The sequence below is a fragment of the Aulonocara stuartgranti genome, assembly GCF_965226115.1.
Source record: "Aulonocara stuartgranti genome assembly, chromosome: 13".
NCBI lineage: Eukaryota > Metazoa > Chordata > Actinopteri > Cichliformes > Cichlidae > Aulonocara > Aulonocara stuartgranti.
Genome location: NC_138949.1, coordinates 9,126,518 through 9,183,068, shown reverse-complemented (window position 1 = coordinate 9,183,068; position 56,551 = coordinate 9,126,518). Strand labels below are relative to the sequence as shown.

At 39.2% G+C, this 56,551-nt stretch overlaps 4 protein-coding genes across 7 annotated transcripts in view; 1 reads left to right on the top strand and 3 right to left on the bottom strand.

The window, feature by feature from the left end:
• btaf1 (BTAF1 RNA polymerase II, B-TFIID transcription factor-associated) overlaps nucleotides 1-4,309 on the bottom strand; it is an 18,917-nt gene extending 14,608 nt beyond the window's left edge. Inside the window, exons 1-4 of the mRNA XM_082556964.1 lie at nucleotides 3,902-4,309; nucleotides 2,108-2,231; nucleotides 1,167-1,281; nucleotides 491-634 (exon numbers count right to left, since the gene is read on the bottom strand). Coding sequence (XP_082413090.1) covers nucleotides 491-634; nucleotides 1,167-1,281; nucleotides 2,108-2,231; nucleotides 3,902-3,915 — 397 coding nt within the window. The 5' untranslated portion in view covers nucleotides 3,916-4,309. The remainder of the gene's footprint in view (nucleotides 1-490; nucleotides 635-1,166; nucleotides 1,282-2,107; nucleotides 2,232-3,901) is intronic.
• Nucleotides 4,310-14,833: 10,524 nt separating this feature from the next.
• ccnj (cyclin J) lies at nucleotides 14,834-19,946 on the bottom strand. Its single transcript, XM_082557542.1, has 6 exons — nucleotides 19,757-19,946; nucleotides 19,430-19,519; nucleotides 18,871-19,081; nucleotides 18,479-18,778; nucleotides 16,105-16,264; nucleotides 14,834-15,816 (listed from the first exon to the last, which is right to left on the bottom strand). The coding sequence occupies exons 2-6, from the start codon at nucleotides 19,496-19,498 to the stop codon at nucleotides 15,492-15,494; spliced, it is 1,065 nt and encodes a 354-aa protein (XP_082413668.1). The 5' UTR covers nucleotides 19,499-19,519; nucleotides 19,757-19,946; the 3' UTR covers nucleotides 14,834-15,491.
• A 4,378-nt stretch (nucleotides 19,947-24,324) lies between these two features.
• znf518a (zinc finger protein 518A) lies at nucleotides 24,325-30,108 on the top strand. Its single transcript, XM_082556387.1, has 3 exons — nucleotides 24,325-24,888; nucleotides 25,683-27,906; nucleotides 28,041-30,108. The coding sequence occupies exons 2-3, from the start codon at nucleotides 25,710-25,712 to the stop codon at nucleotides 28,703-28,705; spliced, it is 2,862 nt and encodes a 953-aa protein (XP_082412513.1). The 5' UTR covers nucleotides 24,325-24,888; nucleotides 25,683-25,709; the 3' UTR covers nucleotides 28,706-30,108.
• Nucleotides 29,396-55,162, bottom strand: blnk (B cell linker). Of its 4 annotated transcripts, XM_082556396.1 has the most exons (24): nucleotides 54,969-55,162; nucleotides 54,678-54,740; nucleotides 48,429-48,475; nucleotides 42,727-42,792; nucleotides 42,161-42,207; nucleotides 41,137-41,180; nucleotides 40,947-41,058; nucleotides 40,587-40,678; nucleotides 40,429-40,489; nucleotides 40,206-40,268; nucleotides 38,134-38,159; nucleotides 38,009-38,037; nucleotides 37,380-37,436; nucleotides 37,236-37,263; nucleotides 37,100-37,151; nucleotides 34,561-34,609; nucleotides 34,441-34,468; nucleotides 34,250-34,280; nucleotides 33,760-33,835; nucleotides 33,647-33,675; nucleotides 33,522-33,556; nucleotides 33,358-33,441; nucleotides 33,117-33,272; nucleotides 29,396-31,277 (listed from the first exon to the last, which is right to left on the bottom strand). In XM_082556396.1, the coding sequence occupies exons 1-24, from the start codon at nucleotides 55,035-55,037 to the stop codon at nucleotides 31,161-31,163; spliced, it is 1,461 nt and encodes a 486-aa protein (XP_082412522.1). In that variant the 5' UTR covers nucleotides 55,038-55,162; the 3' UTR covers nucleotides 29,396-31,160. The 4 variants fall into 4 exon arrangements, with proteins under 4 accessions (XP_082412522.1, XP_082412524.1, XP_082412523.1 ...); XM_082556398.1 differs by lacking the exons at nucleotides 54,678-54,740; nucleotides 54,969-55,162 and adding an exon at nucleotides 51,618-51,680; XM_082556397.1 differs by lacking the exons at nucleotides 54,678-54,740; nucleotides 54,969-55,162 and adding an exon at nucleotides 49,149-49,273.
• Nucleotides 55,163-56,551: the final 1,389 nt, after the last annotated feature.

The window sequence follows — 56,551 nt, the reverse complement described above, 5'->3', positions numbered from 1 at the left end:
ACAACAGACAGCATTATGAATGGTCTTGAATGTCACACTGAACTTGTTAAATTTAGTAAACAGTAATATTGGGACCAAGAATGAGAAGTCAAATGAGGCCAAAGGGAAACGACATTACGTGCGTTACGACATACACAGGAACTACAAATTCAAATGACCACCAAAAGATAAGAACGAACAACTTTCTCCTTTCAAACTGTATTCAAATTTGTAACAAAGCAGTCTTAATGGTCAGGTTTGACTGGCATTTGTCCAAACACATTTCAACCTGTTACAATGGTCTTCATTTTAAATCAAAAACTTATTAGATAATGTCTTTCCTCAATGGAAAAAAACAAGCAGGAAAATGCAGATTTAAAATCTTCCACTTTGGTAAACGCCACATACAATCAGACAAGAGGCCGTGCAGGTTCAGACGTGTGCATGGGAGAGGGTGTAAGAGCATAGATGTTATTGCAGCTGAAATAATATTTGAAGAGTCACTACAAACCAGTTTTGTCATCCTGCAGCTCAAATTCGGCCCCAGCAGATCCCAGCAGAGATGCCCCGTGTTTCAGCAGGCGGGAGATGTCAAAGTGGTAGAAACTCAACCGGTCGCAAGATGTTTCTTCTGGAGACAGGTCTTCACAGGACTCTTTACAGAACAAACACAAAGTTTCATAATATTAAATTGTCATTTCAAATGGTGTAGCCAAGTGAAAATGAAAGGGAAGGTGCAATATTCAAATTGTAGGTAAATTAGCACAGAGCATATAACACAGAGAAGGTTATAACTCGCAAAAACAAAAAGACAATGATGCAACATTTCACTATTTTACAAAAAATATTAATTAGTGTGAAACTAAACAGACAAAAAGACATCAATTTGGGGCATGGACACCTACTTTAGGCATCTTTTCCAGTTCACAACAGAGGGCATCATGTGTTAAACCAGTATGTATTCAATTACACCCTTAAGCACCTAATAATTAGTACGCAAGTTTTCACACAAAACAGTCACTTTATGAACTGATATGAAACCTAAGTCAAACCTATGTGGTCTGAATTTTTTCATAAGCATGTTTGACCAAAAGAATAGATCACTTCACAAAAACAAATGATTATTGTGATGCATATACCTCCAACTCATCACTTAAATATTTTAATGAGAAGGCACAAATGCTCACCTTCTTTAGGCTTTGGAGCTGGTTTCCATTCAGGAATATTCTTCACAATGGCCTCTACAGCTTGGCCTGCTGCTATACGGGTGTCCCAATTGGGACTCCTTAGATAGGTCAAGACCTTATAAATGACAGAAAAGAGATTGCATTGACTCTTTGTACAATTGGCTGCAAACAGAAAGTTTTAACAGATACAGCCAAAGAGGTGTACCCAAGATAGCCATATTTTAAGACAGCTGCTGACAAAAACATATAGAGTCTGATCTTGTGATGCACAGGAATTACTTGTACATAATCTGACATTGTTATTTGAAAATTTGCCCATGTTTAAATTGAGCATTCATCACTGCAACTTAATATACACCTGATTGTAAACTGTGATAAGAGAAAAGCGCCCCAGTTAAACCCCATACAATCTCACAAAGCTCAAGACTATAGGATTGTTCTGTATACAATAATGAAGCTCAGCTCATTAATCTGGTTGGAAACACAGATGCCTTAAGACATTATTAATATTCCACACATCTGAGTGTGAGAGCACTTATGGATACTCAGGCTGGTATAGCCAACAGGGTTGTTTAGAAAAAACAAACAAAGACGACATTCTGATACTGCTGGGTTTTCTTTCCCTTTAAGTCCCAACTTGAAGCTGAGAAAAAGTTCACCAGCAACTACACAAAAACAGTTGCAGTCTGCATAACCAACTCTATTTGGACAGCAAACATGCAAAGCAAATATGGCGTCAAGTCACCAGAAGCATTGCACTACTACAGACAACTTAAAAATATTGTTCTTCTTTTGCAAGAAATTCTCAAAATATTTGTCACATATGTACACCTTACAGCTATGAAGGTGTGTACACATGAATATACACAGAAAAATATTTTTTCTGCTCGATAGCCTGTGACAACCCTCACAGCTAATCACAATTATATGAAAATACACACCTTTGATAAGAGGTTATTAAGCTCATGTGGGTGGAGTTTAACCACTTCTCCAAGCTGCTGGGCTGCTGCTTTCCTGGTTACTGGTGTGGTTCCAGTGTCGAGCAGGATAAATAATCGGTCAAGTCTAAAGACAGGTTACAAGAAGCACACAAAAGAAAACAAATCAAGGTTGAAAGTAGTCAGTAGAACATCAGCGTGGACCTTCTTGACAGCCACTGTCCAGTCAGCAAATTACACAATGTTTAACAGTGGCAGCAGAACATTAACCTGTTGGATCACTTAATGTTCAAACATGATGTAATGAAGATTTAAGATACTGAAAGCATTTTTTTCCTAAGAATGAAGCTCTCAATGTTACCCATTAATATAATTGGAGTTAATTTAAAATTAATTAATTAATTAAATCTGCATCATCCTGGAATTTTACGATCAGTCCATCTGTTTTTGATGCTCTACGGTGCAAATAATTAAAGATGTAAACTAATTAAAAGAGTCACTACTTTATTTTCTTGGCTTTGCACCCAAGCAACCTGCCTAATGATTCCAGTCTTTCACCAAGGTCATTAGCAGTCTATTAATAAAGTGAAGTGGATTAGGGATGTGCAGATATCCCTTCAGGTTCTACAAACACTTAATCTGGACAAGAGATGAACGCACACTAATATACACACAACACGTGGACTCGACACAAATTTTAGAAATTCTGTTTACAACAAGAATATTTGGAAGAAATCAAACGTCTCTAAAAATCAGTTTTAAAATTTGGACTTAAAAAAAAAAAACTATCATCGAAGTGTGACTGTTTAGGTTTCTAATATTAACATAACTGGTTAAATATTAGAGAAGTATACTTCTCTAATATTTAACCATTGTTGGAGTCATTTACTTTCAGAACTTTTCCAATGCAGCATTTGCTTTGGAATGCAATGGGCTTTTCTTTTGTGTTTTTTAAAATCTTTCAGATGTGGGTGTGTGATTTTCATGATTCACTCTGTGTAATGAACTCTGAAGGCAGAGGAGGTAAGAAGGATGCCCCCCCCCCCTTTTTTCCCCCCCCCCCCTTCTGTGTGCAGTGTTCCTATGTGACCCCTGTTTAGTGTGCTGTTATGAAAACTAAACTAGCCCCTGAAACACACTTAAGTCAAAATTATCCCTGCCATCTCTGTGTTTTGTTACAATGCAAAGGCATGAACTGGAGCACTTAAGAAGTTTCATAAAGGATCTTCTTGATCTATAAGGAAAACCTGCTGGGCTGGAATCAGAAAACTGGACTTACATGCCATCAGCTACACAAGAGCCGTGAAGTCTTCAGTACCAGAGAAACAACATAACAACAATCCCCCAACAAACTATAGGTGGACTACACCTGAGTGTATTTACGGTTGACTTACAGGTGCAACTGTTCCGGACACTGACATTAACTGGTTGTGCATGCAGAGGCGGCTAGCCAGTGGTGGCATCTCTTGTTTGCAAAGCAGCTTTACTGACATAACTCCACAGCAACGTTAATTAACCTGTACTTAACGCCGGCATCAGCAGAGTGTTACAGAGTACTGGGATGTATTTTAATGTCGCACCTGAAAGTGAACACGAGCCCAAACTTACGTTAACACTTCGAGGGATATCACAAGAGGCGACCAATTCACACTGTAACATTACACTTGCTAACGTTTGTCAGGCGTCGCCATGCCATTCTCTTCCTAATCAAAAGCTAGCAGGTATTAGCAAGCCCGCTAGCTAATAGCTAAAAAAACCCTGGGATAGATAAACAGAGCTACTACAGACGTATCTTACCTCGATACAGCCATGGTCAGTTATTGTGGGCACTTCAGCGTCCTACATCCAACAGGCACCCGAAACTTTTCTTGCTACGCTGTTTCCAGTACGACAGATAACAGCAGACAGTCATTAGCTAGCTAGCAGCTACCGCTAGCTAGCCGAGGCCCCAACAGTGTGCTTCTGTCTACCAAAGAGAGAGAGTTCACAACCAATTCATGTCTTCAAAGTTGCCCCGGTCGTCTCTCTGCTGTCTTCTTCCACAAAATATCGCCAAGTACCATTAACATAAAGCCCAGTTCACCCCTCAGAACTCTTCGCAGATAAATATTTTAACCTGATAAGATTTAAAGAGTTATTTTGTTGCACGTTGAGGACGACCCAGAAGACTGTTTTTATATGAGGAGCCATCTTGCATTTATTCCTTCCTCCATAGCAGGCGGAGGCTGATTGGTTACAAGGGTCGGAGAGAGCCAATCAAAACACGCGTTAAAAGAGGCAACGAATCGAAAGGGAAAAAACACCCGAAAAGAATACTTTTTTCTTCAGATGTGTCTATACATTGTTGCACCTTATATTGCTATAGTTATTTTTTATTCTATATGTTAGCAGCTTATATCATATTAACATATTAACAGCAGAATATGTGTCATAGTTATATCATTGATTGAATTTGCATCTAGTATAAAATTATTTAAGATGGATTTTTTTTAAAATGTTTCAGTGTATTTCCACAGAAATTGCAGACATTTCTCTCAGTCGTGATGATTCAACGTCTCAACTGAGCTTGAGCTGACCATGGTCCTGAAAGGTTCATCTTCTCAGTTTCTTGCTTTTCTTGTGTCTTCTTCCTTATAGAAGCATGAAGAAACACTAAAGGGGGCTAAAACACAAACACGTTACTTCCAAGGTAGCTGTTCTCATGAATACAAGCAAAAAAGTGGCGACTATCATTTCTCAGTATGTCTTTAAATGACACCTTTCATAGCCTTTAATTCTGTCAAAAGTGTGATTATTCAGTGTTCATGTGTGGTGTAGCCACTTTCATCCCAATATGTGGCCTTTGTTTTTCTTTGCAATGAGACATAAAGGATGAATTTAAAAAACCTCAATTGCCTTGTCACAGACCACAGGATTCGTGAAGTGCTGTCATACAAATCAAGCTTCTTTGTTTATTTTAAGTGTAGTTTTCTAGTCTATCAAGCATCTACAACAATATTTTTTGTATGAGAAAAAAAACACCAGATTGCAGATACACAAGCTGTCACGTAGACTAAGCACAGCATGCACAGTGCACAAAGAGTTTTAAGTGTCATGGATAGTATTATAGATAGTACTGTAAAGAACTCAGGCCTTTGGAATTATTTCAATTCAGTGATTTGAACCTGAAATGATTTTTTATCACATAATGAATATCCTGTCTTTTTTCAGATTTTTTTTTTTGTTATGAAACATTGTTATGCAATATCTAAAATAAGCACAGGGCAGTGCGATTTGGAATGCAATCTGTGCTCACATTTAGATTACACCAAATCCCACTTATATAGGTTTAGAGAGGATTATAAAAGTCATTTTAATTCAAATACGTTTAATCTTGTATTTTTTCTCCACAACATAATTAAATTAGTGAACATATTCTCTTGATTTAGTTTACTGAAACCTGAACATTTACTGTCACCATCCTCCCGTCTGTTCTGTGCTGGATATCAAGTGCAGTTGATTTCACTGATTGCACAACAACACATCTATAGTTAGGCTTTTTTAACAGGTTTAAAAAAGAATAGGTACACTTTTTAGACAAAGAATTGGAAAACTAATGTAAAAATGTGTGAAACAATATTTGTCTGAAAAAATAATATCACAAGAGAGTTACTTCATCCATGCCTGAAGTGGATTTTCTGCAGAAATACCTGCAGTTATTTGAAATGAAGCGATCATAAATATAGGGCTGACAGTTCTCAGATCACAGCTACAAACATTCTACAGCCACAGTCACAGTGCAACATATCAGGAGCCCACATCTCTTTTCAATTGACTGCTAAGATCTCGATGATATTTATGTATTTGTACTATCTGTACTGTCTTTTGAACGCAGTTGTGGCAAATACATAAACTAAACATGCAATATGATAGAGAATATATTTCTTAGAGCTTCACTTTTTTATCCCTCAGTGTGTGTAAAGTGTATGAGCTCATAAATCTTGAGGAGGATCAGTTGCTGTTGAGCATTAAAATGTAACTGTTTTTTTATTTTTCCTCTTTGTTTGTGTGTAATGTCCCAATGTGATCCCTGTTTAATCTGTAAGTGGACTCTCATTAAAACTAAACCACGCTTTTAACAATATTACATCAAATTTACTGAATACGTGTTAGCTCAGTACAGTCACAGTGTGAGCGTTTGTAATGCTTAGCTAGCTAGGTGACACTGGATTATAGAAACAGCAGAGCCATTTGAAGGCTTAACACTCTGTCTCACACTGAGCTTTAAAACTCTAACAGAATTATTTTACCCAACTAAAAAACTTTTTTACTGTGTCATAGAACTAATTTAGCACGCTGCATCTCATCAACAATTAGAAAGCTAATGTTAGCATGCTAATGTTAGCACCTTGTCACTTGACAACCATCTTGAAACCCCTCGGGGTTATTGGCATTTTTTTGAAGCAATATCTTAAAGATCGATTATAAATATATTGATCAATCATAGAATATATGTATATATGCACCACATCTCCTCCTTAACAGTTTGGCCTATCTGAACAGAAGTTTGCATGATCATCACAGAGATTATTAACATCTTTTTTTTTTTTTAAGATTTATTATATATCCCAAATCGTTTGATTTTAGTATGTATTATATTCATCTTATCGTCCTCCCACGAATTTGGTGTTATATTTGCCGTTTGTTGCAAAAGTCATACTCAACCCATATCACTCATGTAGCTTAAAGATCATCAAATTTTCTGACCGCCACAGAATTTTGTTTGAGTTGCCACTAAATGCAATATGAAGAATTAAAGTCCTTAAATATCACAGAGAAACAGCTAAACAAACAACAATTCATTCAAGTAAAGTCGAAGACTTTTTGGACGATCATCAGGCCTGCACAGACCCTACAGCAAGTACTGCTAAACCTTAGGTTAAACTTCAATTTCAAAATGTTTTGTGGATGTTGGCAATCATTACTGTGTTATATACAGAATAATATAAATTAATTACAACGGAGGCAGCAGTTTGAGGTTAAATAATGACCCTGTGGGTAACTGACAGCCTGGATGTGAATCCAGTAGGGTACAATGTGTATTACAATTGGGACTGTGAATTATTGACCAGTAATAATGGTCATTTTTACTGGCCATACCAACATTATGACATTCCATGTAAACGTCACAACCAAGGTTTACAGATGAATTTTAGTTGTCTTTAAAACTGAACAAGTTTCTCTTTAGCCTGACTATGTAGCTTGCGGGGAAAATAAACAATACACATATGTATTTATTATCACAATATGAAGTAGTATAATTAAAGACAATAAGCAAAATGAAATAACTTAACCAGGCATGTCTGTGCCGCTCAGACACTGACAGAAATAATTAACAGTTATTACTTTACTTTTACATTACTTTTTATAAAAATAATGGACTAACACAAACATTTTGAGATAAAACTACTGACATTTTTGATACAAAATGCCTGGTACAGGGATACTGAATGACAGTTCAGGATCTCTTTAATGCCTTCTTGCCAGTATCCACTTTGCTTGTTTGAGTTTTGCTTTTGGCTAGCGCATGGAGACAAGGAGTCACTTTCACACTATACCATTCAGATGTGGGTGGACCTAAAAGTGCACCGATAAGATCCATTCTCAGCAGTGTAAGCTACTCCCTATTGGTCCTTTAAATCTTCACAGTACTGTATCTTTCTGAGGAATGCCTCAAGCCAAGATAGCACTTAATTAACCAGCTGCTGACAGTCTCATGTTTCATGTTGCAACCATGAGTCATTCTTTGACTGTGAAGTCAAGTGATAACCTCAAGGACTACAAATGAAGCTGATGCTGAAGTGCCAATAAGTTCTTCTAATCCTCTAATAGCCATTTCAAACGCTCTATCTGACATCACTTTTAGTTTCTGGTATTAGTTATTCTATTAGACTGTGTGCAGTTGATACAGTTGGCCTGTTGCACTAGTACAGCATCTGGATTTATGTTGTTAACCAAGGTTTCTAGCATCATCATAGCTTCAGGTGATAAAAAACACATTTTATGGTTTCAAAAAAAATTCCAAAACCAGTTGACAATGTCATAGCAGCTACATAAAAATGTTATATAGAGTCTAAGGTGAATAACGATTCTCACAAACAGTCAACTGTGACAGGTGCTCTATGTTGTTAAGCTAAGTAAATCAAAAGACATGTTATTTTCTGTGTCTTTGTGTAGTTAAAGCAGCAGCTGGACTCCCCTGGCATCATTGTTGCTGAAGTTTGCAGGAACTGGCTAAATTTGGCCCCGGTGGTTTGATTGTTTAAAGCACAGGCTGTAAACAGTCATATACAGGAGACTTTTGAACAGCTAGAAAGGTGAGAGGTTGGTGACAAGAAAACTCATGAAACATGTCACGGCGAAATAAATTGTGACCTTCAGAAATACAACTGGCTTGAAATAAAAACGATGAGGAGGTGGCAACACTTTTGAAAGAAGTTGCTATGAAAGAGAAAAGTCAAACTGAAGACAAAAATAAAATCCTTGAAAACATTATGAAAATATCTTTAGAAAAAACTTTTTTACTTGTTGTTTCATTGGTGACACTTGACTGTTTTCTTCTCTGTTGATTACAGTCAGATAATTAATCACATTACCTGAAATGTAACCTGATTTAAGGCCAGTTACATACTGATAACTATGTGACTTGACAAGTAAATTAAAATCTACTAGCTTCTTCTCCCTCTGGTTTTCTCAAAAATGCTTTACAACTAAATGTACGGCAGCTAGGACTAGGATTTGTTTGTGCTGTGTGAACGCATTTGGGCTCATTTCAGTTTAAATGACAAATCTTTCTTGTTAAACTCCTTTAGTCGTTGCGATTGTCTTTCCAAATTTAAAACTCAGTTTTCAGCCAAACAACATGAATCACAGCAATGTGTTGCAACGTGCGCCTGGGAGTAAGCAGTCCTCACACTCATCTCCCTTTACTGCTGTCTTGTGAACAGAGACGTGGAGAAACAAGAACCTTTGTCTGCCTACCCTGAGGGAGCAGATACAACTTCACAGCTAATGAATGACTTGATTCTGAGAGGAGCTTGCTCTTTATTTTGGTTTGTCTATTTTTCTAACTTCTTCCTGTTTGCTAACCAATTTTCTAACCACAGACTTCTACTGTTTTGGTCAAAACCAGTTAGACATTAGTCTCACCTCCATTCTGAAAGAGTTATTCTGTGCTGTTGTGCGGCACCCAGCAAAATCAGGTGTGTGTGTTATCACACATGAACAACACCCATCTGAAAAATGTTTGTCCTGAACTCTCTGTACTGAAACTGTGGGGGCTGCTTTCCTGTTGGATTACTATAAAATATGTTTCCTTGTGATTCTTTCTGAAATCCAGTCAAGGAGCTCCCTGCACAAGAAAGCCCAACAGCGTCTCTTCTTTCTGAGAAGACTGAGAAAGGCCCGGCTTCCACCACCGATCCTGACCACCTTCTATAGAGGAACTATTGAGAGCATCCTGAGCGGCTGCATCACTGTCTGGTTTGGGAGCTGTGCCATATCAGACCGCAAGACCCTACAGCGGATAGTGGGAACAGCAGAGAAGATCATCGGGGTCTCTCTACCCTCTATTGAGGACATCTACACCACACGCTGCATTCGCAAAGCCACCAGCATTGTGGCTGATCGGACACACCCCTCTCACACACTCTTTACACTCCTGCCATCTGGAAAAAGGTACCGAAGCATTCGGGCACGCACATCCAGACTGTGCAACAGCTTTTTTCCACAAGCCATCCGTCTCCTCAGCAAAAAGGGACTGACTGATAAACACGCACACACACACATACACTAACATTATCACTCAGCTTAACTCAAATACCTCAAAACATCGAGACTGGACTGACTAACCAACACAAAGCGCAAACACACTGACCTACACCACCAAACCATCGCACACACCAACCTGTAAATGCTCTTTTGCACAATATTATTACTAGATATATTATATATTATTATTTTTTTTGCACTAACTTGTCTTGTAGCACCTTGGTTCCTGGAGGAACGTTGTTTCGCCTCACTGTGTATTTTTAAACTGTATATGGTTGAAGTGACAATAAAGTTGAACTTGGAACTTGGACAGGAGGCTTTTGCAGCATGGGGTTGTGAAATCACAGTGGTGTTTCTGTTTATAATACACTCTTATTATCCTTGTAGTGTAGTTAAGGACGTAGCCACTTACTTTATCAGATTGCAGTATATTACACATGTCATACACTCACTGGCTGCTTCATCAGGTACACCTGTTTAGCTGCTTGTTAATACAAATATCTAATTAGAATTAGTCATGTGGATGTGGTTGAGACAACCTGGTTAAATTCAAATGGTAATTTACACGACTTTAAACGTGGCATAGTTGTTGAAGCCATCTCAGGGTTTACAGAGAAAGATCTGAAAAGAGAAAATATCAAGTGACCTGCAGCTCTCTGGGGTCTCTGGCTCTTTGATACTAGATCTTAGGAATGGCCAGACTGCTTCAAGCTGACAGGAACGCAATAGTAACTCGAATTCTCACTTGTTAAAATCAGGATATGTTGAAAAGCATCTTTGAATGCACAACATGAACTTTGTAGCAGATGCGCTACAGCAGCAGAAAACCACACTGGGTGCTAATCTTTCCAGCTAAGAACAGGAAACTGAGACTACACATGGGCTAACCAAGATTGTACAAGACTGGAGAAAATGTTGTTTTCAGGTTTCAATTTGTGGTGCAACATTTAGATGGTTGGGTCAGATTTGACATAAAAAGAAATAAAAACATGGATCTACCGGGCCAACAAGCTGCTGGTTGCTCCATAGACACCCTGTTGCAATCCAGTAGAGAGGGAGATTTGCATCATGCATATGCAGCTGAGAAATCTGTGTGATAGTGTTATATCAATACGCATCAAAATCCCTGAGGAATGATTCCATCATGTAGTTGGATCAATCTATGAATCTATGTAAAATTAAGGCAGTTCTGAAAGCAAAAGAGAGTCCAACCTGGTAGCAAAATGTACCTAATAAAGTGGCCGGTAAGTATATGCAACATGCAGTAGGCAGTAGTATAACATGTAGAAGGATGAAGCCCTTCTTATGCAGATAAAACTCTGCTGTAAAAGACTCTTTTTATGCACATTATTTCTTCACTATCCAAATTATTGAATCCTGGTGTTTCAATCACTTCCATGTTCACAGATGTATGAAATCAAGCACCTAGTGATGCAGACTGCTTCTGCGAGTATTTGTGAAAGAATGGGTCACTCTCAGCTGCTTAGTGAATTCCTGTGTGGATGTACAACAAGTCCACTCGTGAAAGTTCCTCACTACTAAATATTCCACAGTCAACTGTTAGTGGTGTTATAACAAAGTGAAGTGATTGGGAAAGACAGCAAGTCAGCCATGAAGTGGTGGACAATGTAAAATCTCAGAGCAGGGTCAACAGATGCCCAGGAGCAGAGTGTGCAGATGTCGCTAACTTGCTGCAGAGTCAGTCGCTACAGACCTCCAAGCTTCATGTAAGCTTCAGATGAGCTCAAAAACAGTGCGTAGAGAACTTCATGGGCTTCACTGGTCAAGCAGCATGCATCTAAGCCTTACATCACCAAGAGCAATGCAAACTTTGGGTGCAGTGGTGTAAAGCATGCCACCACTGGACTCTAGGGCAGTGGACACATGTTCTCTGGAGTGATGGAACAGGCTACTCCACTGGTAATCCAATGAACGAGTCTGGATTTGTTAGCAATTTCATGCTCCCAACTATATGGGAACAGTTTGAGGATGACCCTCTTCCTGTTCCAACATGACTGCACACCAGTCCATAAAGCAAAGTCCATAAAGATATGGATGAGATGGTTTGGTGTGGAAGAACGTGACTGGCCTGCACAGAGTCCAGACCTCAAGTCAATGGAACACCTTTCGAATGAATTAGAGCATATAATCACTGTGAAGGCAGACAAATACTTTTTTTTGCATTTACTGTTTAACTTGTTTCTATTTCTATTCTGTTTTTCCATGACATATGTTCCTAAAAAACAAAAACAAAAAATGACAAAAATGACAGACTGACCGAACAAATAAACAAAGCCCAGTGGAAGAGTCTTTGGTTTAATGCCTGCTAGTGAGGTTGCTGACTTTTTTTTAGGCTCAACTCAAAATCTCAGACTTCAAAAGTGTTGATAGATTTGCTTTCACAATGTGCAACTTCCAATCCCAGAATTTCTGATTTAAAGAAGATTTGGGAGAATACCAGGCAATGTCAGACTTTATGTAAACAAACCATGTACCTGTTAGTCTGGTTAATTCATTAGTGGTGATATGTCTACTGCTGCTTTGAAATTTTACTACAGAAAAGTACAATAGGTCATTTAACTAACCTTTACTGCCCTTTCTTGAAATGACAAGGCCACGCACCAAACACATAAAAGAAAAAAGGTGTGTGAGTTAGTTGCAGCTTTTATGCCAAAATATGGGAGGATATAATCTGAGTAAGATAAAACAGAGTTGTGAACTTCTGGTGAACTTACATGCACAGATTAGTAGAGGAAGCAACATATACAAAGCAAGAAGACTACGTCACTTTATGTCCTCCTCCACAGGAAGCTTTCTGCAGCCCACAGCCTAGATCGGAAATTCTATTTTTGTAGGTTTGCCACATCACGACAGGCAGGAAGACATGCTTCAGAGGTTTATTTGGAAGCGTTGTTTCAGTCAGGCTTGACCACATTGTTTTATAACAGGAACTTGCTGAAATTAGGGTTTTCTTTAAAGACCCGGGAGTTAATAAATAAAAACGTGGAAGTGGAAGGAAACCAAATTGGTTTAGAGTTTATCTAAGCAACGAGAGAGTGGTTTTACGTCTTAAGTCTAGAGCTTAACAACTGTAGTTGCATTTTAACCACATAATTGTATAACTTTAGAGGCAGTCTAACGCACACTCAGTTGAATAGCTGGCTGACGTGTTTAGGATATTACTCGGTCAACTGTCTGATAAAGATGATTTTATAGCTCACAAGAGAGAATACACAATAGATGTAAAGCTGAAGAGAAAAGCAGCATAAGAAATGTGGCACACACTGCCCTCTGCAGACTGTGGGTTGTCTTTTCAAAAAATGTCCTTAATGTACATATCCAACATATTGTAAAAGGTGTGAAACACAATGTAAGCATAACAGATGTAGACATAAAACAAATGCTTTCATTCACAGCTTGTCTTTTCCTTTTAGCTGCCACCAGGATGCTGTGTCAAACAAACAAATGTTAAACAAATGACAACGGAGTAGGGAAGGCACACATGTACCAGGGATGTTATAGATCTGACTCTGATTTTGCAAAATTAAAACATGGAAAATTTCTGTATTGGATCGCAACACACTTGTCTTGTTAATTGATTATTTTGATCCTACACAACATGTAACACCCACTCAGACATTTCATCAGTATGCGCTCTCATACTGAGCCACAAGTGTCACTTAATATTCTCTTTTTACTACATTAAGCGAGCCATTTTTAAACTCTGTTTTTGCTCATCTTAAGTAATTTCAATTGTTTTGGTGTCAGACTGATTTTTAACTTTAACACATTTATTTGGTTGTATTCTGCTTCACTTATTAAATCTATTGGTTATGTGTAAGTTAAAAATTTCTTCTGACTGAATGACTAAAATTTAGCATGGAGCAGTCAGCTGCTAGGGACAATCAGTACAATTAAGATAAAGCCACTTGACAATGACCTATAAATTATTCCTTAACCTCTGTTGTTACGGACATCTTAGCAGAGAATCCGTTTTAAATAATTTTAGGCACTTTGTTACTTGAAACCTGTTACAAATTTGTTCCAATCTCTTTAGTTGAATCTTTGGAAAATGCCAAAGACACCACAGTCTGATAGACATAAATAGAATTTTTGCAGGAACAAGATGATTCTCAAAGAGCTGTTACAGGACCTGACACAGGACCTTCTGTTCATCCATCTACTGCTCACTGAAACCTCATCAGAAGCTTCATCAGGAGAACCGTCACCATGTTTCTCTTCTTAAGAAATGCCAAGGTATACAAAATTACACAAGAACTGCGCTGAGAACCAGTGTAAATACAAAACAGACTTATGGAGTGATCAATCTAGATTTGAAATTTTCCAATCAAATTAGGGTCATACATACAGAAGATGTCAGGAGAGATACAATAGTGAGTGTCTACAGCCATAAAACATAGTGGCAGCTGTGTCATGGTTTCAGACTGCATTTGAACCAGTCTGTTGGAGAGAAAAGTACCATCAGATTATAATCTATTTCAGTACCATCTGGAAATCATCTGATTGCCAACCGCTTCAATTTTTAGTACAACAATGATCCCCAAACAGTGCCAATACAATAAAAGCAATGCAACACCATCAACCATTGATGGGCCTCCTTAGAGCCCAGATTATTATAGCAGACAAAGAACAGAATAAAAGCCAACACCCAAAGAAGAGCTCCTTCCAGAAGTGTGGAGAACTATTCCAAAAGAAATCACGAGGAGAACTCAGAATGTGTTGAAGAATAAAGCTGGTCATATTTTTGTAGCAAAGTCAGAAATGAGTTTTTCCTAGATGATTACTACACCACATGTTGAACGTTAAATCAGAGAATCAGAAGTGATGGTAAGTTGCAGTCATGCAAGCAGCAGTTATACTTAATGATACATATTGCAACAAATCCACTGGACTAGAATCACAGTTTAACACAGGTTTATATTTTATTTAAAACAGTCATTGTAGAATGCACTCTGTCCTCCATCCACATGGGAACATTTACTCTGCTAATACTGTACGTTGTGACATCTAGGGGGTATATTATTTCCTTGTCTTACAAATGACATTCATCCAAACAAACAAAAATAGTTTTTGTGGAAAAAACCCACAAAGCTACAGAAACATTAACTCTCACGTCAACTACAAAACAATGTCAATCCCCTTTTGTTACTGCAGTTTTAACTTATACTAATAGTCACAATGGCTAAAGGCACAAAGTAACTGTACATATAGTATTTCTGAAATACTTTGGCTTAACTGAATACGAGACTTTTGGTCTGTAACGCAGTAACAGTGACAGTGGATACAGGGTGCAAACTGTGCCAAGAGGCAATTCACAACTACATTCTTACCTGAACCATCTTGAAAAACAAATAAGAAAACTACAGCAGACTTGGCATATTGCACATTGTGTACTGTGATTCAAAGTGCTGCACCAATCTCATCAAGACTCTTCAAATTAAAAACAAGATTTTTTTCTTTTCTTTTTTCCTCCCTCTTCGTCTTGTTCTGATCCGGTGAAATCGATGGCAGTATCTTAACTCTACCTCTTCCAAAATGACTAAACCTTGGAAATCCATCATCTGTCAAAGCACGGAGCAGCGCAAGTATAGTGCATGCTGACTTGGAATGCCCTGTTGGGAATGTTAGACTTTGGGTCCAGCGACGTGGAGATGGTTTGGGTGTTGATGCTCTGGGGGCCGTTGGCAGTGGAGTGGCTGAGGTAGGAGGCAGGCAGGTGGTTAGGGGCTGTGACTGGCTGTGGAGCTTGCTGGGGGTACTGCGCATTTGTTCGGTTGAGGTACTGAGCTGAGGTGTGGTAAGCTGTCTGACCCTGCTGCTGCTGCTGGTTGGGCTGCTGACACTTTTGCTTGTTGGCCTCTTTGACGTCACTGTCATGTGCACTGTGGAAAGAAGGGGCAAAGAGTTGCACTGTTGATTAGCAAAAAGAGTCAATGCTGCACACCGAGTGCTGATGTAAATCTCTTGTATGTGTAAGGTGTGTGCTTCTGTTGTGCTTTGGCTTCTTTTGTTCTGCTGTGCCATTGTGAGGCATCAGTGTCAAAACACTCAAACCTGAAACGCAGCACCTAACTGTCCCAAGTCATTTTAATCAACCGTGTTGAGCGTTCACTTTCATATTCAGCACATATACAAGTCAACTTTGTGCAAGGTTATTGTTAGATACGCACATGAGTAGTTTCTCTGTACACGGGATTAGGTTCTCCCATGCGTAGCCTGTGAGGCGCTGCAGTCGCGGTGGCCATGTAGGTGACAGGTGAAGGATCAGGCGTGAGGCGGCCACACACGCAGCAGCCACCAGTGAAGGTGCAAAACACAAAAAGACATGATCTGAGGAGAAAAAAAAAAAAAGCACCCCAGATTTAACACCCCAAAAACCCCAATCCTCATTTTTACATTTTTTTCTTCATGAAAACAGACATTATGTCCAAAATGAATTTAAAAACTGAGATCTGCTACAGTAGCTGCATTATGGCTTAACAGGAACTACACTAGTTTGCTAAACCATCGGGCATCGATGCTACTTTCACAGACATTTCAAAAGACGAAACAGATAAAGACCTAAAATATCTGTGCTAAGCTAAATACTGCGATAGCCAGCATTTGCTAGCTTTAGCTATTGCTAGGACTGAATGTATTTTCTCAGTAACCCATTTATAACTTAAAATGCCAGACTGAAAATTTTAAATATACATAGAACCAACATGCTATAAAGTAAATTTCTTATTCAAATCATCTAAATTAGCATGTAGAATCTAATTATGATAGATAAGATAAAACTAGCTAAATTGTTGATAACGCTAGATAGCCTTAGAAAGTAGAATTTAGACTGCCATTACTGCAGCTGTTATACTGTATTATTTTAGGATTCAATTAATTTTAGAAGGATAAACACAAAGAACAGTTATTTTCTCACTAGTCATGAATGACAATTAAAGTACATCTTCTCTTTAAAAAACTGGCCAAGCAAACTCAAAGATCAACTTTTGTGGGTGGACACTGTTATTTTCCACTTACATTTCCTTATTATTCTGAATGTGTAGGTATAAATGTTTTATGTAAAAAAAGCAGTTAGTGGAATTTTTTTTAAAAGGTAATATGGAAAGAAATGAGAAAGCAAACCTGTGATAAATAATTTAATTTAACTTTCCCTCAATGTTACAAGACAACATTAAAAAAAAATGTTAACTTTAAGTTTGAGATTTTAGTGCTATAAAAATGTTTGATTCATGCTAAAATATTGATAAAACCTCAAAGTGTTTTTGCCCAAGCCTGCTAGGAGTACTGCACATTTGTCCAGTGTAGGTGCTGAGTTGGGGTGTGGTAAACAGTGGTAAATGTTTTTGAGCTGTTGTGGCTTGGGATGTGGCGTAATTGTTGGAATTGGTTCCAGACACACTGCACTGAATATTTTGGAAAATGCTGATGTACTGGGATTTTCACATGTGACCATCTCTAAGAGGCACCAGTAACTCAAATAACCACTTGATACAACAAAGGCATGCAGAAGAGCATCTGAATGCAGAACACATTGAAACTGGAAACAGATGGACTACAGCAGCAGAAGACCCCACCGGGTGCCACTCCTGCTAACTGAGAACAGGAAACCAAGGCGAAGACTGAGAAAACATTCCCTTGGTTTAATGACACTCAGTTGTTGTTGCGGTGGTGATTTAATGGTGTTGCAGATATGTTCTTGGTGCAATTTGGTGCCCTTATTACTAATTTAGCATTGTTTTGCCTACCTGAGTACAGTTGCTGACTGTACCCATGCCTTTATGGCTGCTCCCAGCTGGAACAAAAGCACGTAACAAACTGGTTTCTTGGACACGACAGTGAATTTATGGTACTTATACGACCTCCACAGTCACCAGATCTAAGTGAATTAGAACACCTTAGGAATGTGGTGGAACAGGAGATTTGCACCATGGAGTAACACTGTGATGCTATCATATCAACATATCAACAACCAAAATCTCGGAGGATTGTTTTCAGCACCATGTTGAAAGCGCCATAAAGATTTGTGGCAGTTCTGAAGCCATATAATCCTACATATGAAACAATGTAGGAGTGAATTCACCAAAAAGGACTTTAAACTAAACTTCCACTAAAAAAAGAAGAAGAATAAACTCTTGCTTTAAAACGATGTAAAGTTATACATTGGTATTTACATGTTAAACCCTAATGTTTAAGGTTAGATATTTAATCTAACATCCTCTGCAATACAATATTTCAAAAATATTATTAGTAATTTGTTCTTTAATATCAGTTGAAATACCAGTGACGTCCCACTGATCATCAGCAATGATGATCAGTGCTGTTTGAGTATTAACAGACGGTGCAAAACTGATAATCAACGTTGATTCAATTTAATGTAGGTTGACAGACGAATAGTGATTTAACTGTTTCAACTACTGTTTGCTATCTGGATAGGCTCTGAGGAGCTTCTGATAACTGGAAAATCAACGTTATCAGCTCCACTAGAAACTGATAATACTGATAAGCAAGACTGCACTGCACAAATACATCCAAAATGCATGGTACCTTGCAAGGAAACCTCAAGAAAGTAATCCACATATTTGGCCATGTATAGTTTAGTCTTTTCCAGGCATGTCATAGGCCAGCCATCATGCAGATCACCCTCATGGACCGCAATAGAGAGGTAGTAGTCTGTAAAATGGGCCGACGTAGGGAGGTACAGGTTCCACTGGAAAGTTTCCAACAGGAGCAGCTCCATATGCAGTAAACCCTGCTTGGTCAGGACCAGGTTCATGGAGCTCATGCAACCCAGGTTGTTTAGTGTTTCCAGCTTTGGCACCCGGTCCTCCCTTTCCTCAAACTTACCTGTAAGCAAAGAACAATCACCCAATCTGTCACACCAGTGTGGACACTTACTAGTTAGATGTGTTGAAAAGTGAAGTCAGCTGCACACTTACTGGCCAGAAGAAGACACGAGAGCGAGACCATGTGAAGCTGCTGCACCGTGACGTCATAGCGGTCCATGAAGAGGTCCAGCAGGTAGACGGCCAGGTGCCTGGCCGTAGGACAGAGCCTGAAGCGGTTGCTGACAATGGCTATGAGGTCTGCGAAGTATCGCCTCAAATTGAGCTGAGGGGACTGACCTTTGAAGGAAGGTAACTTGAGCTCCTATGGGACAACGTGTTTTGAGATTTCAAAAAGACACATCTTTCATTGTAACTGAACTAGACTTTAGGTTTATTCTGCTGTAGTCCTATGAGATTACTCAAGCAGCAAGCAATTTAAAGCGAGCAAAGACAAGTTCATGCCTATTAAAATAAGGAATCAATATCGTTTTCAAAAGTAACTCAGATTTCACTATTTACAGTTTTGCACTGCTATTTCAACATCAAAATGTAAAACAGCACGACAGAAGAAGTTACTGATGAATGTGAAGGATGACACTACAGGTAACCTTTCTCATAGTTTTTGCATCATTTTTAGCAGCCACCACATAAATGACCCGGTGTGACTCACTTTGTATCGCAGCGCCTGGTATATATCTGCAGCAAGTTGTCCTTTCCACCATTGGTCCTCCAGCTCCATTTAATACAGTGCTTTGGAAACCTGGCAAAGACAAAACATTGGAATGGCAGTTAATCAACTAAAACGTGTCTCAGAAAGAGCACAGGAAAAAAAAAAAGCCGCACAATGACACTAAATCTCCAAACACACAGCCATGTCACTTTTCACGATAGCGGATCAGAAGTGGGAACAGTGAAGTCAATCATCTTTCTCTTCTTTTTCTGAGGTGAGAATGTGAAAAGAAACGCGACTCCTGTCTAACCCGAAGCGGAGACTCACCCAGAGAGCACATGTAGTGAAATATTACGGGCAGTTTCACTGAAGAAAACTTCAATTCAAACTAGCCAAACAAGCTCTGCTCGCACTCATTGTTGTAGCTGCTGAGAGTCGGCAACACGAGTCCAAACACTACTGGTGCGTTCAAGTGCTGTTCGAAAAGTTGCGACCCCTCGTGAACAACCAACCGAAAGACAGCCGGGAAAACTGGAGGTGAAATATTACAACCACTACACTACAACCAACCTAGTAGCCGATAAAGTGCAACAGATGTTTTCAATTGAAAGATGTGCATTGTAAAACATTTTGGTGCAACATCTAGCTGTTTAACACAGTTTACCTGTTAGATTTTGTTTTTGATTATCACTTGAAAGCATCATTCCATTGTCTTTACAAGTACTGCACAGGTTGCAACCAATTACAGATAAGCAACAACTGTCAACATCCAATCACTGCAAAGTCTGCTTAGCTGCTTTCCTATTGCAGCCAATGATCAATGAATGGGAATGGCAACATCTAATTTGTGCCCACATCCCAATATTGCAGTTCCTATAGGCTATCTATATTGAATTGTAAAATGTTAAAACGGGCCAAACACAGAAAGCTGGTAAAAGAACAGTTTTCTAGCAGTTTCATTTTTTGTACTGCCCACATTTTCAGATAAACAATAAAGATGCATGGGAAGTGATTAGCTCATCATGCATTGCTTTGAAGCTGACAGCTGGTCCAGCTTGCCAACAGCCAAAAAAGGCAGGTGCTTGGGGCCCAACACCAGAAGAGGTCCCCCAAGTGCTGACAAACTTTAACCTACAGCAGTGGCAACCAGTGCCCTTGAATTAAAAGCAAACAAAAACAAAATTGCAGAGACAGTCAAAGAGACTTGACCTCTTTAGGGGGGCCTGATGTGACTCCACTGACTCCCACTGCAAGCTGGTCACAAGGCAAGAGAGGTAACTTCTTGGTGGGCCATACTAGCGGGGTCTGGTTTACCCTACAGCATGGTGACACTGAAAGTTTGCAATTATACTCAGCACATTGGTCGTGTTGTGTACAAGCAGTGACGTCGCCACAACTCTTTACCATTTATATCAGTGCTGGAGCATGAGCACTCTGCAGTATTCTCCTGAACGATAGGTCTTGGCACAAAAACTCTACTTAAGTACTGGTATAAAAGAGGGGAAGAAGTTAAACTACCCTAACAACAGCAGAAGACACTTCACAAATGAAGAGTAGTTAAACAATGAAGAAAAAAGGGAAGGTGGAGAAAACCGGCAAGACAGTTGTGAGTGGAGATAATGAACATAATGATGGTTAAATATAATGTGAAATAATTAATGCTGCTAGTCTAGCCTGAACAGTAGGGAGAGACACTTGAATAAAGTCAATTTTTGCCTAGGACCCCTACAGATTCTAGCATCACCACTGTTTACTGTCAGGTCATAAGTCCATCAGTAGTATCCTGTGTCATTTACAGCAGCTTCAGTTGCTCACAAGTTGTTTGAGAACCCACCCACTTCTTGTCACTAACCTTTTTCTTATTCGTGTTCTCATAAATGTTTGACATGGGTTTACTTTTTCTGTTCTCAATTATTATATTATATTATATTATATTATATTATATTATATTATATTATATTATATTATATTATATTAGTTTTAGAGAAACTCATATCTGTCTTGTTTGTCTTGCTGTCTCACAGTAGTGCTGAGTCACTGTAACCATTCCTTCTAACCAGGTTGTTGGTTTCTAGGCTAGATGATACTGGTTTGTTCCTTTCTCTTATGAAAGTGAAAATATCAAGTGAAAGTAAAAACTAAAATAGTGGGCCAATCCATCAGTGCAGCACATTCAATGAATGAAATATGGTGAAAATCTACTAAAAAGAAAATGCTCATTGAATTTACATGTGCGTCACGTGTGTTTGTGTACACAGCTGTGATAACAAATGTGAAAGTGATTCTTTTCTTTGTGGCTACATTTACCTAACTGAGTTTTATCTACTCCCAGGAGAGTGTGATGACCTTTAAAACGTACAATAGAAGAATAATTGTTTTTCCAATATACATGTAAAAAAAATCCCTGTGCAGGCAAAGTAATTCAATCAGTCACTTTTTGTAATGCAACTCCAAAATGGGTCAGTTTGTCCCAGAGGCACAGGACCATTTAATTTAACTCAAATAGGTTAAAGTAACATCTGTTCCTCTATAACTTCAAGAGCAAGGGGAATTCTATGTAATGCACTTTTCCAGATTTTCCAGGTTAGCAGAAGAACCCATTTTAGTGATGATGGTGAGGGAAATTGATTTGATATATGTAAATGAGTGCATTCGGGAAGCAGTGCAGATTTTTAGCTGGGGCTACAGAGGAATGTTGACTATTTTGAGCCACCAATGCTGGGGACAAGTTTTATCAGGTGACAAAGGAAGATCAAAGAAGGGTCGACTCCCTGGTGGCTTCCCAGGGGCTGTGATAAGGATGCCGGTACGACTGACTGAGCCACACCTAGTCCTTATCTTGCAACAATGGATCAGTAACTTGAAGATAACATTTTAAAGGTTAACATTAACATCACTTAAGACAACCTTTTTATTTTTTAAATATTGTCTGGCGCATAACAACTTTACATTTTACAAGAAAACACCACACTGCTTCCGTGATGCATTTAAATAATGGAAAGAGCAGTCTGGGAGTGTGGCTGCATGCAGGGGGTGAGGGTTAAGAGGATTGGTAATGCTAACCACTCTGTGGTAGATATTGCTGAGGCGGTGGGAAGCCGTCTTTATAAAGGACTGAAACTGTCTGTCGGCGGAAACGAATGGTGTCCTGGGTGGAGGGAGCCAGTGGCTTTTTTCTTCTTCTTCTTTGTTGTGTCATGCAGCTCCTACTTGGAGTGCAGCTGACAGCTATTGTCCGGCTCAGTAGTGTGACCAAGCCACTGCAGAGTCATTCAAAAAGCACATGGAGAGAAATGGCAGATGATGTAAACAACCTTTAAGTTACTGATCCTATTTAAGGTTAGCATCATAAAGCTGTTTACTTCCTGGCATTGGTGTCTCAAAATAGGCAACATTCCTCTGGAGACCCAGCTAAAATCTGCAATGCTGCCCAGATGCATTCATTTAAACTCTGTTAGGGGGGCATTGTTCTGACAACTTTAAAATCTAAAAGTGATTTTTGTAAACTAATCATAAAGGACAGATGGCACAGTTTGTAATTAAAAATCCATGGATAGGGTCATGTCGGTGGTTTAGAAAGTGTGGGTCAGCTCTGAAGAGTCAGCATTCTACTGTCTCATACTTTTAATACTTAAAAAGTCAGTCAGTAAAAGATGGCATACTAATTTGTACCTACACGAAGTCACTTATTAAAATCCCTATAGTGATTATGTCCATTTACAATTCAAATTAGAGAGTCTTATTAAAGATTGCCGAAAGGTCACAAGTGCGAATGAATCTACAGCCCATTAAGTAGCTGCAATAAAGGGTGTCACATTTGCTCCACTCCAGGCCCAGTGGTCAAATTTTATAGCTGCTATTGAACTATACGAAGCCCTTCACTGTGTGTTAATTAAATTTGTGAAGTGCTCCACAAACCCAAAGGATATAGCAGGCAGAGTAGAGGCAACCTAAACTTTCACTTCTTCAGTGTTTTGCAGTATTATAGACTGCATTCAACGCTGTACCTGCCTGGAATAACAAATACAAACATATCCCTGCTTGAGTCTGACTGAGGCTATCACCAGTTCAGATCTTTTTGTGTTGATTGACTACCACAGGGTTTTACTTCTTATACAAAACAAAACCGAAAGAAACAAAACCATCAGATTATACTTACATTGTGTAACATTCATTGATTTTTTTTCAGTCACTGTTAATTGTATACACAGCACTTCATAGACATATAGACTGTCTACTGGATACTCAGTAGAAGTTAAAATCATGAATGAATCAATAATTATGATCCAGTAACACACTATATATGATCGAAGAGACCTAAATACTTAAATAAAAAATATAAAGACACAAATTTCCTACATAGTTTTTATTTTTGTAATAATCCTCACCTTGCTTTTGCTCCATCCAAAAAAATTGATGTAGCCATCAATCAATAATTCTTAAAGTCCCATTTTAAAGACTTGAGTTGAGCATTTTCACAATTACCAACTTTCTATGTTGAAACTGGATGTGAGGAACAAGGTGTGGATGCGACTGTGAAATTGAGGACATTGCATAACTGTTGTCTAACAACGTGTGGCTGTCGAATCATTCTAAAAATGCACAAAATAAAGTTCATTGTATTTTCACTGTATTTGACACAGTATCCAAAACCAAGAGCAATGCCCAAATTTTTCATTTTTTTGTTTCAAAAAGAAACATAAATGCAAAAGTTGGCAGCACACTTTGGGGGCAGAAATGTAAACAATCTTTAAAACTGAAATTTTGCTGTGAGTAGCCTGGGATTATTCCTCAATTCCCAGGGTGTCCTTGGTTTGAGTGATGTAAATGTCTTCATTGGATGGTGAGCGTGAAGGTGTGTGGAGATTAGGTTTTTTGTGACCATGTGGACCAATCTGTGAAGGTCCTATTTGGGGGCAGTTTAACAATTTGCTTCACTTTAATCCACTCCTGTAGAAAAATAACTCTAGAAATGTTCATGTTGGAAAGGACACGAACAGCTTCCTTAGAAGTTTACATTCACATAGAAACATATTGTATGAAAGCTCATAATAACATTTAAGACTACTCAGTGGAATTGTTACCGTCATACAAAAGCCAGCATGCGAGCTGTGGGCTGCAGTAGTTAGCCGCGACCAGTTAATGTTGTTATTATTATTTTGCAAACAATTTTGGAAAATACGTGTTTTCATGTACGCCTTGTTATATTTCCACTATTTTCGGTTTTCTAGTCTTCTGCTAGCAGAAGTTTTTTTTTATTTTTTAAACTACGCTACGTGGGCACACTGAGAGCTGTTTTCCCCATTAAATCAGCTCGGCGTCTGTGCTTAGCTGTAGGCCCGGGACAGGACGGAGGCACCCGGCTAAAGGCTAAAAGCAGCTCAGAGGCTGTAATCCCCGGATGAAAAACCATCATGGCTGCCACTCGCTGAGCTGTCAAGCTCTCCACAAAAGAAAAGGTAAAAAAAAAAGAAAAAAAAAGAAAAAAATTCAGAGACTACTAGTTAAACAGCTACGGCTTTATTAATGATTTATTCAACCGCTCGGGTCTTTGTGCAGTAAAAAGTCGACGCGAGATGAATAAACGGATGCGGTGTAACTTTGTTGGCACGCTTTGTATCCCTCAAGTTATTCCGTCTTTGTAAGCTCTTCTGCGTCACGTTAATTCAAATCAGTTAAACGCCGCCTCAGTTTTAACAGTTAGCTTGGTCACCAAATTAAAAACACTCCTGTTTGTGCGATAGTGGAGAGACTCGGGTGCTACGGTTTTGTCTAACTTTATTCCCGAGGCGGTCGTTGTCTCTCTACAAAGCGAGTCTTGTCACTTTGTTGTGGTCAAGTCAAACTGCACAATGGCCGCGCAGCACCCCTCTGTTTAATCTGCTAAAAAGTGCTAGCTCAGTCTATTCTTGTTTATGTGCGTCATTTATTTAATTTTTTGAGTCGAGAGGGATGTTTTTAGCTGCATCGCTTAGCATAGCACATATATGCTGGGTTTATGCAGCGCATGAAAGTTCATAAATGGAGCAGGTGGGTTTCCTGCACCTGGTAGTCGCAAATAGTTTATTATTATTGTACCATATGTGTAATTTTACATCCAGGTAGACACAGTTTGAACCATGGCCAGCAACAGGTGGACTTGTATTAAATTAGGATGCAGAGCAGGACAGTGAATGCAGCAGCTGTAAAATGATGAAGCACAGAGAATAAAGTACAGTATGACCAAATTGCTTGTGTTTTTCTGCACTTTCAGAAATCTGGAAAAAAACAAAATAAAACCATGGATTCGGTGGGTATCTGCACAGCTACATCTGCAGGAGATAATAAACAGCGTACCAACAATAAGAACAGAGACCGCCACAAACAGCTCCACCTCAGGAAGAATGCCGTTCAGCCCCTAGCTATGCAAAATGAAGATAAGCGTGGACCAAAAAAGATATCAGAGGAGTGGGAGCAGAGCACAGTGCGGCCTTCATCAAAGAAGCCCTCGCAGGAAGTGCCGCAAAGCCAGTGCGGGACAAATAACCATGGGAATGCGCTCCGGTTCACCTGCTCTCAGTGCAGTGACAATTTGGAATATGTTCCCAAAGACTTAATGAGACACTTTGAGGAAAAACACAGAGGGATTGCCCCATTTTTTTCCTGTCATGTATGTAGTTTTAGCACAGACAAGTTCTCCTATCTTCAGGTCCACCTATTAAGCCACAAAGACACTTTTTCTAGCTGCAGCATATGCAATGATGACATTAGACGCACATGGCCTGAATTCAGTGCTCACCTGACTGCGTATCACTGCCCAAACGGCAAATACTCATGTGAAATGTGCCAGAAATTCTCCACAGGTGATGTTAGAGTATTTTTAGAGCATGTGTACATACATAATTTGGACCTGGAAGGAGCCGATGATCTGTTGGTGCAAACAAAGGACGTGAATCAGCTATCAACTACTCAAAGGTTACACTGTCATCTCTGTGGCTTTGAGGCATCTCAGAAATGGTTGATAACTAAGCACATTAAGACTGCCCATATGTGCCAGAATGGCAACCAGAAGAAAAAAAGGAAGGCGGTTCATTCTCTAGCAATACAACCAAATGATACAATCCCCAATGTGAAGCCCAGAACAAGAAGTGCAGTTAGGGAAATGCGCTGGCTGACGCCGGACTGCCTTTCTCTGCCCGGGAAAGAATTCTTGGATAAATACTGCCATCTGTCAGATCCACAAACGACACTAGAGGAGACTCAAAAGTTTCTGATGAAATCTGTTGCAGGAGAAACCGGTGACCAGAAATGGACCAAGGCCCTGAAAACTGTTCTGTCAAACATCCCGCAAGATATAAATCTTCTCCCCATGCAGGAGAACAGCATCGTGTCATCAGATCTTACTGTTCTGACGCTGAAGAACAAGATAACTGTAGCTCAGAACGGTGCTGCTTACGGCAAAAGGTTGAAAACGGTGGCATCATCAGATAAGGAAGCTGAAAGTGCTGCTGGCGATGCTCAGTGCGTGGTCAACCAAAATGGATGTCACTCGACTTTGAACGAGTGTGCTCCGTGTCTGCATGCTGAAAATAAACTACATAATGATGTCCCGGCATCAGCCCACACTGAGCCAACGGAGTGCACTCGCATCCAGGAAAACCGAGAGAATCAGGAACTAAAGATTGTTCAGGAAACTGAAGAGCATATTAAAAAGCTGGAGGGGCCTGTTTATGGTGATGGCAATCATGTTTCCAGTGATCTGAAGTTGACAAAGGAGGCTGAGGAGCAAATGCCCAAATATAAAGTCATGCCAAAAAACAAGAGGAAATGTCGACGGCGTAAAAGGAAGACCAGGTTTAAAAAAGCAAATAAAAGGTCACCAGAGCTGTCCTTAAAGATAGTATTGAAAAAAAATCCTGTGAAGGACAAGCAGTGGGTGTCACAAACTTCTTTGTCTCCATCAGAGGGCAGTGGCCAGCATGGACTGCAATATCCTCATACGGCAATGGAGGAGACTGTACAGATTGTCCAAACCGTGTGCCCATTAGAAGTACACCAGAAGAAATGGACCAAAGGTTCAGAGACTGAACTCTATGACCAATTTGAAGCCATTAGCTCAATTCAGCAATCAAAGCCAAAAGAGGACTTCACTCCAGGATGCACTGCAAAACCAACAAGTTCTAGAAATATGACTGCAAACACGCCAGATCTACGTGAAGGTTTGATTCCGGCACATCAAGAACTGGAGGGCGATGCAGAGAAGTTGCTGAACTTCATGGAAGTTGACAAGAGCATTTCAGCCCTTTGGATGAGTCCAACAAATCCAAAGGCTGGGTCAGTGACTGAAGCAAGCCTTGAGAATGTAGGGCTTGAGCCATCGCAGAATGGCAGTCGCTACCCTGAGTCGAATGATGAGATGAGTTCTGCTGCTGATGGAGTGACTCCTCAAACCAGCGCCCAGTCTTCCTCTATTTCCCAACCGGCTCTTCCAACACGAGGTAAAATTAGAATTTCTACTTTCTCTACATAAAATGTCTGAAGATTTAATTTCCAACGGCATTTTATTCCCAATATTTGAACTTTGAGTTGTAATTTTAAATATGCTGAGTGTTTTTTACTTTTTATTTTGCAGATAAGATGGGTTCCTGCTGTGGCCCATCTGCAAAGCTGAGTGATCGGAGCATTGAAGGGGTGAAATTTGGAGAAGTACCTGTAGACTCCTTCACAAACATCCTCAACAAAAACCATTCACCTGCTGGTAAAGCCATCCAAGAAGAGCCCTCATCAGCCCCTGGCTGTTGGTGGCAGCCCGTCCCAAAAGATCTGGAGAGGACCTTGAAGTTGGTAGCCTTAAATCCCTCTCAGCTGGTAAAGCGTCCAACAGGAGACCAGCCTGTTGTAGTGCTAAATCATCCCGATGCTGACATTCCTGAGGTGGCCAGGATCATGGAGGTTGTGAACAGGTACAGAGGAGATGTGCAGAAGGTCATACTGTCACGCAGGACTCTGAACGTGCTCTCGGCTTTGAGCAGCGAGCTCCCTGCGGCAGACGACCTAACGGAAGCCGCATGGAGCGGTAAAAACTCAGTGCAGGAAAGGTTCTCTTTGAAGTTCAAACTTCGCAGGTTGAGCAGGAAAAAGTACGAAATGGTGGGCGTGATGTCTCCCAGCAGAGACGTCGTGACGAAGTTTCGCTGCTGGTTTTGTGGCAGGGTCTTCACCAGTCAGGAAATGTGGCTGGCCCACCGGCAGCGGCACCTGATGGAGTGGAATAGGCCAAACTGCGAAAACTCTTAAATGTCGCACACACTGGATTTAAAAAAACAAAACAACCCAAAGCAAACTTAAAATAGTCTGGAAAAAGGTGAATTTGCAATAAGAGAACGCAATAATGGAAACCATTTTTATTTTTACGTTTAAAAGGTTGTTGTTGTTTTTTTCTTCTTCTTTTCTTTGATAAGAATCAAGTCATGCTTCCTGGAGGGTTCACATTCTCAGGGTATTTTTACCTATTGTCTCTCCCAGTCTGAGTAGCTTGATGCACCTCTTTTTGGAGATGAGTGATTATTTGTAAAGCCACAAGGAAGTGGCGTTGATAATTTTGTTCTTTGTTTGTCTTATTGTCTACGCAATAGCTTTATTTAAGGTGACATAAGTACACTGTTGTATGAAATCTTTATAGAACACTGTAATATGTATATTTGCCATACCATCTGTTTTACGGATCAGTTTATGTACGGGTAGGCTATACAGTGTGGTAGCTGTAATATTTATGTTTTTTGGAATGGGTCACAGGGACCCACAAGTTACTCAGATAAACCAAAACTGTGTGTTTTAAAACAAAAAAACAAAAAAACCAAAACCCCAATAAGCTGTTTTATGAAACATTTATTTATGATACTTCGGTTTAGCCTTTATGTGCTTCCTATATGCGTTTCCTCCCCAGGCCATTAGCAAAATAAGTGTATTTGCTTTTTTTTTTTCCCCCCCCTTTTGTGTAAACTCCAAATTATGTTCCAATATAGTATTAACTGCAAGAGAATATTTTGATGCATTTGTTCATGCAGTGGGAGCTAATACACTGAGGACTACTTTCAAAACATACCTGTGTTGTCATGTTCAGTGACAAATTGAGTTCTTAAAAAAAAAAATCAAACCTAGATTTTTGAACTTAAATAGGCCTCGATGATCTGATCATGATTTTTATTTAATTAAATTCTTTTTGGTCCTCCGTGCATTTCCTCTGTTTGACTTGAAATGATGATAATCTTATCCTTTGATTGCACTATGAAAGCAGGATATACATTTCCCGTTACCTCACCTTATCAGGCCGAAGCCTATGACAATCTCAACCGGTGTCCTACTGTGGCTCGACATTTCCTCATGCAGCCGTGATCCCTCAGTATTCACAGAGAGAAAGAGAGAAACGTGTGCCTGCTGTCTTGTGTTTGTTTGTGTCTGACTATTGAATGGATGTATGTATATAAATTGTGCATGAATCTCCGTTTCATAAGTGTGAATAATTCTTTTTCAGTTTAGCTTCTGAGATTTATAATTGTACATAGTTCTGCTAGAGGTACAAAATATTATATAACCTGAGAATTTTTCACAAAGTGCCTAGGAATTATTTTTATGCAACAAATGTACACGAGTGTGATAGCATTACATGTTGAAGAGAGAATAAATGGAAGACTTTGTAAGTTCCTGGTGGCATTTTGTTGTGACTGAATATACGAGACAAAAGTTTTTTTTATTAAAACCAAATATACAACCTTGTAGAAATTGCTCCTTGAAGTATTGCTATCATAAACCTACTGCTTCCTGCTTCTTTCTGCTCACAGCAAAGCTGTCTCATTCCTTGATTCATTTTAAAACACTGTTTACCAACTGAGCATTAAAAAAAAAGTGAATAAAACATGAGTTTAAAAGTTCTCTGTGTCTGTGCTACTTCAGCTCTGCATGGCCATCAGTGCAGGCAGGTCCAGTGTGCAGTCCTTCCACCATTGAAGAAGGGGAAAAAGATAATGGGGCTGCTGCTCCTGCACAACATCCTAACCACAGATTAAGGGTTGGGATGGGTTTGAATTTGTGTTGTCTGGCTCACACGCTTATTGAAATCCCATTGCGTGCTCCTGCGGTTTATTCTGAACCTGGTTGGTGTCCCCTGTAGAGCTCAAAGTCCAGCTCTAGACACATTCTAGTATTCTGTGTACGTTATTTATGCCAATTCGGCAAGTTATAATTGTAGATTTACAATTCAAGGTGTCATTGTGGACAGTAGAAAAAGGATTGCTTTTCACACACAGTTCTTAGTCAGTTTGGCAGAAATGCATACATAAAATCATATATCATATAGTGTCAGACCACTTGATGCTGCATTAGGTCAAAAGGAAAAAAAGAATTATCACAAGTGAGGAATTCTGTCAAGATAAGTTCTCAGAAAATTGGGGAAAGACGATTCATTATCAGTGTAACACTGTAATGTCACATCACTCGCCAGGGTGTCAATCTAAATAATCTTTAACATAACACGATGGAAGCTTCCGTGTTGGTGAGGTTCTCATGCACGCCCGCACTGGGTGACTCCTGTGCTTGTTTTGAAACAATCAAGCTCTGCACTCGGGTGTGTTTCAAACCTGCCTTTTTAAGTGACAGAGCAACAGCCCCCAGTGACCTCTGTAAAGTCAGCAAACACAGTGGACCGAGTCGCTCGGCACCAATCACTCTGCTGTTTGGAGTCACCGAGGGTCGCCTAGGGCTTCACTGGGTAGCATAACTTGGTGGCTTCTTTGGCATTGCTCTGACTGTCAATCAGCACCAGGGGGTTTCTCTGGTGGTTCTCAATGATCTTAGAGATGCTGCTGAAGTGCTGCAATGAGAAAAAAACCCCCCACAAAGGAGAATATTCTGTTAGACTAAAGGAAAATGTTTACAGCATTAGGATGAGGCTTGAGATCATTTTAACCCTGTCCACCACTGTGTAGGTCTCTGTGTTAGGACATGGCCTTGTCTTTATGCGTGCATGTTGATGCCATTTTTGAAAACGTATTTGAATATGGCACATTTTACAACGATGCTGCCTAAAGACAAAAATATATCTATTCCCAAAATGCTGACTTAAAGTAATTTAATTATATGCAAGTTTTTCATGTAGTTTTGTTACGTAAGTATAATGTGAAATGCTACATTTAATGGAATCGATTCCATTGATCAAGTGGAAGTAAAAGGTTCTTGAGGTTTGCAGGAGTTTTTTTTTAAATCTCATGCTGGCCAGATCTCATGATGAGCAGGATTTCGGAATTTTCATAAGACTCTCATATCATTGCTCTTTTTTGGCCACAGACTTGTGGCACTATAAATTAATGGTAAGGGTAAATGGACTGGTACTTATGTGTTGCCTTTCTACTCAATTTAAGCAATCAAAACACTTTCTACAAGTGTAATTCACTCAGTCACACACATTCATACAGCTCTTATCTATGTCTAAGAACCTTTTTCTAACATTCACACACAAACCTGATGCTTTGACTAATGGACTGCGGATTAACCTACCAACAATCTGATTGGTAAATACTACTATCTACTATCTAACCACAGCGGCCAACTTCACGAATCACTGGATGACCCTTTAGGTGAAAAAACAAGCTGACAGGTAGAAAGCGTTTTAATAATAATAATAATAATGTCTACAGTTTGTAGGCCCTGGGGCCAGGTGAGTTAAATGAACTTGTTAAAAAAGGCTTTAATATGGGACCTTTCATTTAGGAAGTTTATTCAAAAGGGAAATTTGGAAAAAAGGTGATTCGTTTTTTAAGAAGACAGTCATAGTGTTGTTGTTTCTTTAATATGAGTCTAATAATTATTAATAAAGCAGGGTACCTTTCTAATTCATAACACTACTGATTAAATTGGAAAATCTTTTTGGTTTATGTAGCTTGAAAAAGGAATAATTTCCCCTAGCTTTTGCCTGACACGCAAGAGCCCACGAGGACTCACAAGCCAATACACCTCTGGTGCTGGTCCTAAGCCCAGATAAAAGGGTAGGGTTTCATCATCAGGTAGGACAGCCAGCACAGAACCTGTGCCAAATCAGCTAGGCAGATCATTTGCTTGGGAAAATGATATCTTTGGGTAAGACACAAACCCAAGTTGCTCTCGATGCATCCATCAGAGCATAAATGTGTGTGAACATTAGATAAAAAACACTTACGTAGGAAAACGCACAGAAAAATATGCTTGTGTGAATGAGGCAAGTTGTATAAGGTGTTTAGGTAGTGTAGAAAAACACTATATAAAAAATCTGTCCATTTACCGTAAACGCTGTAAGTAAGCAGAAAATTTCCAAACATTTTGAAAAGTAGACGTTTAAATAACAAAATGAATTCTAACCGAATTCCCAGCTATAGCCACGTTTCTTTAGCATTTACGCTACTACTATTGTGCATGCTTACTATCCTCATCCTATTTAGAATTTCTTAAATGTGGGTTAAATGAAGCATAAAGTATATCTGTTGTTATTTATTGTACCAAGTAGTGCAGTAAATAGTAAGTTTTGTGGTATTTGCCACACTAATGTGTTACCTGTAAAGTGTTGGGCACTGTTAGTGTCACAATTCTGACAAACAGCAGCCTAGACAGGCATAAAAGGGCTCTTACTAAAGTACAGATACACTTAAACTGAACAGACCTATCAAAGACGTATATTTACCTCTTCCCCTTTCTTCTCTCTTCCCAGAGCATACTGCTGAGTGCTTGGTATATAGCGGATTGGGATGTTGTACACTCTGCCATTGTAAAACACCACTAACGTATACGGCTGCTGTGCGTCATGACCAGAGCTCTTTCTCACCATAAATGCTCCGTCCTGAAACAGAAAAAGCTCAGAGTCAAACCCAGATTACAAAAATGACGGCTCAGCAGCTCTCTCTTCTCACCAAGAAGATTCTCACTTTATTCAAGCGAAACAAGGCATCGTCAGCAGTTTTTCGGTCGCACCCACTGGCATACCAGGGTTTCCTATAGATGTCTGCATCCTGAAATAAAGTGAAGGGAAATGAGGGTTACAAATATATTATGAAAAACATCTTTGCAGTCTACTGTTTTAAGAGCACACCTTATCTTGATCTCCTGTGTCATTTTCATGAGGCTCTGCGAAAATAAAGAATTTATGTCATTTTACATTGAAGTGCAAAATTCCCGTGTACGTGGATGTTAGACACAAGGGGGGCCCACACTTACTTGGGGAGGTAAACTGTGGAATAGGAATTCTGCAAGACAGAGTCCACAAACAGAGCAGACGTCAGTGAGTGCACAGTACAAAGCTGTGCTTAAAGACATTTTTTACCACTTACTTTGGTCGCTGAAAGTCCAGTGTAAAGGCTTTTGGAGGAGTCTTCTGTTCATTATGAGCCAAAGGCAGTGTTTTGCCTTGAAAAATACAGACATGCTGAAATTAGTCTGCTTACTGTTTAGGTATAAGTAGAAAATAAAGATAATTTTTCAGTAATCAGCAGTTTGTAAAATTTGTCAACAAAGCATTTTCAGTCTGTATATTTAAGTCCTTATAACTGGAATAGATTTAATGTGAAAAATCTGTAAATGACGGTAAAATCTACTACAGTCCAACTCGTCTGTCATTCTTATGCACTGTCTGTACTGCTCGTGTGCTTCTGCAATTAAGTGATAATGGGAAAGCAAGTGGAAACCACAGAGGAAATGAGATGTGTGCTAAAGCTGTGCACACAATTATGGAAGCAGATTGCACTAATTGGCTGATTGTCCAGTGTTTATTAAAGGCTCAGTCAGGTGTGGCTAATAATGGGAGTTAATTAAAATACTTACTTTCACAGTCCTTTGCTTTTAAATCTGGCCTCTGGAATGAAAGTCATATTTAGTATTTCTTTCACCGTCATCAGTGAAAGTGTGTAATGTTGACAGGGATGAGTGTATTATATGAAAAACTAGACATTTAATCAGATAATTATAATATTCTAACATTGTTTGCATTGCTTTCATTTAAATTAAATTCCTACCGGTCCTAGAGGTGGTTTTGGTGACCTCCTGTGGAAAACAATGAAATGATCACTTATTCTATTCTTTGAGCTCCATAGCTTTATGTTAACTGAAATAATGTTAGGGTAAGTGATGCTTACTCTCTGGGTATAGGTTTAGGTAGACGTGGAGGACGATTCCTCCCAGGACCTAGAAGAGCAAATACAAAGCAGTTATATGAGTGTATTACTGGGTTCCCTATACAGTATAAATGCTAGTTATGTCAGTATTTTTGAAATTATAAATTAGTCATTCCATCGTAGAAAAGTTATTTGTCACTTGAGAGTGGCGTTCTTTACACCACTGCATCTGACGCTTTTTACTTGGCCTGATCTTGACTAATACGAATGACCTGAACTGCAACCTTTGATCCTGTTTGTGGTGTAATGCCTTTTGTAGCAGTTCAATGGATTAACTTACAGATAGTAAGGATTACAGTGGTACTCCTTAAAAGGTTTGTGCTTCAACTTTGTTGAGTGAAAGTCTAGTATCATATCAGTATTCAAAGGAGCTTGCAAAGAAAAGCGTAACAATGTGGTGTATGTTAACAATGTGGTGTATGCTGTACAGTGCAGCGAGGAATGCCCAGACCTCTACATTGGAGAGACCAAACAGCCACTTCACAAGCGCATGGCATAACATAGAAGAGCCACCTCCACAGGACAAGACTCAGCAGTCCATCTGCATCTTAAGGATAAAGGACACTCTTTCGAGGATGCCAAGGTTCCCATTTTGGACAGAGAGGACAGATGGTTTGAAAGAGGAGTGAAAGAAGCATCTATGTCCACTGTGAGCGACCATCTTTGAACAGAGGCGGGGGTTTACGACACCAACTGTCTGCCATCTATAATCCAGTTTTGAGATCCCTCCCCAGACGCCTGAACGCCCACTCACATCCTGGGCCATCTGACCTCAGGAATTCGCATGATAAGGTGGGGCCAGGTTTCACAATGAGTTCACCCGAAACTCTGGCTGATTGTGAGCCACACCCATTTTCACACCTTGGCTCAGGCAATTAGAGGATCATCAGGGGGTCCTTTTGTCCCTCTGTGGGGGGAAACTCCCACTAGGTTTATATCTGGGACTCTCCACCATTTGACCTTAGAACTGAAGAAGCTTCTCGGATGAGAGGTGAAACGTCTTCAAGCAACTTAAAGAAGTCCAGACGCTTTTCTTTGCAAGCTCCTTTGACTACGATGACCTGGATGACCTTCACAGACATATCATATCAGTATGTTTGCGACTGTAACTACCATGTTTGGGTGTAGCTTTCTACTGAGCTTGCTAGTGTTAGCTTAGCACTCAAGCCACCTGTATATGGAAAGTTCTGGCCCTAAAAACCAACGTGGCAGCAGCCAAAATGCTAAAATAAAAAATTTGTTCATAAAGGTCACAAAGACCTGAAAGCCCACTGATGACACCCAAAGTGTCAAAATTGACAGAATTATTTCCATAGCTAAGAAGCACCCATTATTTACACTATGTAGGCGGTGTAACATTGGAAAATTGTAAATTCAAGAGACACCTTCATTAATGCAAATACAGTGGGTTACAACAAAGTGCTAACCTTTGGCTATACTAAAGAGCAAGAAGGCCAGATCATACTTGCTAGAAAACATCTAAAAGAGCCTGCATGGCACTAAAATCAGTTATTTGGACAGATTAAACTGCGATGAATTCGTATAAGAAAGATCAGAAGAGAAAAGTATGAAGATGGAGAGAAACAGCTGGGATCCAAGCATGCCACATTATTTGTCACACTTGGTGGAGGCAATGTTATGGCATGGTCATGCATGGCTGCCAGTGGAAATGGGTCACTAGTGTTTTTTGATGATGTGACTATAGAAGTAACAGGATGATTGTGATGTGTAGAGGACTGGCTATACTCTCAGATTGAGCCAAATGCTAAAAAACACCTCACAGTGCAAATGGATAATCACCCAGACCATACTGCAAAAGCAACTCAAGAGGTTCTCAAGGCAAAAACTTGGTATATTCTTCGAATGTCAAGTGAGTTGCATGATCCCAACCTAATAAAGCATATATTTAAGTTACTGAAGATAGATCAGAGTGAAAAAATGAACAAATAGGCAACAAATTACAGTGGCAAAGCATCTTAAAGGAATAAACACAGCATTTGGTGATGTTTGTGGTTTCTAGCCTAATGGGAAAATTAAATTAAAGATTTTAATCCAAGTATTGAAATCAATACTTGCATATAAAAAGAGTTTTTCCAAACAATTTTGGATGTTTGAAAAAAATATTTATAAAAATTGCTCTAATTCTTAAATTCTTAGTTAATATATCTTTTTTGTAAAAAACCTTGATTGCACTTTAACATAATTATTGTTTGGTTTAAAATCCATTGCGGTGGTGTACAGAGGCAAAACTACAAAATGTGTTGCTCTGTCCAATAAGTTATATATACCTAACACAGTGTGCATACAGGCAGTTTGTTCGTAATGATACAGAGTGGGGGACCTTATCATAAAAGGGAACACCTAATCTAAAACTCCATCACTTTGATAAGCAGTGAAACACTTCCAAGGTCTTTCAGGTGAACCCTGCCACAGCAACACTACTAGTACATATTACTGGCCTTTCTGAACAAATAGTTCTTTTATTTCATTTCATACTCACTATCGTCTGGATCGCAAACTTCATATTCATCCCCATCAGTTGTCTCCTGGACCTGCATAATAACAACACCAATCCATTGGTATCCTTCTTAATGTCCAGTATCTTTTATGCGCCTTAAAAATTTGTAATCACTTACATGCGTGGGAGATTTCCTCATGTTCACTCTAAAAACAAGAAGAAGAAAAAGAAATCTCCAAAACATCACTATACGTCAAATATTAGAATAGAATGTAATGACAAAGTATTGGTCATGCCATAATTTGAGTCTTGGTAGTCGTACCTGGGGCTGGGTTTTGGTGGTAAAGATGATGAGTGTTTTGCTGGGGTTGGACATAATCTAAAAGAAAAATCCAAGGAAATTATTAATAGTTGCAGTCAAAATAATTTCCAAATACTGTTATTTATTTGTTATTTATAACAAGTACTTTATAACAGAGTGTTCAGATAATTTACTCAAGTAAAAGTACCAATATTAAATAAAAGGGGAATTAATGCTCTATATTTAACATCATATTTAGGTACAAGTGTATTAGCCATACACTTAAATTTAGTATAAACAATTCCTTGAAGAGTTAGGCATTAGTGATACATACGCCTGGTTAGTTTTTAGAGTTGCAAAACAGTTTTATGTCTTTGGGGCTTGAAGGGTAGCAAGGTTAGGAACACTGATTTAACATTTAACCACTTGTTATAATATTAAATGCATGTTCTTCAATATATCAAGTCAATAACAAAGTACTGAAAAAGTAAAAGTGTTACAAAAATATGGCAATAAAAAAACTACTATCTAAGAATCTTAATATTACACTTATATACAGTACTTGAGTAAATTTACTTTGTTACATTCCACCACAGATTTGGACGTCTGTCTACATGAATGAATGTAACTCTGGAAAGTATTAAACTAACCTGCTTCCTGGATGAGCTGGAGAATTGTCCTGTGAGGGTAGCATAAAATGCAAACAGTGTTCAGCTTCAAGTATTCAAGTATTCATGTAAAAAATGTGTAATTACATTTTACATAAATGTCCTACCTCTTTGTCAGGAACTTCATAAAAATCTGAAAAATAACCACAGCATCAATTAGGCAGGCAGCAGAACCAAAAAAGCCACCTTTTGGTGCTGGTTTACATCGGCCTCTTCGGCTGCTTTTTAACTATCCTTTGCATTTGCATGCATTTACTAATAACCTGTTAAATACAGGAGTCACGACAGAGCTTCTTTTTTGTTCTTGCCTTTAGGCTGGAAAAGCAGATTGACGCAGTTGCGTGTAGTTTGCACAGAAGGTACCAAATAAAACTGTGAAAAGTGTGACACTTAAGCCAGAAAAAGAATTTACCATTTACCACTGCTCAGCTGCTCATTCGCATTTGCAGACAAACCGAGTTCTTACATGCAAACTATGGGTCACCGCAGCAATCTGCTATCGACTAAATTACTCACAAGGTTTTTTGTGCAGCACTTTCTTTGTAACACTTATCGCATCTTTCCCTTGTGGGGAGTGGTTTTATTAAAACCAATATTGTGGACAACTCTGAAGCAACTACATAATGTGAGATACATGCCTCTATTCAAAGGGAATAGAGATGTGGTTGAGATGTGGTTGGTTCATTACCCTCTAAGATTTTTTAACTTTTCATCTGAATCCTCCCTTAGTTATGCTGCAATACGTGTAGGCTGCTGGGGGATTCCCATGATGCATAGAGAGGTCTGTGCACTGAATCATACTTATTATCTCTGTCTCTCTTCCACAGCATGTCTTTTATCCTGTCTTCCTTCTCTCACCCCATCGGTCGCAGCAGATGGCCGCCCCTCCCTGAGCCTGGTTCTGCTGGAGGTTTCTTCCTGTTAAAAGGGAGTTTTTCCTTCCCAGTGTTGCCAAAGTGCTTGTTCACAGGGGGTCATATGATTGTTGGGTTTTTCCTCTGTATATATTATTGTAGGGGCTACCTTACAATATAAAGCACCTTGAGGTAGCTGTTGTTGTGATTTGGCACTGTATAAATAAAACTGAATTGAATTGAACTGAACTGAATCTAGTGCATAGTGAGGCTCTAATTTTAATAAACTTGATAATGTAGTTTACAAAACACATGCAAAACTTATTTACTACTAAAAAAAATGTAGTAAGATAGAATAACAAAGCAGCCTAGCCTCTAATCGCTAACGTTTTGACAAGTGCCCAAACTAATGTTTTTGCAACAAGAGGTACTAGCACACAACATGTTGTCAAGCTGACATTAGCGTTTAGCAGCAGATACTAATCAAGTACAAAATCATTTACACTTTTTGTTGCATCATCGTATGAGTAAAGTCCCATGACAATGAGGTGCACAGTTTGCACCGCTGCAACTTTACAGCTGGGCTTTGTTCATGATGTTAGTAAAGCCTAACTGCTTGCACATGTAAAATGTATTCACTCAGCAAAGAATGTACATTGCACTTGGCGCAAACCGTTTTAACCCATTAATCTTGCTTTGTAGTACAGTGGTCCCTCGGTATAATGTGGTTCACCTTTTGCGGATTCGCTGTTTCGCAGATTTTTTTTGTGTGTAATTTTGTACGTTTTTTCTCTTTTTTTTCTTTCTTTCTTTTTTTTTTAACAGCACATTTTATTCTGCGTTCTGATTGGCTGTAGACCATTGTCAGTCAATCTCGTGCCGTGTCTCCTGCACAGTACAGAATGTGTTCAGCTTGTCAAATTTACATAAATCTTAATAAGCTAGCAGTGTGACTCGGAAGTGCAGTACTCTATGTTTGTTTTATCCCCAACAAACAACAATGTTGACGAGACGTTTTGCACCATCAAAGCAACCGTGGGTGCCTTTGGTTTCATTCTATAATACTGGACTTTTTGTTCTACCAAGGTTAGAACTTTGAAAGTGTTTAAACAAGAGAGAAAAGTGTGAAAATGTTCATGCCTGTGTGAGAAAAGTGTATAAAGTGTGTAGTGAGGGGTTTTACAGCCTTAAAACATCTATAATAATTGTAAAAAATAAAGTTGGCTACTTCGCAGATTTCACTGATCGCGAAATACGTTTAGAACGTAACCCCCGTGATAAACGATGGACCACTGCACACCCCTCTGGCCATGTGCTTTACCCACCGGGACTTGGAGTCCGCTGTGGTAACTTGGGAAGGTCTCTTGTAGCTTTGTTCCCACTGTTCACTGCGTATGAGGAAAAGCATAGAAAGGACTGTTATTATTTTTCCTGTAACTATTTGTATTTTATGTTGTTTTCTGGTTTAATTCAAATTCCAGCTGTTATTCAGCATATTGCAAAGCACAGATCTTTTTTTTTCTTCTCTATGTTTGACTTGTAGCTTACTGCTAGGATTCTCTGAAGGTTCTATATAGTTGTCATTGTCCTCTGGATTTATGTAGTCCTCCTAAAAAGCAACAGAGACAACATCCCCACATTCGTTGGAAGATATTTTAAAATATGTAGTGAAATGTAACTGAAATGACACATCAAAGTGGCCTTACTTCATCACTTCCCACGTTTGGGGGTTCAGGGGGTAGCTCTTTGAACTTAGTTGGGCGGAGGGGCTTCTTGGGTGGCCGCTTGGGCGGGCTGTCTGAAAAGGAGAAGCAGAACCAGAAAAAGGGACATCATTTGCATGGAGACAGCTTGGTGTATTGCAACTCAATGTGTGTTTGTCACACTTCTGCAGAAATGTAGGGATGACTGCAAAAGAGTGAGTTTCAAGGCTATAGAAACTTTATAAAAAGAAGTCAACATTGCGTAAATTTTCAAAAGCATCATCAGTGAAACAAACAAAAAAAAAAGCAAAGAAAAAAAAAGCATGTATGTATAGTCACAAAAAAGGTCAAAGGACTACTGACCGACATACTCGCCCCTTGGGAAGGAACCAGAGGGAGGTGCGGTGAAGACTCTGTGGCTAGGAGGAGGTTCGTAGCTGTCATCATCACGTGGATCCTCATATGTGTCATTGTCCTGGAATAAACACGCTTTTAATAGCAAGCGTATCAGCAAGTGTAAGAATCATTTAAAATGAGCATTTTTCTAACTTACGTAATCAGAATCCGACAGCTGATCGTCGCTTTCCCTGTGGTCATCTGTAAACACAGAGGTTTAAGGCATTTTCGTAACAAAGAGGAAGAAATCAAGATGTGGAAACGCAATCGTTGCTGTTATTAAAGCCAAATTTCTAAAAACAGTAAAACCTGGCAACCAACGAAACTCAGCAGGTGTTAGAGCACAATTTTAGAGTAAAACCTCAAAACTCAGTGTTTCGGTTGTGGAGCCAGTGATGTGTGTCTCCTCACCTCTTGAACTGTAGACTAAAGTCTCTCAGTCGTTTAAAATGATGCAATTTTATCATTCTGTACTTTTACACTTTACTTTTGTGTAAGTTTTATACAATTAAGCAAAGAGGTTATCAAGCCAATATCTGAAAACAGGTGATCTGACTGAGCTGCAGTTTGTTTAATAGTAAATTTGTACCTTCAAGCATGGACACGGAGGCAAAAAAATCAAAGATGTACGTTAAAAAATAATAATCCAGCCTGATGACTTGTAATTCAGATGTAAATGTTTATGTCTAATGTGGTGATAGAGTTCAGGAGATTATTTCATAGAAAGCTAGCAGGTATCGGCAAATCAAAACTGGAGAGTGATAGCAAACTTCTCTTCTTTCAAAATGTCAAATTTGTGTTTCTAGAGTTAAAAATACATATGGCTGTATGTGTACAGATTGATTTCTTTAAAAGTTTCCATTCCTACAGTTTCACAAAGGAGACACGTGGGACAAAGTCTGAAACCCCCACGCTGTACAAAAAATAAAAATCCCGTCCAAGAGCATCAGAAGTCAAAAGAAACTTTGTGAGTCTTAATGAGATGAGTCAGAAACGTCAAAGTTATATATTTTTTTGTAGCAAGTGTCCCATTGATGTCTCTGTACTGGGATAGGAATAACACAAGGAGCCCCGCTCAGGTGAATCTTTGTGCCCTGTACAGACATGTAGATTACAGGTCACTGTAATCTACATGTCTGATTCCTTCAGTGTACTATATGGGCTAATGACTCAGTTCTTACCTCTGTAGTCTCTCGCCGGTACTGTGGGCACCGGTTTGTTTGTCAGCCTGTCTCACACACACACACACACACACACACACACACACACACACACACACACACACTGTCATTAGACAACTCGGCAGTGGAACAAAGTGCACTCATTGACCACTTAAACTTAAGCAAATGTGTGTTCACTTCATGAAGGCTGTAAAACCACAAAAGGATGACACGCACAAATGCAGTTAGCAGTCTTTTGCAAACATAAGACACGAGTTGAATAAATGGCCTTTGTGTGTCAGTTTCTATCCTTAGCGTGTTTTGAGGGGACTCATTTCAGGAAAGGAAAGTGAGAGAGATGCCATCTGTTTTAGTTATTTTTGCTTTGCGTCTCTTTTTCCAACGGTTGTGAAAGAGGAATCGACATTCTCCACTGGTGCATGTACACAAACCGCATGGACTTTTTTTTTCTTTTGCTTTTAGATCACCAGGCTTTTCTTTTCTTTGACTGTAGCAGGACAGATAAATTGATCAACTGTGTAACTTTCCCATGCAGAAAATCAAAGCTTTCATTCTAAGAAACTGACCTTTTTAGTTTATTCAGGAAGCTGCCATCATTTTTCTTGATATCTTGAACGATCTTCTGAAGCTGCCTGGAACGCAAACATAAGGTTTCATACAGAAGTCATAAATAAATGCAGTTGTACATGCACATGTAATTTGTCTTGTTTCTCAGCTTTAAAAAGTACTTTCCAAAGAAGCATTCACATAAGTTCCTCATTTCACTTTTCCAGACAGAGTTTAGAGGCATTTTGCTGAATACAATGAATACAAGTCTATATGGACATTTTTGTAGTTTTACAGTGTTTTGTAATGAATTGCAGAACATATTACCAAGCAGAACATAAAAAAGATACATAAAAAAAATCATAGCTTTGTTTTTCTTGTTTTTGTTGCTAATTATACTCCTTGTACATTTGAAACAAACTAAAAATTGGCTTAAAGCAACAACGCTCACGCGAAATTTACAACAAAACCCATCTTCTTACCGGATCTTTGCTGTGGCAGGAGCAGCCAGTTTACCTAACGTATCCATGTTCATGTTTGATCCAAAAGTTTACATTTTTCGGGCCACATTCCTGTCATGCGGTAAAGGTCGACTGCCGAATTTTTGGCAGAATTGTAAATGAACCCTGCCTTTGTTTAGTCACGTCCTTCTCACACAGGGGAGGGAATTTGCTCGAGCCACCTCTGTCAGACAAATCACTTCTCTTTTCCACTCCCCTTCACACACACACACACACACACACACACACACACTCTCAAAAATAGGTTTCAGTGGCCATACTTTCAGCAGCCCTCTTACATCACATCTACCTTGACTCACTTCAATTCCACCCTTCCAAACACTGATATTTTACCAACTGTAGATAACTTCATATATAGGAAATTTCTAGAGAATGACTTCGAGTTATCGGTATGTTATACAACAGATTGAAAGGTGAATTGGAACTTGCCACAATTACACGTACAACTCTGCTAACTTCCTCTAACAGAGTGTTTTATTATTTAACACTCTGTTTCAACTAATATATCTTTGTTAATGCATGTCTAACTTATGCTTTTAGCCTTAAAAATGATCTGTTGTTAAGGTCATTATGTCATGGAAAGTACCATGTTGTAACCCTGTTCTATAAAGAAGAAGGAAAAATAACAAGTATGCTGCCTCTCATGTTAGCCTGGAAGGAAGTTGATTTACTACAGCATGTATGCGATCATCATGGGAATTTCTTTTCTCGGTTTTTGTTTTGCTAAAAAAACGTCTACTCTGCCTTTAATCATAGTCAGAGGAAGATGTAATATGAGGAAGTTGTGCATGGTAAGAAGTAAAGAGACAACTTTGGACTTTTAAGGTAATATCTAAACAGATCTCGCAATGAGAACAGAAGTCAGCATACTGTATGAGGACAGTCATACCATAAGCCCCAAAGAAGCCAAGAAAATATCTGACATCATCATTACACCACCACCTCTCGCCTGAACAAGGCAGGACGGATCCATGACCTAACCATCTGAATGCACACCTTGCTTGGTACGATTTGTTAATTAAGTTACAGTTACCTTCCTATCAGCTCAAATCTCTGACCTCTGGCATTGAGTTGTTGAGTTTTCACCAAGAGAACGGCCTGTCACACAGTTTCTTGCTTTTGGACCATTCTCTGTAAACCCTGGAGATGGTTGTGTGGGAAGATCGCAGTTGAGCAGCAGTTTCTCAAATAGTCAGACCCTCCTGATCTCACAGCAACAACCACAGAAACACTCAAATAACATTTCTTCCCCATTTGAATACACTAGCTGAACTTCAGCAGGATATCTTGAATACCTAAATGCTTTGAGTTGCTGCCATGCGATTGGCTGTTTCAACATTTGTGGTAGCACGCAGTTGTACCAGTGAGTGTATAAAAATACATGCGAACACAGTATGAGATATTCAGTCTGTCACTTCACCTTTGTCACTTTTTTCTTTCTATATACGGAAGCGTGTGTCCATTTCATGTTACATAACATGTGAAAGTGTTGCAAAAAGTGGCTTTTCAGATTGGATTTCGTGTGCTCTGAATCATACTGTGCATAGTGTGGACCTACAAACTGCACGGTGCTGCTTTTTTCAAAGTAACTTTATGGTTTGACAAGTGAATGAGTGATGGGATAAAAGAAAATAAAAGACCAAGTATGGAAGTTCAGGGCTTCCAGTTTTACATTTGAATTTGTAGTTGCTATTTTTTTTACCAATTTTATTGGTAAATAAAATATTTACAGTGTGCAAATATCTGGAGACACTCTTCATTTTTTTATAGTTTGCAAGGAAAGAAGTGCACCCATTTATGGAAACAAGTGCAAACATATGGAAACACAGTATATAGGGCAAAGCAGTTTGAACAATTCTAATCGGTAATTGGTATGACCACCTTTATTTAAGAAAAAAAAGAAGAAGCAGGAACTCTCTTAAGAAAACTTGCATGTCATTCTTTTTAAGTAGTCTTCAAGAGTAGTTCTCCACGTGTCTTGAAGGACATTCAAAGCTCTTCTTTGGCTGCTTCTTGTTTCGTTCTCTGTCGAGATGATCCCACACTGTTTCAATAATGTTGAGGTCCGGGCTCTGGGGAGGCCAATCCATGACTCATAGTGTGTTTTCTAACCCAGTGATGCATCAGTGTTGGTGGACACACTGTACACTCACACAGAAATAAGCCAAGTTTTCTTTCTAGCTAATAAGTCTTTGTGAATCACCTTCTTGGTGCAAAAATACTATTTTAACCCTGTCAAACTGCGTTATTTTTGGCATTTCTTGGTATATTTCACTAAACAAATGGGAAGAAATTGTCTATTTTTGTTGCTAATGTCTAAAGAATATCTACAGATGCAGATTTAAAGTGGTTATTTGGTAAGATGTGTTTTTTTTCAGCTAATGACTTTTGTACATGCTTTTAAAATGATGAGATAAATATTTTTACATTTCACTCTAAGATTTAAGTACAATATGTTGTATTTATGTTACAATATTTGAATTTTCCACGCAAGGAAAGTTTCACTTAGATTTTAATAATGCACAATTTTCAAGAAACACGTAATAATTAATTTAATTTTTTATTTTCTAGTTAAATTTTTTTTCACAGAGCATGCCGGTTGAAACAAGTAATTGTAGCTTAATGGTGTCTGTTTATATCACACACACGGGAATACATCAACGGGTACATACCATACAAACAAGAACACACATGCAGCCACATGTGCAGGTGCAGTCAGACACCCTAACTTCCCCAAACACATCTGTGCATGTACACAGATCCAGCGGAAACCAGCTGTACGCGAGCACACACACAAATATTGTAATTTCATTTCTGCTCCTTCTCTTATTTACACATGAATACAAGCAGATCTGGGGCAGTCACACTTTATCACTTGGAGTCTACTGCTTCTATAGGTCAGTCTTCTAATGTCTAATTTCGGTTGGCCTGGGTAACCTTGGTTTCCTGTACTTACTTACAAGAGGGGCAACCAGTGTGGTTTTCTGCTAATGTAGCCCATCTGCAATAAGGTCTGATGTGCTCTGCGATCAGACACGCACTCCTGCACACTTTGTAATGAGTGGTTATATTGTTGCTGTTACCTTCCTTAATACAAATTTTATTTGTCGCATACACAGTACAACATTTATTGAACATGTAGTGAAATGCTTGTGTCCGAGCTGCAGACGTAGCCGCGCCATTCCAGGGCTTTTAGCATGGAGCTCTAGCCAGGACCCTTACTGGATACCGGGAGGGAACCGAACTTGTGTGGGAGTCACAAACAGAGATGGGCAGTAATCTGTAATCTGATTACTTTTTTCAAGTAACGAGTAAAGTAAGGGATTACTATTGCAAAAAAGGTATTTAGATTACCGTTACTTTCCCGTAAGCACACTGCGTTACTGCGTTACTACGTTACTAAAACCAGGATTCTTTTGTGAGTGTCTCATGACAATGACGTAAGCGAGTGCGACGTTCGTGGCAACAGCTGTGTGCAGATCAAGAATGGATAATATATCGAGTGTGGGAGAGAGTATGATAAATTTTGAGGTTATTATATCATCTTATGCCATGTTATACCCCTAATTAAAGATTGTGAAATTATTATGTAGTTTTAGTTTGCATTATTCTCCTGACTTAGAAAAAGGGGATAACTATTACATTTATTAAACTGATTTGTGTTACATTAGACTGCTGATTTATTGTGAATGAGTGATATTGTTTTATGATGTATGATACAGCTGCATTATAAGAAATACTGTTTTCAGAGAATCATGGCCTTATTTGTCTGATTAGAAAGGAACAGAACATACTGCACAGGAAGCCAAGGTCATAACTTAGGCTCACTGAGAGAGAAAGAATGTGGATGTTTAGGTTTTATGACGCTGGAGGGGGGCTGAAGCTATAAGAATGTGAGAAATGGTCATACACCTCGAGATCTGCTGTTACCCTCATCGGCACATCTCCCATCCGGATGTATTGCGCAAAAGTGTTGTATGGAATAATGAGAATTGTATGGAATAAAATGACTGTTGATTGAGCATTTATACACCGTTCTTCCTTCAGCCCAAAGATCAAAGAATTGGGAGGATTCAACACCATGCAGTGTTTAAAGCATGGAAGTACTGACCTTACTTTGAGTTTGATTCGTAAAAAGTGCCAAAAACATTAGCGTCCGCTGCTCACTGCGTGGGAAGAAAACGTCTTTTTACAGCGGAAAAACCCCTTAACTTCCGAGCAAGCACCGAGTGCGTTACCACGGAATGGTAAATTCACAAACTCGCGGATTCTTCCACTGACCGCTGCGGCAAACCTGCACCAGGGCAAACCTCCGCCTGCCCCAATCCTGCTACAGGTGAAAATAGAGCAACAGAACCACTATATAAAAAATAAAATTTTTTGCTTGATGCATAAAGTTAAAAGATTAAAACTAATAAAACAAATTTTAAAAAGAGACTTTTCCATTTGATTACATTTTATATGATAGATTAGGCAGAAAGTAGAATTGGGCTGAAAGATCTATTGCTTTATCACCTATTCAGGTTCTAAAAAGTAACTAAGTAACTAATTACTTTCAAAAATAAGTAATCAGTAAAGTGATTACTTTTTTGGGGAAGTAATCATTATTAGTTACTGATTACTTTTTTCAAGTAACTTGACCAACACTGGTCACAAACCTAGCCTTTAGCTGCACCTGTCCTCCAGGTGCCGAGGTTATGAAGCTCAAACTCATAACCTCGGCAACAGCACAGTGTTCTGTCATATAAGTACCGCGCGCTAACCGATTGCGCCACTGGAGCTTCCTGTCAGCTGAAAGCAGTCAGACCATTCTCCTCTGACCTCTGATCTCAAGAAGAGCTTTTCACTCAGAGAACATTCACTCACTGGATATTTTCTCTTTTTAAGAGAAAAAAAATGCTTATGGTTTGCAGTTTGGCACCAGCATCCATGATGCTGCCCATGCAATCAGCTAATGAGATATTAGAGTTAATGAGCAGTCGAACAGGCGTACCTAATGAAATGGCCAGCTAGTGTTGTTGTGAAATGTTTTGTAGCTCTGGACAGAGAGATCAGTCAGCCTGTGGTTTGTTTTGTCAAACTGCAGCAGCAACAATAAAAAGAAATGAGAGAAAAGGAGAACTGAAGGACGGAGACGGGGGGAGAGAAAAGGAGGATATGATTGAGGGGTGTGATGACAGAGGTACGAGGGTGTTACTTACGGCTGGTGGATGAGACTAAACTTGCTCAAGTCACTTTCACTCAGGTTCTGAAAGAACATCAGAGAAATCAACTGTTAAAAAAATGTGACAGGATGGGAGGAAAATAAAAGACTACAGAGTGATTCCTTTCAGCAGAGATGATACGGCGAGGATGTCACCTTTACTGGAGCAGAAGAGACATGAATGCATTACCTCTTTAGGAACAAAAGATGGCAGCATCTCACTTAGGGCCTTTTTTGGAGGCACATGTGCTCAAACTTCGCTGTAGCTCAAAAAAGGGCACAGTTTAGCCACATTCAGACACGAACCTAAAAGTGCTGTTGGTAACATACTCCAGTAATTTCACAGGAAAGCTGTGGGCTGAGCGTCTTGCTTATGAGCCCAAATATCTACTAACACAGGAGTAACATATTTTTTTATTAACAGAGTGCTTTTATAAGAATTAATTCTAAACTAAAAGCTGATAGAAAATAATTTTGAAATCAACATTAAATGAACGTTGGCTGTTTTGTTTGTTGTCGCCCTTCAGGTTTGGCTCGCTCGTCTTAATACAAACAAGTCCCAACCATATTATCATATTACCCAATTTTCTAAATGATCTCACATTAAAAAAAAAGTTTAGCCGACTGCGCTTGTATTAGGGTTTTTTTTTTGTCGTATTCATAATGTCTGTGTTGCAGTAAGGCGTTTGTGATTTGTAAATGAAAGGAAAATGATTACCATAAAATATGCAACAAATTCCGCTAAATTATGTATTCCCCTCTTCATTCATAATTCATTGCTCCAGGTCGTTACTTGCTCTGTCTCTCTTCCGTTTTAAATTTGCTGTAATGTAATGAGGATCCACGGCCACAAATGTTTGGGAAAAGTTGGGAATTTTAGTTTGCGAGACGTCACGTGACCCGACGGAGGCGTGTCATAACAGGCTGTAATATAAAGCGTCTGAATTTAACGTAAGAATGATGTATAATTGGTCCTTTATTCAATAAGTATGATGTGAAACCTGTGTAATGATATGCTGTTAAGCTGATTAAACAGTAGCTGTTTATTTATAAGAGAAATCAAACAGGGAGGGGAGTTAGTAATTCAGCTCACACTACCTTGATGTGTGTGTTTCGGTTGAACAAAAAGCCGCATTACCTCTAGGAATAAGCCCATAGCATAGCTGAAGCACTTTAAGACTGAGATTGGGATTTAATCATCTGTAAATTTAAAAGTGAGATCGCTTAATATGAAAGACTGTGCCTCCTTCAAAGCACTGATCCTTGCCCTCGCAGATACACACTTGATCATCACGCAGTCTTACAGGAAGAAGAAAAAAACATCTGTATAAAATCAGACTTAGCCTTTTGACACCGAATGAAATATCAAATAGTCTGCCCCAGTGGATACTCAGGCACAGCTCACACAGTGAATTATTTATAGGAGTGTCTGTGCTTGTTCAAATGAGACACAACAGCTCTACAAGGTGCATCCGTTCCCTTTTTTCCAGTAGGCCCAGAGTCCACGTTTTATCATTTTAAAAATGCTCATGGTCACACTGCAATGCTTTACATGCTTTTAGATCTTCCGTCAGGCCTGTTAGTAAATGTGAATGGGGCATTTTTCCTTTTCACAGTCTTCTTGTAAACCATTTTTTCATTGTCATGATGTGACATTTTTAACCTTGACGATACTGATAGTAGCATTAGCAAGATAAAGGCTATATCTGAAATTACTTCCCTGTGCAGTCATTCATGCGTATGTAATAAACCAAAGTGAGATTTTAGCTTTCATTTGTAGAAGTAGTTTATTTTTAAACAGGGACAAGTATGTCACATGAACCAGGCAGCACACAATAGCATTTATAGTCTAACCTAGTTTGTAATGGCCCTCAAAATCAATACCATTCATAATCTATATAATAAATACACACATTTAAGAGGTGGAAGGGAGCTAAAACTGCTAAAAAGGTGGAGAGCATGTTTAAAGCAAACAAGCCAAGCAGGCCTGGCAAAAACCAACCCTAGGGTGGGTTTTTTCTTGTAAGATAAATGAGGAAATTTTCCAACTGTTATTTAAAAGTGACTCAAAACTATTGATGGTAATAAACACATTAAAATCACAGAATATCCCACTGGAAAGTCTACATTGCGTCAGTGTGAAATCTCGGTTTCACCCTAAACCAGGTGCACAGACGACCACTATTCTTGTTTCTGTTCATGAGTGGTTTGCTGTCGGAGTGGCAAACAGCAAGGGCAAGGGTCTGACGCACCGAACATTTGTTAATACTTCTCGTTGAAACGAGTTTCATTTCACGATAGAGAGAACAGCTTCGCAGCTACACGGCCACAAAATTACCCCTCGGTTCTTTCACGGCAGCTGCACAAGGTCTCATGACTGTCATTAGGTGAGAGACTTTCCACATGTTCACAAATCTACACTGGATGTCGACAAGCTAATTCTGGTTTAAGGTGTTTTTCCTGCTTTGTGGCTCTGTTATCCATTACGAGGCAGCTGTGTCAAAATTCAAATTAGATTCAGTGAGACTAAAGAATTACTGCTTATTACGCTGAGGATATATTATTGCAGAGTGCCGCTGTAGATTTTTAAGGCCAACGGCAAAACAGAAATATATACTGCTGGCCCGTATACAAGTCACTTTATTAGGTACACCCTACAGCTGCTCTTTAACAGGTGGAACTGGGAGCATCGCATTACGGACACGAAGCTGTGATACTATCATGTAAGTATGGATTAAAATCTCTGAGGTATGTTTCCAGCACAAGACACTTCTGAATGCAAAAAGCAGTCCAACCCTGCACCTAATAAAGTGGCAACTATATGCAGATGTGCTATATGTGCTCCATAGGAAGCATCTGCAATGGAAGCATATGTGGGTTTTTTTTCGAGGGGCCTTTGTTTGTAATGTCAATGTGATACACCGAAGCTGAAAGTGGCTTCCCCACATAGCCGCCACACACAGGCGGCATTACAGAGATGGAAGCTGACAGTTCTTTTGATCTTCTGCTTCCACATATCGCTTTTAACCTGTCTACCTGTGTGAGCGAATGTGGCATCAAAAAGACAGAGATTACCTTTATCTGCGCTGCGCTGACTGTCTGTCATTCCGCTCCGTACTGTATTATACAGCCACCCACCGCTCATACGGAATAAAACTGTTTTTCTTTTCCCACCTTTCATTCTTACCGCTAAATCGTGACCACGCGTTGTGGGTGCAATGTGAATAAGATGCATTCGAGGCAGGAGCTGACGATGACGTTTCCATATGAAAGTAGTTCAGATCTGTGTTGCATGCTTACACTTTTAAAAAAAAAAAGGATTTTATGACCTTTGCTCCAGCCACTGTACATCACATGAATATGTAAAATAAGCCAAAGGCAATGCTCAGCAGAAGCATGCTCGCTGGATGACATTCAGATACCAAAGTGCAGGCCCTGCTCTGCTTCTGGACACACGCTGAGCTCCTGATGAGTCAAAAATAACTTACTACAAATGTTTCTTCTTCTTTGCTGGATTTTAAAAACCTGTAGAAGAGGCAAATAATGCCTTTAAAAATTCTCCGTTTATTAATAATTAGTTGTTTCAGTGATGTCGCTGGAGCGTCAACAACACTGCAGTTGTTGTCAAATGTGATTTTAGGTCAACACAGGCAAACACAACCCCTTCAAACAATACAAAAACGTATATTCGCATATTTTCGGAAGCACACTGATGATTCAACCACTGAATCTTTAAAAAAGGTTGCTCTTGTAAAATAAAGGAAGTGACATTACACTGCCAGGGGCAATTTCAGGATGTTTGTCAAAAATAGAAGAGGAACTGGATAGTTGCAATGAGCAGCGTCACTCGTAGTAGAGAAAGTAAAGAGCACCATCTGCTGGATTTCGTCAACTGAAAATCCAAACAAAACCTTTCTCAAAGACACAAATGTCTTTACAGTAATGACTTTTTTCAGATATTTTCCAAATATATGTATCTATGAAGCTATTCAGTCAAACACAGACAACTTTATACACTTTCTGTAAGCATGCTCATAAACACCAGTGAACATGTAGTGCCATAACTCTTCTGTAACGTTCCAGATCTGAAAAGTGAAGCTTCTGCATTCTTTATCATTACCATTAGGGGGCGACCTTCCTGGTTGTTTGACAAAGACTGGTTGTCTATAGGAAAAGGATTCCACTAATAACTTCAGAAAACAGTTTCTTGACTGGGCTGTAGTATAAGTTGTGAGTTAGAAATCTTCTCTGTCTGGTTGTTTTGTAAATTATGGTTACTTGTAGAGCCACTAATGCTTCAGGATCCACCTTGTGATTGACAAGAGTGCTCAGATTTTTCAGTCAAGGCCCTTGCTTATCACACCCCACTTCACTGTGACAGCCAACATGCTTAAAGCCTTCACAAACTAGCAGGTGTCCATATTTTATATACAGTCAAAACAGCCTAAAATCAGCTTGCTAATATATTCTAGTAGCAATGCTAACAAGATGATACTGATGGGAGCATTTGATTGGAGGGACAACCAGGAGGTAATCAAACCACAAATATCTGTACTGTAGAACTTAAAATAGCGAATTATATAACATGAAGTATTATATACAGTCTATGATTTGTGCAAATTGCTTGCATATGCTACACAATAGTTAAAAATGCCAACCTGCTTGTGGAGCAAAGTATAAAGTCAAGAGCAAAACAAAACACAGAATATTTGCTGCAAATTTTATGCCCGTGAACCCAGTTGTTGTTGAGCCACTTTGCTCTGAACCACAAATGTCGACCTCCTCTTGCGGCACTGGAGAAAAAGTTAGAGGTTTACAAAAGTCAGCGTGATTCAGCCTCTGAGGACACCGAACAGCAGAAGGAAATTTCATCCAAAAGTGATCCATCGAGAAGCTGGTTGGGGATTTTATTTATAGATCAAATTCCTTTGCTGCAGTAAAAATACTGGCTAAAAAAAAGCTTAAAAGTTTGACTGGGGAATGTCTGTCAGACACCGCAACCTTGAAGCTAGTTAAACTAAAAAGCTGGGCAGCCACTCAATAAAAGCATGGGTTTACTTAAGCGTGCACTGGCTGGATCCATAGCTAAGGAGATCTATCAATCGATACACATACTGCATGTATATGTATATTTCAGATTGGTGATGTTAACGTGCACATCAAAGCCTCTGCTCTGAAGTATTAATCAATTTGACTGATAAAATCCGCATCTTTTTTTTTTGAACTATGCACTTCAGTGATGCAATATCCCACCTAAAGTAGAGTTAGCTCAGGGTCATTGAATAATGAATAGGCGACTAGGCCGCTGCTCTAATTTAGAGCGTGGCAAGAAGTGTGCATAAGCGTCCACTTAAAAGATGCATATGAATGAAAGCTTCTTCAGGCTTGGCAGTGTGTGGGAGGTTTTTACTGAAGTATTATAAAGATCCCCCAAAACACCAAATATTAGGGAGTTATAAACCCTCACTTCAGTTATTTGCTGCATAAAATCCTCTTTAAACAGCGTTCCCCCTCATGACTGAAGCAGATTTAGAGATACTTACTTAAGTAAGTGGGGATTACAGCTTTATTAGCCATGAGACTCATTTCACACTCCTTACTCTCTCCCGAACAGGGGCACTCAGCTGCGCTCAGTTTGGCAGCCTGCTTCTCGGTAGCTATGAGAAAGGCCTCAGAGATTGTACGCAAGGCGTGGATGATGGAGACAGAGCAGCGAGGGTGAAACCAAGGCAGAAGTTACAACAGATACACAGACTTCCACATTAGCAGGGCCACAGTTTACACAAAGAGCAAGTGTGGGAAGTAATGCAACCGGCTTTTGTCATGTTTCGTATCCTGTGAACTCTCCTGTTTTTCAACTTGAAACGTGCTTTTAGATTCATAGTAAAAGTGTGTTCGTCAAGCAGTGACATTTTAACAAGAAAACAATAAAAAAAATGTCTGCCAGAGTAACAGAGAGTGAGAGTGTTACAAATAAACCAACCTCAACTGAATTTTTTTTTTGTGTGTGTGTGTTTTCTAGCAAAATGGCATAAACAGCTCGAGGAAATGTAATTATTCTGCTGCTGTTAATGTCATAATCACAATAATAACAACTGCTCGCCAGGATTTGACCATTTTAATTAGAATAACAAACTGAACACAACCACAACCCTGATATGATCCTGGGTGGATTCGTAGATTATGTAACTGTGTGGGAGAAAGAGCCATTTCTGGATTATTCAGGTACAAATGAGGAAAGACTCACCAGAAATCTCTGTCCATTAATTTTCAGTCTGTTTACGGTGACGGCGCATTCTTGCATATTATTCTGAGGAGAGTAAACATATCCATTCACTATTTTTAAATGACTAATTACACACACTTATTGAATCAAACAAACATTTAACTTCCAGTCATCTAATGTCCTGGTCTTACTTTAACACTTTAGCCGCTTATGTGCATTAACATTAACATTATACGTGACCCTCAGAATGAACTGGTGAATATTTAAAGTGCGACAAAACACAAGCATCTCTCCCATTTCCAGTGGACTCACCTTATACAGTAAGAAGGCTACTTTTGCCTGGTCCCACCCCTCGCACTCCTCTCTGGACGGCAGGTTCATTTCTGTCTCTACAGGGAACCTCTGAGTACGAGTGTGCTTTTGGAAGTACAGTAATAGACTGACCCGTCACGCACCGCGGCTCTAGCGCAGCTTCAGCAGGGAGAAGTACACACAGCAAGGTCACCTCATTAAAACCAACACACGTTTCCCGTCTCTCTCTCTCTCTTAACCCATAAGTGGTGTGGCAATTTATGTCTTCATAAATTTTAAAGTTGTCCCATACAATACAATGAGCCATTAACGAATAGGGAAGCGGGGACTTCCTCGTTCTATATAAATACTTCTGAAACAAAAGTTTCATAACAGTGGGACTTAGTTTTTTACATCCTAGCTCATGCCTGCTTCATTTACAGTTAAATAAAGGATTTTGATTTCAGGGGGTGATCTTATTACACTCATGAGACTCTTTAGGTTGCATTATTCTCTGAAGATGGCCACAAATAGAGTGCATTCCTTCATTCAGCTTTTTTTTGGAAACTTTGATAAGTTTAAGTTAACCTAATTACGTTTTTTGTTATATATATATATATATATTTTTGTGTGTGTGTGTGTGTGGGGGGGGGGGGGGGGGAGAGATACTTTCAGGTCAGACATCACTGCAAAGTGATATCAGATGAGGACATGGACAGAACAAGTGGTGGAATGTAACTTAATAGAGCCTGCTGCTAATATTTGCTATTTGCATGATACACTGTATTGCCGTAAATGTTCATATGCCTTCGCACGCATATGAACTTCAGTAACATCCTATTTTTAAACCATAGGGTTTGCAGCTATAACAGCTGACCACCAAACCCAGACTCGTCCTTCAGATTGCCAGATGGAGATATGTGATTCATCACTTCAGAGAACATCTCTCCACAGCTCTAGAGTCCATTGGTGGCATTCTTTGTGCCACTGCATCTGATGGTTTGCATTTGGCCTGGTAATGTAAGGCTTGGATGCAGCTGCTCGGCCATCAAAACCCACTTCCTGGAATGAAAGTGGAGCTTCCATTCCGCTGTTCTTGAGCTTTTAAAGACTTGTGTAGCTTTTTCAGTATGTTTTAACCATTTTTAACATTTTTTTGGAGCAGCAGAGCAGTGCAGTTAAAAAATTCTGATAAACTGACTATACTGTCGTCTTAGCAGAAAGAAGTTAAAACGAGTTTTAAGCTAATTGGAGCATGTATCCCATCCTGCCTTGTATCAAGAGCTCAGGGTGGTAGTGCAATGTTGTGGGGAATATTTTCCTGGTACTCTTTGGACCCTTTAGTGTCAACTGAGCATTGTTCAAAGGCCAAATCCTACCTGGGTATTACTGCATACGCTGTCCATGCATGCACCCATGTTCTGATGGTTCTAACAATGCACATGTCACCACAAAGTGCATCATGTCAAACTGGTATTTTGAAACTTAAATTAAGTTAAAGTTGCAAAAGGTTGCTAGCTACAAATTGTCTGTCTGTCTGTCTAATATGTGGAGGTCTGGCTACTTTTTTATTGTATTTCTTTTGATTCCAGTATTGTACGTGA

What these genes read in the sequence shown, in the direction of transcription:
- znf518a (XM_082556387.1), top strand. Translation starts at nt 25,710, where the DNA reads ATGGATTCGGTGGGTATCTGCACAGCTACATCTGCAGGAGATAATAAA. An exon ending in ACCGGCTCTTCCAACACGAG is followed by an intron (nt 27,907 to 28,040) that starts GTAAAATTAGAA and finishes TTTATTTTGCAG; the next exon opens with ATAAGATGGGTTCCTGCTGT.
- blnk (XM_082556396.1), bottom strand. Translation starts at nt 55,037, where the DNA reads ATGAACCTGCCGTCCAGAGAGGAGTGCGAGGGGTGGGACCAGGCAAAA. An exon ending in CCTAAACCTATACCCAGAGA is followed by an intron (nt 34,469 to 34,560) that starts GTAAGCATCACT and finishes TGTTTTCCACAG; the next exon opens with GAGGTCACCAAAACCACCTC. An exon ending in TCCACAGTTTACCTCCCCAA is followed by an intron (nt 33,557 to 33,646) that starts GTAAGTGTGGGC and finishes TTATTTTCGCAG; the next exon opens with AGCCTCATGAAAATGACACA.
- ccnj (XM_082557542.1), bottom strand. Translation starts at nt 19,498, where the DNA reads ATGGAGCTGGAGGACCAATGGTGGAAAGGACAACTTGCTGCAGATATA. An exon ending in CTCGTGTCTTCTTCTGGCCA is followed by an intron (nt 18,779 to 18,870) that starts GTAAGTGTGCAG and finishes CTTTGCTTACAG; the next exon opens with GTAAGTTTGAGGAAAGGGAG. An exon ending in TCTTGAGGTTTCCTTGCAAG is followed by an intron (nt 16,265 to 18,478) that starts GTACCATGCATT and finishes TTTTCTCCTCAG; the next exon opens with ATCATGTCTTTTTGTGTTTT.